This window comes from Orcinus orca, chromosome 11 (genome assembly GCF_937001465.1).
Source record: "Orcinus orca chromosome 11, mOrcOrc1.1, whole genome shotgun sequence".
In the NCBI taxonomy this organism is placed as follows: domain Eukaryota; kingdom Metazoa; phylum Chordata; class Mammalia; order Artiodactyla; family Delphinidae; genus Orcinus; species Orcinus orca.
The window spans coordinates 1320609-1390020 of NC_064569.1; the positions used below are offsets into that span (position 1 = coordinate 1320609).

General features: G+C 53.8%; 2 protein-coding genes and 1 long non-coding RNA gene across 9 annotated transcripts in view; all 3 read left to right on the top strand.

The window, feature by feature from the left end:
- Positions 1-3643, top strand: part of LOC125960537 (uncharacterized) — a 6332-nt gene extending 2689 nt beyond the window's left edge. For both annotated transcript variants that reach the window (XR_007470297.1, XR_007470298.1), the window contains exons 2-3: positions 1-1812; positions 2442-3643. The exon at positions 1-1812 is cut by the window's left edge and continues 665 nt beyond it. This is a non-coding gene — a long non-coding RNA (uncharacterized LOC125960537). The remainder of the gene's footprint in view (positions 1813-2441) is intronic.
- A 16582-nt stretch (positions 3644-20225) lies between these two features.
- On the top strand, positions 20226-47329 carry ADA2 (adenosine deaminase 2). Of its 6 annotated transcripts, XM_004286256.4 has the most exons (10): positions 20226-20306; positions 22758-23078; positions 24820-25045; positions 26164-26374; positions 39058-39185; positions 40566-40656; positions 41910-42018; positions 44046-44203; positions 44707-44909; positions 45109-47329. In XM_004286256.4, the coding sequence occupies exons 2-10, from the start codon at positions 22766-22768 to the stop codon at positions 45206-45208; spliced, it is 1539 nt and encodes a 512-aa protein (XP_004286304.2). In that variant the 5' UTR covers positions 20226-20306; positions 22758-22765; the 3' UTR covers positions 45209-47329. The 6 variants fall into 6 exon arrangements, 5 of the variants coding, with proteins under 5 accessions (XP_004286304.2, XP_033273296.1, XP_033273297.1 ...); XM_033417403.2 differs by lacking the exon at positions 20226-20306 and having other exon boundaries at positions 22249-23078; XM_033417404.2 differs by lacking the exons at positions 20226-20306; positions 44707-44909; positions 45109-47329 and adding an exon at positions 44500-44679 and having other exon boundaries at positions 22235-23078.
- Positions 47330-61011: 13682 nt separating this feature from the next.
- Positions 61012-69412, top strand: part of HDHD5 (haloacid dehalogenase like hydrolase domain containing 5) — a 12534-nt gene continuing 4133 nt past the window's right edge. Inside the window, exons 1-5 of the mRNA XM_004286255.4 lie at positions 61012-61170; positions 65438-65641; positions 66510-66622; positions 67916-68009; positions 69165-69198. Coding sequence (XP_004286303.1) covers positions 61063-61170; positions 65438-65641; positions 66510-66622; positions 67916-68009; positions 69165-69198 — 553 coding nt within the window. The 5' untranslated portion in view covers positions 61012-61062. The remainder of the gene's footprint in view (positions 61171-65437; positions 65642-66509; positions 66623-67915; positions 68010-69164; positions 69199-69412) is intronic.

Sequence of the window (69412 nt, forward strand, 5' to 3'; positions counted from 1 at the left end):
GACCCAGCATGGATGCCCCTGCCAGCCTCCAGCGTCAGGGCCAGATGCCTCCCCAGAGTCCGCCCAGCCCCCCAGGGCTCCTGGGGAGGCCAGCTGAGCGGGAGCCCTGCCCTCACCTCCCGGTGCCCTGGGCCAGCGCAGAGCCCGGTGCCGAGAACCCAGTAAGTGTTTGCTGCTAACAAGCTTGTTGCACTTGATCTTGTGCCACCGCCTCGCCAAGTCTCCTACACGTATCCTCTCGTTTCACTCTGACAGTTAGGTGCTGACGTGGGGGCTGTCGTTACTCCCACTTTACACATGAGGAGACTGAGATTGGGGTCTGGCCTGAGGACACCTCCTGACTCGGGCCCCTGGAGGCTGTGAGGCATTTTCTGTTTATGGCCTTCTTCTGCGATTCTTGTTCTCCGTAACCAGATGGTGAGTCCTGGAAGGAGCAGGGAAACGCCGTGTCCACGGCGCTCCCCGTGGCGGGGGACCCTGTGGAGCAGCTTTGGTCGGTGGCAGAGGGGGCTTCACAGTGCCCTCGTCAGTGGTGGGCTTGACCGCAGTGGAGGCGTCCATGGCCCAGGACTGCGGCCGCTCAGGCGCGGGGCTCCCCTCAGGCCACGGCCCCTTCGCCACAGAGCAGAGGGCGGAGCGGAGCTGCCTCCTATCCCTGCCTCGTTTTCCGTTTACTAAAAACCTTCGCCTTGGGCTTCCCTGGTGGCGCAGTGGTTGAGAGTCCGCATGCCGATGCAGGGGACGCGGGTTCGTGCCCTGGTCCAGGAAGATCCCACATGCCACGGAGCGGCTGGGCCCGTGAGCCATGGCCGCTGAGCCTGCGCGTCCGGAAGAGGCCACAACAGTGAGAGGCTCGCGTACGGCAAAAAAAAAAAACAACCTTCGCCTCTGTTCTGCAGACAAGGTGAGACCAAGGTCCCGACGTGGGCACCTCCCACCGGGGCAGCACCGGAGGTCCCGTGGGTGGCAGGCCCGCGTCCCGGCCCGCCGTCTCCTCCTCAACCACGTCTTCTTCCCAGGGCTTGTCCGAGCCGCTCGCCTCGCTGGAAGGTCGGGGAGCCACCTTCTGAACTTGCTGCTCCTTATACCCCGGGCGGCCAAGCACCTCGGCCCAAAGCGGCGACTCTCAGCCAGGGGCACCGCGTGCTTCCCCTCTCCACACTGGCCGGGTTGCAGACATCCTGATGGTCGTAACTGGGGCCACAAGGAGGGACCGCTCAGCCCCAAATGTCAGTAGCGCTGGCTGAGGACCCTGCCCCACAGCTGCAAGGAGGGAGGCCGCCGGGCCCGCGTGGACCTCCTCGGGCACCGGCTTCGGCGCCCTTTGCTCCTGCCACTTCCACTGTCCCTTTTCCATCTGTGTTTCCACCTTGCCTTCCTCAGGATATTATTATTGTTGGGCACCGGCGGGGCCACAGCAGAGGGCTGGTGTTTTACTGTGGACATTACCTTTTTCGCCTTACCTAACCGCACCTGGAAAATGAAGGGGAGCTAAAGCTGTGACGTAGATAGTATCCATTTTACCGATGGGAACACCGAGACTCAGAGAGGCTATGTAACATGTCCAGGGTCACACAGCTGTCGGGTTTCCAGCCCAGCTCCGAGCCTTGCGGTCTGGCACTCCCGCTGCCCCCCACAGGGCGGCATCGGGCTGTGCAGACAAACCTAACACAGTCGGCACGCAGACGGTACCTTGCTTTCCTCAAGCAAGTCCATTCCCCGCCTTGTGCTCTGAGGGGATGTGGAAGCTTCGGGGTGAGACGGGCTGGTGCGTCTTCCGAGGTGCAGCGTGTTCAGCTTCTCAGAGTGAAGGTGAGCCAGGAGTAACCCAAACTTAGACTCTAAATTGCACAGGAAACCTCTGGGGGGTCCTCACCACCAGCACGGGCCCCCGACTCCAGATCTCCCAGGACCAGCCTTCGGGGGTGCGGCCGTGGGCGCTGGGGGCTTATTACACACACCAGCCCAGAGTCTGTTGTGACAACGTTTATTTCGTTAATGAGACCGTGTATGCGCGCGTGTGTCTGTGAGTGTGTGTGTGTGTGCACGCACACGCTACCAGAACAGCGGCCTTTGCTCAGGGTTTCCGCTGGGCCTTGGCCTCTGGGCCTCCCTCCACCCCCGGGCACCCTCCCCTGCAGGCGGGATGGGGGCCCCCTCCAGGCTCTGCACAGATGGACCCCTTCCTCTCAGCTTTCCTGGGCCTGGTAGCCTTGTGCTCCTCGGGGACCCTGGGCTGCACAACTGTTGTGCTGGGAGTGGCTGGTGGGAGGGGTGCAGGGCTCCTCCGTGGTCACGTCGGGGTGGGCTGCAGCTGCTGCCCCGGGGGGTGGGGTGTGTGTGAGTGTGGGGAGGGGGAGGAGGGAGGCCAGAGGGGGCGGGGCTTGGGGACCAGGGAGTCCAGGAAGGAGGAGCAGCTGCTGACTTGTTTATCTGCTCAGCTGTTTGTGTCTGGGAGCCTGAGAGAGACAGAGCAGCTGGGGGCGGAAAAAGCCACACGGCGGGGCCGGCGGTCCTTCTGCCTCTGCCACAGGTTCTGACACCAGAGCAAAACCACCAGAGAGAGATTGGAAGGGGGTCGCCCTCCCTCTCCCTACTCAGAAAGGCTTCTTTGGGGCCCATAGGCTCGTCTCTCTGTGCGAACACCTGCGATGCCGTCCGCGCCAGGTGCAGTGTCCATGTGGGTACAGCGCCGTGGTGGGCAGTGCCCCTGCTCTGGGTTAGCACTGGCACAAACGCACATCAGTGTTCCTGGGCCTCTGTCTGCCGTGTCCCCTGTGTGAGCCGTAAGTCCTTGGGGGCCAAAGACGCTAGGTCGTGGGCTTGCCATCAGCTTGACCAAGCCCAAGACATTTGTCCCCTGTGGGCAGAGGAGAACTGCCCCAACCTCGCTCCGCTCTCCCCAGGGCCCTGCTGCTTGCCTCTTCGACTGCCCCAGACCCAGGCGGCCTCACCCACTGATGCCCTTTCCCGCGGGGCTTAGGTCTCATTTGCCGCTAGATTGTATAGAGTCTGCAGCCTAATTCCCCCTGATGCTTTTTTTTTTTTAATAAATCTATTTATTTATTTTTGGCTGCGTTGGATCTTCATTGCTGCATGCGGGTTTCCTCTGGTTGTTTTCTCTGGATGACTGCCTGTTTTCCTGAACCCAGGTGCTCCCGCTGAAGCCCGGTTAAAACTTTTTGATCGTGAGGGAGCTCTGGAAGCTTCCCTCTTATGGGTCAACGGCTCCAAAGGGCAGAAGTGGCAGAATCGTCTCGAGCACTTCCTGTGATTTCTAGGGAACAAGGGCCCCTCCACCAGACTTCCTCCCTCCAGGCATCTTCCCTGAGCTCCACTTGATAAAGGTAAGGCCAGGGGCCTTGGGCATCAGATGGAGTTCCCTTCTAGTTACCAAATGTTTCCTGAGCACTTACTCTGAGACTGACGTTGCTGGACCCAAAGGAATACAGACACGACCTAGTCCGGGGTGAGCTGGAAACCCCTGGAGGACACTTCTGTCCTGTGTCTCCCATCTCCCCGCAACCTCAGAGAACATGGCAAAAGAAATCATTGCATTGACTGATGAATGTATTTCAAAGGTGGTGGTGGAATTTCTTTCTCATATTTAGGAAAACTGGATCAACTGTACTTCAATAAAATACTTTACTTTATCTTATCTTACCTGATTTAATTTTATCTTACCACGCCACATGGCTTATGGGATCTTAGTCCCCTGACCAGGGTTCACCCTGGGCCCTCAGCAGGGACAGCTCGGAGTCCTAACCACTGGACCTCCAGGGAATTCCCAATAAAATAAATTAAAGAAAAAGAAAACTGGCAACGAGAAACTTATTCAGGTGGAAGTGCATTTGCAATCCTAACAATAATCATACCAACCGTTGTCTACTAAGCACCTGCTATATATCCCATGCACGTTGGCAGGCATTTACCTGTATCGCCTTATTGGTTTCTTTTATGAGAGAGGGGCTATTGGAATCTCCATTTTAATGAGGAGATGAGGAAGTGTATGCTCACATATCCAGTTTTTGGTGGAGCTGGGTCATCTCCCCCAGCATGATGGGGAACAGAGGTAACGGCACAGTCAGATGGAAACGCATCAGTCGACACTTGATACACCTTAAACTTACACCCTGGTTTGCGTCAGTTGTATCTCAATAAAGCTGGACAAAATGAATGGCACAGCAAGATGATCAGCAACAAGGCTGGGCCCAAGTTAAGACCGTTTACCAGAGTAGAAAGTCATTCCTGGCTGTACAGATAAAGGTGAGGTTGGCATTCCCCAGGCCAGTGAACAGATTTAGCACAAGTTCCACAAACACCAGTGAACAACTGTATGGAACTTGACAGAATCAAAGCATGACTGTTATGGAGAAAGAGGGGGGCCCAAAACACAGACTGCAAGAGTGCATTTGGAGATGGTAAGCTCCTTGAGGAGGAGAATCACGCCCGGATTGTCTGTTTCCCCAAAACCCTATCACTGCCACAGGGGCTGCCTTTCTGTTCATTCCCAAGACACCTTGGTCGTCCAGCCCCAGAGCGAGTGCTCCCTGGTCTGGGGGGTAGGGGTTCCAGTCTGCGAGCTCATTCAAGCCTCAAGGAGTCCAGGCTGAAACGGCAAGAGAGGGCACCAGGTGGGCAAAACGGGACCAACAGGGGCCCCAGCTTCAGGTCATCATCCGTCGGTCATCTTCACTCAGACTGTAAACTTTTCATCCTGAAAAGGCTTTCCCCCCCCATTTTTATTATATTTGAAACCCATACAGAAAAGTAGAAATAACAGTACAATGAGTATTCATAGATCCCCCACCTAGATTCAACAATGGTTGACATGTTGTCGTATTTGCTTGCTATATCCACCCACCTGTTAGCTACCTATTTACCTACCTACCTATTATCTGTATACCTCTGAACCCCTTTAAAGTATAAACATAGTGAATTTTCTCCTTCAAATACATCCCCAGAAAGTAAGGATAGTCACCTGTATAATCACAATACCATCCTCACACCTAACAAAATAATGATTTCAATCTAATAACAAGGCTATATTCAAGTTTCCCCACTTGCCCCAAATATTCTTTGAAGCTGGTTTCTTGACATCGAGAATCAGGCATTGCGTTTTGTTATCATTTCCCTCAAATCTGTTTGAATCCAGAACAATCGTGTCTCCTTTTACTGTGTCTTTGACTCTTGAAGAGACAGGTAAGTCACCTTGTATAATGTTCCATGTTGTGTGTGGGTAGGGGGGTGGGATGAATTGGGAGGTAACACAGGGAACTCTACTCAGTGCTCTGTGGTGACCTAAATGGGAAGGAAATCCAGAAAAGAAGGGATATACATATATGTAGAGCTGTTTCCCTTTGCTGCACAGCAGAAACTAACGCAACATTGTAAAGCAACTGTACTTCAATAAAAATGAATTTAAAAAGTCCACACTGTGAATCTAACTATGTCCCCATTGTGCTATTTCACTTGTCCCTTTATCCGTATATTTTTAAACTGAAAGTTAGACCTCAGAGGCCTGATTAGATTCTGATGAAACCTTCTTGGCAAGAGCACGTCCTAGGTGCTGCCTCTGGTTCTATTACTAACGGGGTGTCATGGGGGGGTGTCTCCAGGGAGGGGGGTGGACAGGCAAGAAGGAGGCGGACGTGGGCTGGGAGCAGCCTGGCCTCCCCTCAGCAGTCCCTACGATAAGTCTCAGCACGTGTGCGTGGGCAGAAGGCTCTTCCTTTACCAACTGGGGGCCTAAGAGGAGCTCAAGCTTAGGGCTCTGGTGCAAAGGTCCCTTCGCCAGAAGGTAGCGGTCCGGAGAGCCCTGAGCTCCGGCCCAAGGCCCCTCCGGGGAGCTCGTCGGGATCAGAGTGCAGTGGCGCAAGGAAGAAGGGCTCAAGCAGAGACAGGCAGACCCAGCCCTGCAGGTTCTCAGCTCTTTGGTCTTGGGCACCTCACTCAAACTCCTTGAGCCTTGGTTTCCCTGTCCGTGAAACGGACGCCATAATCATCCTCCTTAACAGAGGAGTTTCAGGGATTCGCACCGATGGATAGAGACACTGGCACACGGGGGTGCCCAGCAGATGGGAGCTCGTGTGTGGGGAGAGCTGTGTGCACAGCAGTGGGCCGGGGCCCGCGCGAGGGGCTGCCCCCTTCTCCCCCACGTGTCGGGGGAGGTGAGGCTTGGAGCAGCTGGAGTCTCCCCGGCATAAGCGACTCTTAATTCTCTAATTAGGAGAAGCCGGTGGGTGGAGGCTGGCGGCGCACAAAGCCATGTCACACGTCCTCAGGGCCTACGGCCCTGTACGCCTGTGAGTTGCTGGCGGGGCGACACCTGCTGTTCCCTGCGTGTGCTGTTTGAGTCCTTGGTGAACCCCTCGGCCCTCTGTAATCCAGGTTTTCGGGCATATCACTTACACACTAACTCTGGAGTTGAGGGAAAATTCATCTCTTGAGATTTAAAGACAAATAAACATTCAAACATAAAATGGTTGAGTGTAGCTTTATACATGAGAAACCCACTCCAAAATACGGGCAATGAATAGAGCACTGGAGGTGCTGGAGGGGACTGGAGGTGTCCTGCTGTCGGTCACACACTTGGGATGAGAATGTTACACTCCAGCCGGGATGATTTTGGTCTCACATAACAGAATACGTAAGTAGGAGTGGCCTAAACAATGGGGCGTCTAATCTCACGACAAGAAGTGCAGAAGGAGGCATCTGGATGGGCGGGCAGCTCAACACCCTCAGGGCTCTGTCCCAGCTTCCCTGTGGTTCTCATGACCCCAAGGTGGCTGCTGCAGCGCCCAGTGTTACACACCATTGTGACAATAAGCAAAGATGGCCAAGGGGGGAAGGGTCTGCTCCAAGAGCCCCAGCCAGAGTCAATGTCCCCCCAACCAGAGCAGGCCACACGCCTGCTCCAAGCCAATCACTGTCCAAGAAGATGCGTGGCCCCGGCGTGGCTCCGACCAATTGCATTTCACCCTTCAGAGCTCGGCCCACCTCCCCTGAAAGTATTACATTCTGAACAGAACAAAAGGAGCAAAGCAGGAGTTGGTGGACAGCCAGCAAGGTCTACGGTGGTAACTAAGGAGAGTCATCCTCTGAGCCACCGTCACGAGGTCCCTGGGGAGAGAAGCAAGCTTTAACAAAGGCCCCCTGTGTGCAGACAGCGAACCCCAAAGGGAGCAGAGACGGGGCAAACCCTAGCCGTGAAGCGGCTTCGCTTTCGGAGAAGGTCGCCCAAGTCAGAAGGTCAGCTCCTCGTTGGTGAAAAGCAGGGACTGCTTCTGTGACAACACACAGGCCACAACGGCTGTGCCGTCTGCCGTGAGGATGAAGCCAGGTGTTGGGCTGTGGGCCGGGACCCTCCTGGGCCCCTCACTGCTTTCCTGAGGAACTGGGGGAACAGGCTTGTCTGAGAGAGGCAGCTGGTTTTGCCGTGTATGAAGGAGGGTCCGGGTTTGCCCAATCTTCTGATCATTCCAGAGAAGTCAAAATTTTAAAATGTTATATGAAATGGTCTCATTTTAAAAAACTAGCAAATTTAGAAAGTATATATTTAAAATATGGTGGACCAAGTACATCTGTGGGTCAGATTTGGACCTGCAGGTAGACGGGCTTGGGGAATGTTGCTGGGGTGACGGAGGTGCTCTCAAATGTATTTATGGTGATTACTGCACAACCTGACTTTTAAATTTACTAAAAAATCATTGAATTGTACACTTGAAATGGATGAATTGTACGTCAATATGCCTCCATAAAGTATGACGAAAATGTGGCCTGCAGGCTGTAGGTCTGCTGCCTGTGAACTGGAATATTCTTCCCAAGGCCTCTCCTGTCCTGGTCTTGGGCTTGCACCCACCTGCCTTGGGCGCTCTTGACAGTGGGTCAGGATGGCCTTCCCTGGTTGCTCAGGTCGATGTTGCTGGAGACCACCAGCTCCTCAGAGCTGACGCCCATCGATGGGGGGCGGCAGGACAGCATAGTGGTTACCTCACCTGGGTTCACTTCCCCTTTTTTCGACCCACGCTGTGACCTTGGGCACGTTCACCCTCTGGGCCAGTTATCTTAGTTTCCTCACCTCTGCGATGGGAATGGCAGTATTAGCTCCTGGAGGATTAAATGAGATGATACAGGTACGGCATCCGGCACAATGAAACCCGCGGGGGATTATATGGTTATCACTGGGCGGTCTCGCCACCAAGGGCGCCTGAGCAGTGGGGGCCCCTTCCTCCGCCCGCTGTTGGGTGGGAACTCCATCACTAAGCTCCGGGGCGCCGGAGGAAGGGGTGTACCCCGCACCCCAGGGGTCCACGGGGCGCCGAGGGAGGGCATGAGCTGAAGTCGCGGTTCCTGGGAAGCTCAGATTTGGGCTCCTTTTCCTTAGAAACTCAAGGAGGGTTGATGGACATCCTCTGTTCCTGTTAAAGCCTGATTCCTGCTGAAACAGGGCTTCTGCGGAGCTGCGGGTGCCCCTGGAGCCCCAGTCAGAGACCCAGGGGACCTTACACGCGGAGGCTGTGACCTCACCGCCTCGCCCCTGGCCGCCGGCAGAGGGCACGGCCCTCGGGATTGCCAGGCCCGGGACGCCTGCGCCCCCCGTCCCCGGTCTGACATGGCCCTGCTGATCTCCGCTCCACCCAGCAGCCCGGCCCCTACGAAGGCCCTGGGAGCCCCACTTAACGTGCTCAGCAAAGGTGAATTCTAATTTGCTTGCTTCAGGCGGGTCTTAAAGATATTCCCGAGGCATCACCTGAAACGGAAGCACCTTGGCCACCTCCAGGGCCAGGCCGCTGCCCTAGACTCACGGGAGCAGAGAGGGAGGCCCCACCCCGGGGCGAGGGGCCCACCGCAAACCCGGGAGCCCAGGAGGGGTCGCGTGCCTGCGGTGAACACGGGGGCCTTCCGGAGGGCAGTGTGGAGTGGGGCACACGGAGCTGAGGGGAGCCGGGGGCGCCAGGCCAGGCCGGATCCCTGGACCTGAAAACGCAGCGCCGAGAGAAGTGGGTCAGACCATCCGCCTGGTCCCCAGCTCCGCACGTGCTCATCCTGTCTCTCCGATTCCATCTGTCCTTCCCTAATTCTACAGGCTCCTCCTTCCCCTCTGCCCACATCCTGTTGCCCGAGGCCAGAGCGGCCAGGAAGGAGCCTCTAAGCGAGCTGGCTTTACCATCGGCTCCCGGGGGCTAGGCTGCGGTGGGCAGCAGGGGTGAGCTCAGGGGTGCCTGCAGACTGCGGGGGGAGGTTTTCTTACCCACCCTCGGGGGTGGAACGTGTCAGTTCACACCTGGTGTGTCGGGTAGGGGGCCTTAGGGAGCAGAGCAAACCCCACGGTCGTCTGGAGGTTTTAGAAAGTTGAAACGAAACTCTGAGAGCTTGAGCGTCCGCGTGACTGAGGCTTTCTGACTGGCTTTCACTGTTTCGGACAGAAAGATCTGTAGCAGGAGCAGGGGCTCAACACCCCTGGGTACTCGAGCCCCAGCCTCGTGGCCCCTCCTCCTTCTGAAATCCAGCTGCAATAGAAGCAGCTGCACAGGGCCTGCAGGCTCCTGCTGTCTCGTAGGGCTTTGTCCAGCCCCCCAGCAAGAATTACGAGCTCCCTCAGGCCTGGGGTCCAGGGTGTCTGACCCTCCACCGCCAGGAACCTTTTCCTGCTCAGACCAGCCGCCTCTGCCCTGCTGCGGGGCCCTGGCTTCACCACGTGGAGGGGGGCCCTTTTCTGTTAACAGAGGACAAGACAGCCCTTCCCCGGGGCTCGGGGGTGCTTCACCCCACACTCGGTTGACACACCTCTGCCTTCTCGTCCCCGTCACCTCCTTCAGCTAGTGAAACGGTTTGGTGTTAGAACTCCAGACAGTGTGACAGGCCGAATCGTGGCCCCAGATTCGTAGGCTGAAGCTCTAACCCCAGGACCTGAGAATGAGACTGGACTTGGAGACTTTACAGAGGGGATTAAGGGTAAATGAGGCTGTCAGGGTGGGTCCTGATCCAATCTGACTGGTGCCCTTACAAGAAGAGGAAATTTGGACACACAGAGAGACCAGAGGCCATGTGAGGACACAGCAACAAGGCCGTCTCCACGCCAAGGAGGGAGGCCTCAGAAGGAACCAAGCTGCGGACACGTTGATCTTGGACTCTGAGCCTCCAGAACTGGGAGAGAACACATTTGTGTTGTTTAAGCCCCTGTGTGTGGCATCCTTTATGGCAGTGCCAGCAAGCTCGTACAGAGCGAGAAGCTGAGGCCCAGGAGCAAGTGTCTCCTACCACAGATTCAGCGGCCCAGCTTCTGGAAATGCCCTGTGGGCGTCGTGTGCCCACCGGTGCAGTTCCCTGAGGGGGCTGTAGTCCAGCTGTGCCTTGGGTTTACTCCTTCTCATGCTCCCTGCAGACAGAAAAAGGGTGTGTGTCCCAATCAGGAGCCCCCCCCACCCTGTCCGGGCCTCCCACGCCCCTCCCACTCCATCATGCTCTGCCCCCAGATCACACCAAAGTGCCACTGAGTGTCACCTCACGTCGTGCGGAGGTGCAAGGCCCACTCTGCACTGTGGCTGAGGGGGCTCCTAGGAACGCCCGCCCAGGGCCCAGGTCTCCGGACAGGTGGACGGCACCAGGCAGCCACCCACGCCGTCTAGCTAAGCTGTCACCACCCTCAGCCAGGCCAGCTGCTGGACACCAGCCAGGAAGCTGTGCCACGGAGATGGGGGGCGGGCCATGGAGATGGGGGGGCGGGCCACGGAGACGGGGGCGGGCCACGGAGACGGGGGGCAGGCCACGGAGACGTGAGTCTGAACAATTCCTGGGGAAAGACAGGGAGACACAACCAGGAGAGACCAAAAGGCAACTAACAACAGAGGCTGGTCAGGCCATTTGGGCAGGCGTCTGTTTGTTTATGAGACCAGCAGAGGCCTGGGCCGTGGGCCCTGGGTGCGCAGGCTCCCCGATTTAACCCCAGAGCGCTGTCCCATGTGTCTGTGACTGTTCTTCGTTTCCTCCTCCAGGCACCTGGGAAGGCCGTTTGCGCATGTGAGTTCCTACTTCCCAGGGTCAGCTGTGAGTCACACTTGCCCAACTTTGCCCACCCCCATAGGATCTGGACGGAGCACAAAAGTCTGCCCCCATGCCCCGTCCTTCGCACCCAATCCCATGCCATCCTGTCGCTAATCACAGCCACCAGCTTCGCTGGCATGCTCCCAGGGGTGCTTTTTGTAAACAGTCACGAGTATATACTGTTCTTTCTTCTTCCTTTCTTATATTGGGGTGGCCCAGTACATACCTCTGCACCCTGTTTTTTCTTTTAACTTGAATGAAGTTTGCACAGAGAAAGGTCTTCCTGTCTCGGTAAAGCACAGCCTACCATTCACCTGTCTCTGTTGATGACCTGCTGGGTCTTTTCCAATATTCGGCCGCGTGACCATGGCCATCAGTGACCAGCTTCACATGGTGTCACTTCCTGCCTGTGGCCACTGCGTCCTTTCCAGGTGTAACGTCCCTAAGGCTATTGACCAGCGGGCTCAGTGACAGTCTCTTCCAGGAATGGAGGCTTCAGCTGGAATTTGTGAAGCTGAGTCATGGCTGGACCGGGACATGGTCTCAACGTCCCCGAAAGCGTTCTTGGCTTTTCTACAGGACCTCGACCTCCTGCCCAGCCCCTGGCCCGCCAGGCCGCGCACCCTGTGGTGGTGTGAGCCTGGTCCCCAGCCCCAGAAGGAAACCCCAGCTCAGTCGCAGTCCCAACTGTCCCCTGGCCCGGGGATGTCCCTGCTCTCACCCTAAGGGTCACTTCCTCACACTGCTTCTGCCCAGTCCCCCCTCTTCTCGCGCTCCCTCCGGGTTTTCTTCAGCTGTCCGGAGAGGGCGCACACGCAATTCCTCGGCACCTAAAGTGGCCCACTCAGCCCCCAGCAGGGAGCCCACATTGGCCTCTGGTCTAAGGCCCTTCCTGCTCACCCCACCCGGCCCTCGGGCATTGGCCTCATTACACAGAAAGACCCAAGTCCCTTGCAGGCTCCAGGCTCTGCCCCTTCCTCCAGACCCTCTGGTGACACAACGCTACTGTCACCACTGGGGACGCCAGGGTCGGGGGGCACCGCGCTTCACGCAGAAGGTGTCCTCGGGGAGGCCGAGGGCTGCTCCCAGCCGGTGCGGGGCAGGGACGACGACAGGGCCGGGCCCCCGGGACGAGCAATCCCATCTCAGCTCCACGGACTGAGCGCCTGCGGCCCTAGCGCCTGGGCAGGGCCACGTCCAGTCTCGGGCCACGCTCCCTCTATTCCACCTCCATCCTTCCCTCCCTTCCTCACTCTCCGTCCAGGCCCTCCGCGCGCATCCCCACCTGGGTGGATGCTTCTCCTCCCTCTGCCACGTCTGCCCACCCCCCCAGGTCTCATTTAAAACGTCACTTCCGGGGGCTTCCCTGGTGGCGCAGTGGTTGAGAGTCCGCCTGCCGATACAGGGGACACGGGTTCGTGCCCCGATCCGGGAAGGTCCCACATGCCGCGGAGCGGCTGGGCCCGTGAGCCACGGCCGATGAGCCTGCGCGTCCGGAGCCTGTGCTCCGCAACGGGAGAGGCCACGACAGTGAGAGGCCCGCGTACCGCAAAAAAAAAAAAAAAAAAAAAAGTCACTTCCGGTAGACACTGCCTTGCTCCCCCGCCCTGGGTTGGGTCTCCCCCCGCCCCCCGACACTGTCCCATCTCTCCAGACCCTAAATGCGTCCACGCCTGTGTCTCCCTACGGATGGCAAACTTCCTGAGGGCACGACCGCCCCCAGCACAGAGCTGGGCACCGAGCAGATCTTGGTAAGAGTTTGGTGAGTGAACGGATGAGCAGAAGGAAATCAGAGGCAAAGGATCAGTCGTCGCTTTGTCAGCGAGCGCTCAGGCGGCCGGACACTGGGAACCTCAAAACAAATCCCACACATCGAGCACATCCGTGTACCAAGGAGGGGATGTGGGCAGGAGTCTGTGGCGGGGAGGGCGCTCGCGGTGCCCCCGCTTGATTTCAGTTCCCGTACTCGGTCGAGCTAGCAATTCTGGGCCCGTTTCTGTCCCAGAAGACCCCGGGTTTTCTGGTGGAATAAAAGTCCTCCTTGTCACCCTGAGTCACTGACCCCAGGAATCCGGACCTCGGTCAACACCCTGGCTTCCCCCGGGAAATTTTTGTCACCTCTCCTGGGCTCTTGCGTCCCCTTTCGGTCTTTTACTTGTTGTTGTTGTTTTAATAAAACGCTGGCCCACCCAGTCAGTCCCTTCCCTCCAGCCCTCAGCTCATCACCGTGACAATAACTGCACTTAAAGATTCATTATTTTCATTTGCATTTAAAAGGTAATCCTTGTGGCCCCAGGACAATCTGTTTCTGGTATTCCAACCTTAAAAATATTTAAGACCCCTGCATTTGCATTTTAACACAGACCTCGCCAGGTTCCGTGTTGGGGGGTAGAGTCACCCCAAATCTCTCCATTTGCGTTGGGGGAAAAGAAGCGTTGCCTGGGCGCTGGCTCTGGCATACCTATGGAGCAATTCCAGGTGCTAATGCAGCTGCGGCCGGGCGGGGCACGCAGGCCGCACAAGCCCCACGCCCTGATCCGGAGCCCACCTAGTCCCCAGGCTGACCGAGAGGCTGGCCGACATTCCGGGCTCTTTGGTAGGTCTGGGAAGTAAGGCATCCTTGTGGATTTGTCCTAAGCCCTGTTTGCGTTTTGTTTTGAGGCAGAGACAGCCATGTTCCCCTTCTCTGCCCTCCTGCACTTGAACCGGCCTCGAGCAATCTCGTCTCAGCTGGGAACTTCCCCTGTGCCACTGCCCAACAGATGGTTTTCCTGCTGCAGACCTCAGGTTCTGTCTTTGAAGCTTTGGGGCGGAGTCAGGAGCGGGTGTCGGTGTCAGGACAAGAGGCCCCGCACACAGCGTGGGCCAGCCAGGCCTGGCCGATGCCTCCACTTAGGGGGAGCTGCAGAGGAGCTCCTCTGGGAGCAAAGGAGCCGGCACTGCTCTCTGAGTGCAGGTCCCCTCGGCAGCACCGTGTCCCCAAGGCCGGGGTGAAAGCGCCGGGTCTGGAGATGCGGGGGGAGGATGGAGCGATGGGGGCGGAGGAGGGGGACTCCCATCCTCTCCCCACTGCTGTCACTTCTTTCTGCTTCAACAACCACCAGGCGCCTTTTAAATAGGCCCTGAAGTCAACGTTTCTGCTGGATGGCCTGACTCCCCACTGACCTCCAGCCCGGGACCACCGCCTGGACTTGAAGTCTGGGGCCCAGGGCCCCAGGGCTGCGCAGGCCCCTCCTCTGACGCCCAATCTCACTTCCTTTACGAGGCAGCCGCCAGCTCCCCTCCCTGAGTCCCCAAGAATTTGAGCCTTTTTAATCTGTGCCCATAATGCCATGAGCTACTATTTAACTTTTCCACATGGACCCATCTTCCGAAATGCAGTGGTTCTCAGCCTTGGCTGTGCTAGAGAACCCCCAGCAAAGCTTAAAAAAAATACCTGCACCCAAGTCCCAAGGCCGGGGGAGCAGATTTAAGTGGTCTGGGGTGGGGCTTAGAGGACCCCACGTGCTGTCAAGGCTCTGAACCGGAAGGCAGGGCTGGCCTCAGCAGGGCTGTCTGAGGTCTGTATGGACGGGAGGGCTGGACACGTCCGGGAAGGAGGAGGTGAGGCCCGGCCACTCCGTGGAATAATGAGGGAGCCTAAGAGGTGTGTGATGCGCTCGTGGCCTCCTGGTGAGTAGGTAGTCCTTGCCCAGAGCCTCCGCCCCGCTGGTCATCCTTCCGGTGCTTTGCTGTGTCCACACACCTGCGGGCTCCCCAAGGGGCTTCAGCGAAGGGCAGGAGGACGGTACCTCCAGGCTCAGCCGCTTGCTGCGTGACCTGTACAGAGTTTATGAACGTCTCTGAATTCCAGGTTTCTCATCTGTCAAACAGGGTGAAAGGCGGCTCGCCCACCTCCTAAAGCCACCGTGCGGACTACAGAGCGAGGGCTACAGGACACAGTTCGCCTCGCAAGCCGAGCTCACGGTAAAGGCCACCGCAGCTGTTTCCACCTGGTCCCGCCTCTTGGAGGCTGCAGAACGGACCACCTGGGCTGGGTGTGGAGCCCTGAGGCCTCTGTTGCAGCATCTTAGACAACAGGGGCAACAACAGGTCTTGCGCATGTTGGCGGCCTTTGTGGGTAAAGGGCAGCGCGCAGAGGGCTCCCCTGCCCCCTCCTCCCGCCCTAGGTCTCCTCTGTCCGGGCTCAGACTCTCCCCTGACCCTCCTGAAGAGTCAGAGACTGGGAGGCTGTGGACGGAGCTTGGGAATCAAAGAGGAGGTAGGGACAGAGGACGGGGCGAAGAGATGCACTTCAGGGATAGAAGACCTGGTGAAGTCAGCGAAACAAAGCCCATCAGCGCAGGGCCTGAGTCTCCCGGAAGAGCTGAGGAAACCCCACGCTTCCTTCACCCACTCACCGCTGGACAGGTGTCGACGGGGGTTCAGTGCGAGGGGCACAGGGCTCTGTGGACGGTCTCTGCCCATAAAGGAGATGCGTCCTGCTTGCAGACAAAGCCCCGGGACGTTTCAATGTAGTGAGCAAGCCCTAAAACAGCACCGGAGGGGCCCCTGACCTGGTCTCTGTCCTGGGGCGGGAGTCATGACCTCTGAGAGTAAAAGGGCCCTCGCTGAGATAAGAAAGTGGGAGTTGGCCAGAAGGGGAGGGGAAACCTCTCAGGCCCAGGGAATGTGCGCCAAGGTCTGAGGTCGGGGCGAGCCTGGCTCGACAGGGGCACAGCCTGGAATTCAGGAAGTCTCTCTGGAGACCGGGGGTGACTGGTAAGGCTGGTGAGGCCCCACGAGGACTTCGGAGGGTTTTTAGAAGAAAAGTGACGGGATCTGCTTTGTTTCATGAAAGTCTCTCCCCCAGAGAGGAGAAAATGCTGGAAGAGCTTCACGGGCCAAAGTGGAATCCTCGGTGAGAGGTGCTCAGCCAGGGAGGCCTCGGCGTCCAGGGAGCTGCCCTTTCCCTCTCCCGCTGCTGGGGGACACCCAGGGGAGCGGCGGATCCCCGACGCCCTGTCGGCAGACGGTGATGGGTCCTCCACCCCCGGGAGGCTCAGGTCCCCACGTCTGCAGAGACCACGCCACCCAAAATGTGCACCGTCTCACCAGAGGCCGCTTCTTGTCTTTGGACTCGGAACCCACACTGAAGGTGGCATGATTGCTGATGAACCCCTGTACCAGCCAGAGCGAGGGACCACAGGGCAGCCTTGCAGGTAGGACAGGTGTAATGAGGGAAAAGCTCCCCCCAGCAAAAAAAATAGGAAAAGAAAAATAAGACTGGAACAAAAACATTACAGAGAGCGTAAAGGTCAAACGTGGGGCTTGCCAAGAGTGAGCCGGCACCTGCGGGCAGGAGGACAGGCCGAGGGACACTCAGCGTTCACGGAAGGTGGATGGGAGCGGGATCCAGCCCCGGTCCTCAGGCTGGTGCCCGCAGGGGCAGGTTGCTGTTCACACCCGCTGCTGTGCAGCTGTCTGTCAAACTGCTGTCGGGATCTTGGGGCTTTGATTTTCTAGGCTGAGGGCATGAGCTGGTTACTGATGTCTGGGAGACAAACAGGGGAAAAGCTCGGAAGACTCAGAGCTCAACATGCAAAATGTCAACAATGCCCTCACTTGTAGTGGGGAACCCCCATCCTCAACGAGGCCAGAATCCGCTGCCTTCTCCGAAAGCAAACCCGTAGGGCTCTGCAGGACGGAGAGCGAGCGGGAAGGATGTCCATGGCTCTCGATTCTTTGGTTTGTTTTTGTTTTTAAACGGTCCAGCCTGCCCGGCTGCTTCTCCCTGAAAAGCTTGGGATCCTTCCCGCGTTCCTCCTGTCTGGGACCCACCTCCACTCCCGCTCTCAGCAGCGAGGTCGTTAGCCCTCCTCGCTGCTGGTTGAAGATTCCACCTTTTTGAGACTTCCAAATTATTAGCACTTGTTCCAAAAATATTTTGCTCTTTTCTCCACTCCTGTTTTCTTCATCCTTGTGGATCTATGCTTTCAAAAACAAAACACCTCTTCTGCTGTCATTTAATGGGGTTTTGAGGGGAGCTGAGGTTAATTCCTGGGCTCAGTCTGCCTTCGTTACTGGGAATCAGTCCGTGCAGTCAGGAAGGTGCCCAGCTTGGAGGACTCTCCAGGCTCTCGCTGGGGACCCACATGCCTTGTAGTTTTGGTCATCTGGTCCCTCAGTCCACAGCCAACAAGAAGGGACACTTCAGAGGGGAGAGTTTAGAGAAAAGACCCTCCAGAAGGAGCAGGTGGGAGAGTTACCTGGTGGTGGTAGGATTCAGCACTTTCACTGCCCTGGCCTGGGTTCAGTCCTTGGTCAAGGAACTGAGATTCTGCAAGCCGTGTGACACAGCCAAAAAGAAAAAGAAAAAAGGAGCAGGTTGACTGCATGGTGAGGGACAGAGAGTCATATTGATATAAAGAGTGTGTAGGGACAGAGCCACTGAGAACAGAGCTGAGCGTGGACACACCGCGGTGTGATGGCCCAGCAGCTACACGAGGATAAAATAAAGGCTCCTGAGCGTGACCCTGACACGGCGTAAAAGGTCAAATTACGTTCAGTACATTCTACAAAGCCAGAAAAAAACATACTTTAGAAAGACTTGTGCAAGGAACATTACTTCCCCTGCATAACTGCATAGTTACTTGACAGTTTTAAAAATATTTCCACCTGTGTCGTTTCACAAACACACAAACTGATTTGGGAAAAGGCTTAGTGGGAGGCACCTGTCACTCCCCCCTCTTTGCAGATAAAGTCATTAAGGCTGAGGAATGTTCAGATTTTCTTCAATGCCACACAGCAGTTCTGTGGAAGCACTGACTTTTCTGCTTCCTAAGAATACTTTAGTTGTTAAAAACACAAGCTCCTGTATCTGGAAAATTCGTCTTATGCCTGGTCTTTTCTGTCTGATGTCCCACCTGTGCTGGGGAAGCTGCCCTGACGCCTGCAGACCTGCGGCCTTGCTGCCAGGGATGCGACAGGTGACCCTGCCTGGGCCACGTCCGTGTGACTGGGCAGGTTACCCAGTCTCCAGGTGCTCTGTGTGCTCACCCACCTGTCAAGGGGCCTGCAAGGATTCAGTGAGTGAATATATATAATTCTCAATAAGTTTTACCTATTATTATATCCATTTTCTTAACTCTGGTGGTCAGAGACCTTATTATCATCTATAAAAATGATATATCCATCACATTAAAACCTCAACCTGTATACTGCTGTGGGTTGAATATAGCAGCAGCATATAACTCACTGTACAGGGAAAAAGAAGTTTTTTTTTTTTTAGAGGCATCTTTTTTTTTTAAAAAAATTAATTAATTAATTTATTTTTGGCTGTGTTGGGTCTTCGTTTCTGTGCGAGGGCTTTCTCTAGTTGCAGTGAGCGGGGCACTCTTGATCGCAGTGCGCGGGCCTCTCACTATCACGGCCTCACGTTGGCAGGTGGATTCTTAACCGCTGCGCCGCCAGGGAGGCCCAATGTTGTTTTTCTTTACTACTTGCTTTTTCCTTTTGATTCCTCTTACTTTTTTTTTTTTGGCCCTGCCATGCTGCATGTAGGATCTTAGTTCCCTGACCAGGGATCGAACCGTGCCCCCTGCAGTGGAAGCACGGAGTCCTAACCACTGGATCGCCAGGGAAGTCCCTGATTCCTCTGACTTTTAAAAACTAATCTTGAGAGCTTCCCTGCTGGCACAGTGGTTAAGAATCCGCCTGCCAATGCAGGGGACACAGGTTCGAGCCCTGGTCCGGGAAGATCCCACGTGCTGCAGAGCAACTAAGCCCATGCGCCACAGCTACTGAGCCTGCGCTCTAGAGCCCATGAGCCACAACTACTGAAGACCGCACACCTAGAGCCTGTGCTCTGCAACAAGAGAAGCCACTGCAATGAGAAGCCCGTGCACCGCAACGAAGAGTAGCCCCTGCTCGCTGCAACTAGAGAAAGCCCGTGTGCAGCAACGAAGACCCAACACAGCCAAAAATAAATAAAAATTTAAAAAATATATATTAATCTTGAACTCTTGAAGAGGGAGTTCTTAATTCCTATTTATTTTATCTTTAGAATTTCTTCCTGCTTAGTAAGCGATGGGCTTTTTACTTCTTGGAGTGATGACAAGGGGCCCGGAGGTTCCAGCAGATTAGGAGCTGCTAAGTGGCTTTGTGGGTGATTTGGGGCAGAAGGCATTGTAGGAGTGGGGCATGGCTGGGATGGGAGGGGTGCAGGGCAAGCATGTGGACCGTGTGTGTGACACAGGTCACTGGGGCAGCCTACCATGGCGTCGCCATTAGGTTGGCCTGGGGCTGAGTCACAAGAGTTACTCCAATGACAGTGATGTTCGTACTGCTGGGAACTTGCCGGGCACTGGGCCCTTTGCAGGCCTTCCCCACTGACCCGTGCAGCACCGTGTGCAGCCCTGCTTCTACGAGCTCCACTTTCAGCCCAGGAAACTGAAGTACAGAGCGTTTAAATGACACGGCTGAGGTCACACCGCTGTGCATGGCCAGGCTGGTACGAAGCTCGGCCTGATCAAAGCCTCTGGGCATCAGTGCTGTGTCCACCCTGCCTTCCCTCCTGGAGGGGCTACCCTTCCCACCTCCCTCGGCCTCCCAGCCCTGCATCCTCCACTGTCCTTCCCCGACATCCCTGATCCTCCATTGTCCTTCCCCGACATCCCTGATCCTCCATAAAACATCTACCTTTTTGTTTCTTTTTAGCCACGCCGTGCGGCTTGTAGGATATCTGCTCCCTGACCAGGGATTGAACCCGGGCCCTCGGCAGTGCAAGGGCTGAGTCCTAACCACTGGCCCTCCGCGGAAGTCCCAAACATCTACCTTTTATTATACCTGCCTACTTGTTTACCTGCTGTCCAGTGGGCTGGCCCACACTTCACCCTGCGCTTTGAGGAGGGGAACACATCCCAAAGTTCGTGAGCGGGTCTGAGTGCCTCACAGGGGTCCGTGTGGTCCAGAACTATGTTCCGGGTCATACAGGCACAGTGCACCGCGACTCACACCCCAGACAAATGAGCACAACCCACCTGCACACAGACTCGCGCACACACACACAGACACACGTGTGCGTATAACCCCCAGAAATGCACACGCACACACGTGGATGCTCACACACACGTAGAAACATGCGCACGCGGGCGGCCCTCCCTCCCTGGGCTGCAGGGAAGTGAAACCCCTTGGGGAAATGAAACGGTCGGGAGTCTGGGCTTCCAACGGGCCACTGGGGGGACAGAGTCCACGGTCACGGTCGCTGAAGCTGCCCCGAGGTAACTGGGGTCTCCTGGGTGGGGTCCGGGGACCAAGGCGTGTAGGTGGCTGGTGGCACTGCTGACTCACCTGGGCGGGGGCCCTGCCCGCGGGGTGAGTCCCGGGAGTGGGGTGGGGGCAGGGCAGCCTGGCTGCACCACCTGCTGCAGCCCAGGGACGTGACTCAGGCTCACGGATGCACCGATCCTTTCTTCTGAGCCTGCAAACAAGCTATTTCTGTAGAGCTTTTATGCACCTTTTTTTTTTTTAGAAATTTATTTAGTTTTTATTTTATTTATTTTTGGCTGTGTTGGGTCTTCGTTGCTGCACACGGGCTTTTCTCTAGTTGCGGCGAGCAGGGGCTACTCTGTTGTGGTGCGCAGGCTTCTCATTACGGTGGCTTCTCTTGTTGTGGAGCATGGGCTCTAGGCACACGGGCTTCAGTAGTTGTGGCGCGCGGGCTCAGTAGTTGTGGCTCACGGGCTCTAGAGCGCAGGCTCAGTAGTTGTGGTGCACGGGCTTAGTTGCTCCGCGGCATGTGGGATCTTCAGGGACCAGGGCTAGAACCCATGTCCCCTGCGTTGGCAGGCAGACCCTTAACTCCTGTGCCACCAGGGAAGCCCCTACGCGCCTTCTTCTAAAAGGGAGGGAGGACACGAAGTGGCCGTGTGGACGGGATGACCCCTCCTCCTGCGCGGCCGGCTGCTCCTGACCTGCGCTGGACACACTTCGGTCTGGCCGGCGGGGAGGAGCCCCCAGGTGCTGGGCACACAGATGCTCTGGGATCCTTGGAGAGGACCGAGTGGGAGGTTTGGGGGTGGTGGCCCTTGTTAAATGTCATGGGGTGAGGGGACAAGGGGCGGGGCCCTTGGTGGAGGATGTTAGGGGCGCTGGATGGCTCCGTGATGGGGATGGCACAAACCTCACTGTCCTTCTGCCTGGAGATTTCAGCTTTGGCAAACACTGTCAACCGAGGAGAGATTTTAGGACCTGATGAAGTGGCAGGGATTCTCCGAAAGCCCAGCTCTCGGATTCCGGGTCCAGCCCTGCCACGCTGCCGTCCCAGTGGATGACCATCTGGTTCCTTCTGAAAATCTCCCCCTGCGTTTCCCCCTGCGTCTCCCCTGCGGTCTGGTATAATCATTGAATAAACACCTAGAATAATTGAGAGCCATCCCTGGAAAGAACCTTGGACGATGTGTCTTGACGGCCAGGCTCTCCATTTTTGTTGTATTGCTGTAACTCTATTTACTTAACATTTTTCTTTAAATTAACTGCTTTAAGTTTTTTATTCCACCTGAACAGGGATGACACGTGTATCACACTTTGAGAACCACTGATGTCATCCAATTCACCCTTTTCTGCAAGTGAGGAAACAGACCCACAGTCGTGAAGTGATTTGCCCAGAGTCTCACCAAGACGTGCTAATTTGGGGCTGGGCCTGGGGTCTCCCCATTTACAGTTTTGATTCTTTCTGGTGGAAAGCGTCATACTCTCATGTGTGCAGAAACAATTCCTAAATGTGGTTCCAGTAGTCAGCCCAGGTCAGGGTTCGCCCGCAGAGCCAACTGGGGCAGTTCCTTCCTTCTTCCCTCAAATCCCTGCTCACTGGAGACCTGGGTCAGCTGCTCTCTGGAAGCTCCTGGAATCTTTGATGCTAATATTCTGAAATGTCAGGAACACATGTCGCTGTTGAGTGACTGTGCTGGGTGCCTGCTGGGTGTCTTGCCAACCCGGGGTGGGGGTGGGGGCAGGTCTTCAGTTCTGGGACAACTTCTTATAGTATTTATTTCCTTTTTTTCTCCCATCTATTTTTTCTTTTTCCTTCTGAAATGTCTGTTATTTGGGTGTTGGATTTCCTGAACCAATATTCTTCTCTCCTATTTTTGTCCTACTTTCTAAAAGCTTCTCTTCAGTTCCATCTTTTATATTGCTTGTCAATGTTTTAAATTTCAGCATTCATGTTTTTAATTTCTGAAAGCTCATTTTGTTTATTTTTTACACCGCCCTGTTCCTGTTTTGGGGACACATAACTTTTCTCATCTCCGTAAAGATATTAACTATGGTTCTTCTGGGCCTTCTTTCGTTTCCTGTGCTAGTTCCTTCTCTGTGTTATTTTTTAAGTTCCTTTGTTATGCTGGAGCCTTTCTTCATAAGCCTCGTGATCCTCTGCTCTCCGGTTGTATTTAAAAGTGAAACACTAAAAATCCGATTTCAGTGTTTTCCTGTGCATGTCAGCAGGGCTCGCGGGGGAGCTCTGGGAGGCCTCGTGATGAACTTTTATGTGGGGAACCCCCCCTTGTCTGTACCCAGAGGTCTCTTCTCTGGGATCTCAGAGAAGGAGAAGCGTCGTGCACATGCTGCCTCCTGGTCGTCTGAGTGTAGGATGGGAGGAGGGCGGTCCAGCTTCAACACTAAACTCTTCAGCCTCCCCCTTCCCAAGTCTCCAGCAGAGCGACTTCCTCTTCCAGGCGTCCCAATGTCCGTGTCAGGGCGGCCAGCCCTGCCCACGCTGCTGCTGGCCGTGGCCATGTCTTCTTTCTGCTCGGCCGCATCCAGAGACGAAGCACGAAACCGGCTGTTGATGAGAGAGGAGATGATGCGTATTGGGGGGCAGCTGGTGCTGAAGCAGGAGGAGGAGCTGGCCAACCAGAGGCTCGGGGCCCTCAAGGAGGCTGAGATGCAGGAGGCCCTGAGGGCGGGGAGCATCCCGGCCAGCATGCACTTCTTCCAAGCCAAGAGCCTCATTGAGCAAAGTGCAGTGTTCCACATCCTGAAGAAGATGCCGAAAGGTAGGGGTCAGAGGGGACGGTTCTGGGGTCCTGGGGACATCAGAGGGACTAAATTGGAGCCGGTGGGTCTTGTTTTGAGTGGAGCCCAGACTCCACTGGGGCCCTGAGTCCTAGTCCTTGCTGGTGGACTCGGGCTGGGGGCTCCACGTGGCTGCCGTCCACCCTGAAACCAAAACCCTGGCTCCGAGGAGACTCGGCCTCAGACAGGCTCCGAGGGGACCGGGCAACCCTGGCGGGGCTGGAAGTTGTCCCCTGTAAGAACCCTATCCCTCCCTGCATACGTTCTTCTAGCCTTTCCGGGGGCTAAGTTACTGAAGAGGATGCGTCCTGGGTAAACAACACATTTCTAGTACTTCACTGCTACTGTCCACTGGAAAAAAATGCACAGCGTGAGAGCTGGGAGTTCAGTTTTATTTGGGGCAAGATGAGGACTATAGCCCGGGAGACAGCATTTCAGATAGCTCTGAGAAACTGCTCCAGAGAGGTAGGGGGAAGGTCAGTACCTACGTGATTTTGGTGAAGGGAGAGTACATGCAATGAAGCACATGTTGTTTTTGGGTTTTTTTGTTGGTTTTTTTTTGCAGTACCTCTCACTGCTGTGGCCTCTCCCGTTGCGGAGCACAGGCTCTGGATGCGCAGGCTCAGCGGCCATGGCTCACGGGCCCAGCCGCTCCGCGGCATGTGGGATCTTCCCGGACCGGGACACGAACCCATGTCCCCTGCATCGGCAGGCGGACTCCCAACCACTGCGCCACCAGGGAAGCCCGAAGCACACGTTTTTTGCAGGCGGTTTCTGCTAGTCACCAAGAGCAGACGTCACCAAGAAGGATCTTAGTGTTTTTGTAAATATGAAGAGTTAGTTTTTCCCAGAGCACAGAGGGCCTCATTTCTGATCTCCACCCTGAACTCCTTTCAGGGGGTTGAAGGTCAGCAGCTGCAGCGGCTCATGATTTAATCCTCGTAGAGGTAGATGGCGAGGGCCAATCTGCAGGTGACGCTACTGTATAGACGCATCGCCGTGAACAGTAGAACAATCATGGTCCTGAGCACGTAGCTTGCAGCTGCAAGCTTTCTATACTTTTTTTTTTAGTATCACAGAGATTAAAAAATGTAAAGACTGTGAGGTTGGTAAAGCAGCCTCCCTGTTTAGAGAGGGGACACGCCAGAGCTCGCACAGCGGGACGCCTGCCAAGGGGCCAGTGTCCAGGCCAGGTGCTCAGACGCAGCCGGAGGGCAGAGGGGGTGAACCCTGAGCCTCGAGTCGGTGCAAGGTCTGAAGGAGGCCAGAAGCCGCAGGGCTCGGCGGGAAGCAGGAGGTGGGCAGGCCGCATGTGGGGTGACGCGGAACAGGATGGGGGACTCAGGGACCCTGGGCCAACAGGCTGGCGTGGGCGGGCGGGGGCAGTCTTCTCACGCCCCTCACGCTGCGCTGGGCCCGGAGGACTCATCTGGGGGTCAGGCTCCCCGTGGGAGCTGGAAGCCAATAGATGGAGGCCAGCCTTCTGATTGCAAACCCGCCTGCGGCCTCCTGGATGAGACCCCCCAGGGCTCCTGCTGGTGGGGGACACGGTCAAGGAGCCAGGAGGCCGGGCCACCCCGGGACGAGGCTGCCACAGACGGAAAGGGCCTCGTGTCCCCAGGATCGTGGCCCCGTAGAAAGCCGCGCCCCTCTCATCCGCCTCTGCTGGGCTCTCGGCCCCCCGCTGCCCTCGCCTCACCCCACCCGCCCCTCTCCCTGCAGGGGCTGCCTTACACGTCCACGACTTCAGCATCGTCAGCGTGGACTGGCTGGTGAGAAACGTCACCTACAGGCCCCACTGCTATTTCTGCCTCACCCCGAGGGGGACCCCGCAGTTCAGATTTGCTCGCTCGACTCCCCCCACCCTGAACACAACAGAATGTCCCGCGTGGGTTTTGCTGGAGAAGTTTCGAAAGGGGCTGCCGAACGTCACCGAGTTTGACCACAGGTGGGTGGTGGTTCGGGAAGAACCAGTCTCGCACCTGCGCAGGTGGGCTTGGCGTGTGCGCTGTCCCCGTGGGACAGACCCTTCTAGAAACAGCTGGCATTAAAGAAGTCCGGAGGCTTTTTCTCTTAACTTTACGGGATCCTTTGCTTCACCAAGGCATTCAACACCTTCCCCACCCGCAGCAAGTTCCTGGTACATTTAAAATCCGATTTGACCAGTGACACTGCTGCCGCACCGAACAGGATTTGTCTGGACCCTCAGGAAGGCCGGAGACAAGGGGATTCCCAGCTCCTGGAGCCAAGAGGCCCAGGATGGATGAAACAGCCTGAAAACACGATGGCCAGCTTCCTAACAGACTTGTATACAAACATTATAATAACTATTCTAATCGTAGAACCATCTACAGAGGGCTTTCTTGAGGTATTTCCTTGATGAGTAAGAAAATGCAGCCCAGCCTGCATTTTAAGGAGGTTGCCCAAGGCCACACAGCTGGTAAACGGCTAATCAGGGAAGTAACCTGGGTCCTGTACCGCCAAGTCCACAACTATTTCCATCGGACCTCGGGCTTGAGCTTGCTGGGGCTGCCACAATGGAATACCACAGGCGGGGTGGCTTAAAGAATACCAGTGTATCTTCTCACAGTTCTGGAAGCTGGAAGTCCAAGATCAAGGTGTGGGCAGGTTTCTCCAAGGCCTCTCTCCTGGGCTGGCAGACGGCCGCCTTCTCACTGTGCGTGCCTCCCTGGGGTCTCAGACACCAGCCCTACTGGGTCAGGGCTCCACCCTTACGACCTCATTTAACCTTAGTTACCTTCTGAAAGTCCTCATCTCACATTAGGAATTAGGGTTTCAGCATCTGAATTTTGGGGACACGATTCAGTGCATAGCACCCTCCAAGGGGAGCTTGGTCTGAGATGTCCGTTCAGTGGGGTCAGCCTGGCTAAGAGGCCAAGGGGGACAGCAGAGCCTGGCTGGTGGGAGCATCCTGCCAGGTGTCTCCTGGGGAGCACTTGGAGGTCCCAGGGCAGGAGGCCTCCATCAGGGAGCCTGGGCAGGAGTCCTACAGGCCGGGGTTGACGGCCTGCCGCAAGCCCCTGCCTACCCTTTGTATCCTGACAGCCTGCTGAGGAATTTCACTCTGGTCACCGAGAACCCCCAGGAGACTTATGCAAACCAAGACGCAGTCTGGGCCAAGTTCGAGACCATCTTCTTCGCGATCGCGGGCCTCGTGAGCTACGCCCCGGTATTCCGAGACTACATCTCCCAGGGCCTGGAGGAGTTCTACCAGGACAATGTGCTGTACCTGGAGCTCAGAGCCATGCTGTACCCGGTGAGTCCATCTCTGCTCAGGCTGGACTCTCTGCTCTCACCCTGCAGGGCTTCACGGGCTCCCCACCCTGGTGCTGCATAGGACCGAGGGCCGGCTTCACCCCCAAGGGGCCTGGTGCCTTTCCGGGGGCCATGTGAGCAAGAAGCCCTGGGCGGGCCCTGCAAAACTGGACACGTGCCCCTCACTGCCCGTCACCTCCCTTCCCTCGTGATCCCCCTGGCCCAGCTCCCCCGAGACGCACGGGGCGTGCTGATGCCTGGGCACCTGCCCTGGACTCTGGGCAGTGCCTAGTGCCCAGACCATCCTTGACCGTCTCCTTTCCTATCCAAATGCGCTACTGTGAGTCCCATAGGATGATGCCCTTGGTGCAAGGCCCGCTGAGCCTTTCATCTGGTAAATGGGTCTAGTTGCAGGTAGAGTGAGGTCTGGTGAGTTCCTGGGGGCCCTCTCTGTGGAGCACGGGGACTTCTATGGGCAACAGAGACATTTGATTTGACTTTGAGGAAGAAAGGTCAAAGAGAAAAAAAAGGAAAAGATTGAGAAGAGTCCAGAAGTATCCCAAAGTGTCAAAATATTAACAAATCGCTCACAGGCCCTTGCATGTTGGCCAGAAGCAAAGGGCGATGGGGTCTCAGGTACCGGAGACGGACCGACCTCAGCTTTGCAGACCTGAGCTCGGGGAGGCAGCGGGGTGGCTGGGGCTCCAGCCTGGGGAGGCGTCCCACAAGGAGCCCGGGCGGGTCAAGTGCTGCGAGCGAGGACCCTTCTGCTGGGTATGGAAGAGGACTTTCCTGAGGACTTTTGCGGGGAGGTGGGGATTGGGGGTTGAGGGAGTAGCCGAGGTACTGGAAGGCTCTGCCAGTACCTTCAGGGGGCTCACAAGAGTGTGTGCATTGCGCTGTAGGGGAGCACACTCGCCCCCCAAAGTGTCACTTTGGCATGTGGATTATTTCGAGCTGAAACAAGGCCCAAAAGACTCAGGAAGAGCCTCTGACCTTCCCCCTAAGTGACTAAAAGCACCTAAAGGGCCTGTTCTCAGCATAGAGCCGCACCAGAGTCTCTGCAGAGAATACGGCCGGGTGTGGTCGGGGGACCCCTCAGGGCCTGGACACCAGAGTCCACTCTGTCCCGCTGTCCCTGCTGGCCCAGCAAACATGTGTTTACCAAACACTTGCTTTTTATCACCCTGTGAATTGCCTTCCTCGCCTTTGAAGTCCCAAACCCCTACCCGCAACATCCTCTTTTGTCTTGAGCTGAAGATGGTATTTAAGGTGAGGGCTTCAGCCATTTGGGTGAGCGGCTCAGTCTTCCTGGGTCTCTCCCACGTAGAGCTGTTGTTAAACTTTTGCTAGATTTTCTCCTGTTAATCTGTCTCATGTCAGTTTAATTCTCAGACCAGCCAGAACCTCGAAGGGTAGAGGGAAATGTCTCCCCCTACACCCCGACAGTTGGCCAGCTGGCCTAGGCAGCTGGATTCAACTTTACTGGCTGGACACCCCTGGCCCCAGGCTCCTGCATCTCTGAGATCCTGGCAGAAGGTGAGAATCCTTATCCTGTCAGTTTGCTGGATCTCCGCCTGCAGGGGCTTTTGGAAACAGGAGTGGAAAGAGTCCTTTTTCTCTTTTCTAAAATCAGATTAGCAGGAGAAAATATTTGTGGAGCTAGTTCTCGGGCCTTAGGGCCTCTGGGTAAGTGAATTTGGAAGAGAGCTCTGGGCTTGTGAATCCTTTTCCTCCCAGAGATGGTCGCTGTTTTTCTGTGTTTCTGTCTTTTGTATCACAAGGAGGAAAACCATTGGTCTGATTGGTTTTACTTTTTTCTTGTTCTCTGTCTTGAGAGTTTGGCCTCAGCACCAGTGAGAAAACTTGGCTGGTCCTGCCGTCTGGAAGGCGCAGGCACCAGGGCATTGGGTGGCCAGCCGGCTAGACTGGGATTCCTAGCTGTCACCTCTGGTCGGAAGCACAGGCCACACCTGGGCTTGCAACCAGCGTCCTTGTCCAACTGTGCCAGCTCCCGGGGTTTGTCACAGGGGTCTCCGTCCACAAGGGGCCTCTGTCATCTCAACCTTCACGGCCGCCTTTGCTTCCTTAGACCATCCTTGGGGGTGAACTTTCTGGAGCTTGTGAGGCTGTGTCCTTTGCACTCTCCTGGGACACCTCTTTCGTTCATGGTTAAGCCACGGAAAGCCTTATGGTGTGAGTTGGTATTACGATCTTACTGTCAATGGCCAGAGGATGGATACTTTGAACTGGAAAAACTTCTAAATTGGTAAATTTTTTAGAGACCTCTCCTTGTAAACACCTGTTTTATTGGTACCAATGTTAAGACCAAAAGGTTACCTTAACTCAAATGAACAAAATGGTTTGGGAAGCCGTATGGAATTCAGTGTCCTAGCTTCGCCTCATGGGTCTTACAGATGCTAATAAAAACGGTCCATTAATTAACAAGGGAGTGAGAAGAAGGGTGAAGTCGGGACTCTTTCCAACAAGGTAGACATTTGTAAAGGGTTATTAAGGGGAGAGTCACAGGACTGGTCCCAGCAGTGTGGGAATCTATAGATGGTTATTAAGAAATGGGATGAAGGGCTTCCCTGGTGGCACAGTGGTTGAGAGTCCGCCTGCCAATGCAGGGGACACGGGTTTGTGCCCCGGTCCAGGAGAATCCCACATGCCGCGGAGCGGCTGGGCCCGTGAGCCATGGCCGCTGGGCCTGCGCGTCCGGAGCCTGTGCTCCACAAAAAAAAAAACAAATGGGATGAATACAATGGACATTGATGGGATTAAAACAAAGGTTTTGATAACAGCACTACCTAAGGCTGGGTGGGCCAAAGGGACCCCCCGCCAGCACCCCCCAACATGAAAGGGCCCCAAACAAGTCCTCTCTCTTTCCCCCAGTTTGGAGAAGTTTAAAGGCCAGGACGCAAAGCTGACACCTAATAAGCCGACCTGAATCCCGAGGGCAACAGTCAGGCTGATTAACCAAGTTAAAGATTGACAGGAGGGCCTGGGTCCCTGGGGTGGACTCCGCACTGGGGACCCAAGGCCTTTGACAAAGGAGGGTGGAGGGAACTTCCCCTGACCCCTCGAAGCGGGAGCCCCAGGAGCTGTGGCACCAAAACCGCTTGTGGAGCCGAGTTGTGGTGTGAGGGTGGACGAGGTTTATAAAGCTTGGAATGTTTGAGGAGTGTTTGATGGGAAGAGATGTGATGTCCAGCTGAGAACTCTTCCCCGACAGTATCCAAACTGGTCTGTCCATTCATCCAAATTATTGAGTGTGCCAAGGCCTTGCCACACTCAGTAATTTGAACTGACTTCAAGGGTGGCACTATTTTGGTTTTCTTACCATATTCCATGGTCTTTATTGGCTCAGAAATTTTACTGTTTGTACACCCAGAAGCAAAAGGGCTCCAGAGGACTGACACACATTGACCAAAGTCATAAGAGACAGATGTATACACAAGAAAGTCAGAATGCAGTTTTCAGAGAAAATTGTCAATCAGACCAGTCACGTATGCTTTCCCATCAGTAAATTCTCTCTTGAAGACAAATTTTTTTTAATTGAAATATAATTGATTTACAATGTTGTGCCAGTCTCTGCTGTACAGCAAAGTGACTCTGTTTTACACATATATACATTCTTTTTTTTTTTTTTGAGTATAACTGCTTTGCAATGTTGTGTTAGTTTCTGCCGCACAGTGAAGTACATCAGCCATACACATACACGCATCCCCTCCCTCTTGGACCTCCCCACTACCCCCCCACCTGACTAGGCCATCACAGAGCACCAAGCTGAGCTCCCCGTGCTAAGCAAGTTCCCTTTAGCTATCTATTTTACACATGGTAGTGTACTTATGTACATTCTTTTTTTAATACTCTTTTCCATTATGGTTTATCCCAGGAGACTGGATATAGTTCCCTGTGCTATACAGTAGGACCTTGTTGTCTATCCATTCTAAATGTAATAGTTTGCATCTCCCAGCGCAACCCCAAACTTCCCGTCCATCCCTCTGCCCCACCCCACCATGGCAAGCACAAGTCTGTTCTCTACGTCTGTGAGTCTGTTTCTGTTCTGTAGATAAATTCATTTGTCATATTTTAGATTCCACATATAAGTGATATCATATGGTATTTGTCTTTCTCTTTCTGACTTACTTCACTTAGTGTGATCATCTCTAGTTGCATCCATGTTGCTGCAAATGGCATTATTTCGTTCTTTTTATGACTCATATTCCACTGTATATATGCACCACATCTTCATCCATTCATCTGTTGATGGACATTTAGGTTGTTTCCATGTTTTGGCTATTGTGAATAGTGCTGCTATGACCGTAGGGGTGCATGCCTCTTTTTGAATTATAGTTTTGTCCGGGTATATGCCCAGGAGTGGGATTGCTGGATCATATGGTAGCTCTATTTTTAGTTTTCTGAGGAACCTCCATACTGTTCTCCATAGTGGCTGCACCAACATACATTCCCACCAACAGTGGAGGAGGTCCCCTTTTCTCCACACCCTCTGCAGCATTTGTTATTTGTAGACTTTTTAATATTACCATTCTGACTGGTGTGAGGTGGTACCTCACGGTAGTTTTGATTTGCATTTCTCTAATAATTAGTGACGTTGAGCATCTCTTCATGTGCCTACTGGCCATCTGTATGTCTTCTTTGGAGAAATGTCTATGAAAATCTTCTGCCCATTTTTCGATTGGGTTGTTTGTTTTTTTGTTGTTGAACTGTATGAGCTGTTGGTATACTTCGGAGATTAAGCCTTTGTCAGTTGCATCATTTGCAAATATTTTCTCCTGTTCCGTAGGTTGTCTTTTTGGTTTTTTTATGGTTTCCTTGGCTGTGCAAAAGCTTATTAAGTTTGATTAGGTTCCATTTGTTTATTTTTGTTTTTATTTCTATTGCCTTGGGGTGAAGGCAAATCTTAACTTCTCCTGAAGCCAAACTATCTGATATTTTTGCATTCGGAGGCTAATTTTTAAATCCTGGGTGGGATCCCTAAACTGACTCTATTGCCCTAGTTTGACTCGAAGGGTTCGGGGACCCTGTCGTGGAGGCTGCGCCAGCCCTGAGAACCCGTCCTTTCCGTCCTGAGTCAGTGCCCCCTTTCCCCCACTTCCAGGTCTCTACTCTCCTGTGTATCCTGGATGACCCCCTTTTCCTGGGATATGTTCACACCTCCTTGAGGTCGGCCCAGGTGAGGGTGTGCATCTCCACCGGGATCTGGTGATTGTTTGTCGGTTTCACTCTGAGCACAGACCTGCAGACCTATTTCTGATTCTTGGGAAGTGGGAGTGGGCCTGACCTCGGCCCCCAGGAGAGTCTTCGTCAGCCTTGTGAGTAGTCAATAAGTCCTGGGTACAAACGATCCTTTCAAAAGAAAAGAGAGGGTCCAGTCCCCCTTCTACTAAGAGAAGAATTTCGGAAAGAGATGAGCTGGCCCTGGACTAGCCCGTGTAGGGCGGAGGACAGTGCATCTCCCAGAGCCGTTAGTCCCCTGTTTGGCCTGAAATCCCTTCCTTCGCCCAGCCTGGGCCCCGCCCCTAAGCCCATCCTCCTCCGGAGTCTGGTTTAAGCCCTGCCTCCACCACACACCCCCACCTTCCTGGGACTGGCTTCCTCTCCTGGAATCCCCGTGTGTATGTCAGCCCCGGTTTCCCAGCGAGGGAAGTGACTGTGAGTCATTTCAGACCCGGCAGAGTCCTCCAGAGGCTCCAGGGGTGATAATCACGCTTAGGGGGGTAGGTGTGCATGGGACTGAGTTGGAGGTGCTCTTTGGACCCTGACCTCCCAGGGTCCCAGACCTTGGGTCTCGGGTTGGACTAGGGAGCTGCCGAGTTAACTAGCCAAACGCCCGCCCCCCGCTCCCCTTGGTTCCCATGCAGATGGTCTGACCCAGGCCGCACTTCAAGACCTTCTGAAAGCACTTTATCTGCATGGTCTCCTCTGAGCCTCACCACCTGCACTTTGCAGATGTGGAAACAGGCTCAGAAGGGTGCAAGAGCCTGACCCAGGCCATGTGGGCAGTGAGTAGGGATGGGCCAGGGGCCGGGGTGCTGGGCTTTGAGAAACCCTGTGGGGCTACACGCATCTCAAAAGGAGCTCCCCGAGGGGCTTCCGGCCTGGGGGTGTCGCTTCCTGTGGGCACATCCTGGCAGCTTTCGCAGAGTGGGGAGTGGGAGGGAGGCCTGCCCTTGGGGAGGGGACTTGGGCTCCGTAGGGGGAAGGGGAGAGGAGGGAGAGAGGTGCCGAGCGAGGGTCTGAGCCCCTGGGGAGGTATTTGGGGAAGCTGCAAGGAATTGGGCCTTGCTTCCAACCCCCCGCCCCCCTCCCCACGCCCCTTGGGGACACGTGGCTCTGGGGTCTGCCCTGGGGACCTGCCCAGCCAGCCTCTCTCCCCACCTCCTCCGGCACCCAGCCAGGGCTCCCTGAAGGTGGAGGGCGGCTGGGATGTGGGCTGGGGCGAAGACTGAGGGGGATGGGATTTGCTGTTTGCTCTGGTCTGACCCTGGAACAAAGGGCCCTTGCAGTCCGGAGTCTTTGCCTAACGCCCCCTTAGCCAGAGTAGGGGAGCCATCAACACATTAACAACTAAAAACGTCTGCCCTGGAATTCTTTTCTGAGCCCCCTGCCTCCCCCTCCTTGCCTGTGGGGCTAATTCAGGGCCTGGGATGCTGTTGATGGACTATGCCACTGCCCAGCCTCCTATTGTGTCACTAATGCTCCATCACAAAGGCCACTCACCCGTAGCAACAGTTGCTAGGCGGGTCTGAGCTCCTGGGCCTCATCCCCGCCCCCTCGGCCGGAATAGGAGACTCAGACTGGGTCGGGCCAGCCTTCCGAGAGGAGCTCCCAGGGGATTATGCACAGGAGCTAGCCCAGCTGGCATTTACCCGTGGGCGGTCTCAGGGTGGGGGGGGGACACGTCGGGGGCGAGGGAGCTCAGGATGGTTGTTCGCGGACGGCTTCCTGGATGCTGTCACTTGTGTAACCAGCGGTCCCACTGCTCCCCTTACCCACTCCCAGGGTTTTGTCCTGGGTTCTTAGCAGAATCCTTCATTAGAAACTCCACCTGGCTTTTTGCTCTAGTGACCCGTGTTTCACGTCATTGGTGTTGCTCTGCGGAATCCCGATGGCCGCGCTTCCCTACCACGTTGCGCTGTGATCGCGCTCTAAACAAGGCTGTGAAATCGACGAACACGGTAGATCTCCAGCCTAGAGGTACATTATTACATGAGAATCACCTGGACGAGTTTAAAAAACCAGGTTCTACCCCCAGAATTTAACTAATCCGGGGTGGGATCCAGGCATTTTCTCCTCACTAGGTGGTTGGAGACTTTGAGACAGCGCCCCTCCACCACGATGCCGCCGACCCCCAGCCCCCCGCTCCAGCCAGGGAGCCTCAAAATTCTCATCTGTAAAATAAGACCTACCTAACAGTGCAGTTTTTAGGATTAAATGAGATTGATGGAAAGCTCTCGACATATGCCTGGCACATAGCAGAAGCTCAGTTCACGCTTTTTAAGTGAATCCGGCTCTAGAAGTGGAAGCTGGTTGCATTCGGAACTAGAGCTTCTGAGTCCTAGTTTCTGGTCTGACACAAGCTAATTGTGTGACCTTAAGCAACGCTGCCCCCACATTTCCTTTCTGTTCCTTCAGCTTCAAATTCTGTAATTCCATAATATCATAGACAACGGGAATTTGTAATCTTGTACTAGTTTAGGAAAGTAGTATGTAGTTTGAATAACTTCCCCACAAATATGCACCGCCTCAAGTAAACTGCAGGATTTGAGATCATCTAAATTGGGTCCAGTGTGTTTTAATCCAAGGGGGCTTATTATAGAGACACAGCCGCTTCTGTACCCCTGAGCCTTAGATGAACGACAGACCCCTTCTTGTACTTACAGGTTGTCACATTCTTAGATGGTCACTCATCTTCCTATAGGACAACTGCAGATTTGAGTTGTTTTTCTGCATCTGGCCATAGGTTGCTGATAACAACACGGTATTACTAGTTATCATTTCTTTTTTAAAAATTTTATTAGGGTAGAGTGGCTTTACAACGTTGTGTTACTTTCTGCTGTATAATGGAGTGAATCAGCTATAGGTATACACATATCCCCTCCCCCTTGGACCTCCCTCCCGCGCCCCCATCCCACCCATCTAGGTCCCCACAGAGCACCGAGCTGAGCTCTCTGTGCTATACAGCAGGTTCCCACTAGCTATCTTTTTGACAGGTGGTGGTGTATTTATATCAAACCTAATCTCCCAGTTCATCCCACACCCCTTCCCCCGCTGTGTTCACATGTCCATTCTCTACGTCTCCGTTTCTATTCCCGTCCTGCAGATAGGTTCATCTGTACCATTTTTCTAGATTCCACATATATGTGTTAATATACGATATTAGTTTTTCTCCTTCTGACTTAACTTCGCTCTGTATGACAGACTCTAGATCCATCCATGTCTCTACAAATGACCCAATCTTGTTCCTTTTCATGGCTGAGTAATATTCCATTGTATATTTGTACCACATCTTCTTTATCCATTCATCTGTCAACGGCCATTTAGGTTGCTTCCATGTCCTGGCTATTGTAAATAGAGCTGCAGTGAACACTGGTGTGCATGTATCTTTTCGAATTGTGGTTTTCTCAGGGTATATGCCCAGTTGTGGGAGTGCTGTGTTATTATGGAGAACAATATGGAGGTTCTTTTAAAAACTAAAAATAGGGACTTCCCTGGGGGTGCAGTGGTTAAGAATCCGCCTGCCTGTGCAGGGGACACAGGTTCGAGCCCTGGTCCGGGAAGATCCCATATGCTGTGGAGCAGCTAAGCCTGTGAGCCACAACTACTGAGCCCGAGTGCCACAACTACTGAAGCCCACGCACCTAGAGACTGTGCTCTGCAACAAGAGAAGCCACTGCAATGAGAAGCCCACAAACCGCAACTAAGAGTAGCCTCCGCTCACTGCAACTAGAGAAAGCCCGCACACGGCAACGAAGACCCAACGCAGCCAAAAAGAAATAAGTAAATTTATTTTTAAAACCCCCTAAAAATAGAACTGCCATATGACCTAGTTATCATTTCTGAGTGCTTTACAAATATTAACTGATTTGATCCTTGCCACAAGCCTCTGAGGTGTGATTGGTTTGGAATATATTGTAGCTCACTGGAGCCAGAAGGCGGACCACAACCTCAAACCAGCTGAGAACTTTCCTCTGAGGCTTGGCTTCAGAGCCTGTTCTAACTGCACCAGTGCGGCTGCGAGGGGCTGCAGGTCTCACCCTGGAAAGGGTCTCCACTCCTGCAAGTGGGGGGCCCTTGCGCTTTCAGATTCCCATCTTGGTGCTCCCATCAAGGCTGCAGTTTCTTGGGCAGAGGCTGGAGGCCAGAGGGGCATGAGCTCGGGGCCTGGGCAGCCCCAGGGGAGACTTACTGGGGTGCCAGAAGACCAGGAAATGCTCTGGATGCGGCTTCAGTGTCTGCCCTTGTGGCTCTCCGTGCCACGGGAACTAGCAGTGGGACCGCTGACAGAATCCATGAGTGCGAACCACCCTGAGTGCATCAGGCCTCCGTGGCACCTTTTGTGTAGCCATGCAGACTCGATTAACCTGCCAGGGTTCTTCCTTTAGGCAGAATATCATGTGTTGATCTATATATTTAAGTTTCTTTCTTTTGTCTCCTATGCCCCCCCAACATCCATCTATCCACCCATCCCCTAAAACGTGCTGCGTGGGGCTTACTTTTTTTTTTTTGGCCGCAGTGTGCAGCAGGCAGGATTAGTTCCCCAACCAGGGATGGAGCTCACGTCCCCTGCAGTGGAAGCGCGGCGTCCTAACCACTGGACCGCAAGGAAAGACATGGCACTTTTTTTTTAAATTGAACTATAGTTGGTTTACAATGTTGTGTTAGTTTCAGATGTACAGCAAAGTGATTCAGTTACACACATATATATGTATCTATTCTTTTTCAGATTCTTTTCCATTATAGGTTATTACAGGGTATTGAGTATAGCTCCCTGCGCTGCACAGTAAGCCCTGTCTTAGTATTTTTAAAGCTGCAAGTAGGGATTTCCCTGGTGGTCCAGTCGCACTTCCACTACAGGGGGTGCAATTTCGATCCTGGGTTGGGGAACTAAAAAAGAAAGAAAAAGGTGCAAGTAGACAGCACTCTTCTTAGGTTAAAGCTCGTTTCTGGAGCTCCTCCTCTGGTCCTAGGAGAGCAGGTGGGAAGGTCAAGCGACAGGGACCCCGTTCTCAGGGATCTCCGACCCAGCTGGGGTGTCTGGACAGGTGACTTGTAATGACGGAGCAGTCAAGGCACGGGGCAGAATTCCGTCCTTCCCTTCTGCAAATCAGGTGGGTAATGCCAAGATGACGTCAGCTAATAATTTTGGGTTGAGTTAATACAATGGTTCTCAAACTTTTACTCACAAAATCTTTGAGGATCCTAAAGGGCTTTTGTTTATGTGGATTATATCTACTATATCCTGTATAATATAACCAGTATTAGAAACTAAAACTGAGAAATTTTCAAAGCACAAGCCTACACAATTACACCATCTATTTTGTGTCAGAGCAATATTGCCATATGTGATGCAGCTTCTGGAAAATTCTGTACACTCAGAGAATCAGAGTGAAAAAGAAAACATCTCAACATTTTTATGAAGACAGTTTTGAATTTGTAGACTTTGCAAAAGTCTAGGGGACCCTCAGCGGCTCCCTGACTATCCTTTGAGAACTGCTGGAGTACAGCATCAAAGATTTGAAGATTCTAACAGAATGCCTTGATCAGTAACAGGAAAAGCATTCTTTTAAAAAATCCTTTGGGGACTTCCCTGGTGGTGCAGTGGTTAAGAATCCACCTGCCAATGCAGGGTACATGGGTTCGAGCCCTGGTCCGGGAAGATCCCACATGCCATGGAGCAACTAAGCCCCTGCACCACAACTACTGAGCCTGCCCTCTAGAGGCTGCACCAGTGCAGCTGCGAGGGGCTGCAGGTCTAGTAGCTGCGAACCACAGCTACTGAGCCTGCGTGCCACAACTACTGAAGCCCATGCACCTAGAGCCCGTGCTCTGCAACAAGAGAAGCCACCGCAATGAGAAGCCCACGCACCGCAACGAAGAGTAGCCCTCGCTCGCCACAACTAGAGAAAGCTCGCGCGCAGCAACGAAGACCCAACGCAGCCAAAAAAAGCCCCACAAAACTTTGTAAGTAGGAAAGGAAGAAAGTAAGTTTCCTTTACCTTCTTACGTTCTGTTCTTGGGATGTGCAAATTAAACTGACAAAAGCAGGGCTTCCCTAGTGGCACAGTGGTTAAGAATCCGCCTGCCAATGCAGAGGACACGGGTTCGAGCCCTGGTCCGGGAAGATCACACATACCGCGGAGCAACTAAGCCTGTGCACCACAGCTACCGAGCCTGCGCTCTAGAGCCCATGAGCCACAACTACTGGGCCCGTGTGCCACAACTACTGAAGCCCGCGTGCCTAGAGCCCGTGCTCCACAACAAGAGAAGCCACCGCAATGAGAAGCCCGCACACCACAACGAAGAGTAGCCCCCGCTCGCTGCAACTAAAGAAAGCTGGTGCGCAGCAACGAAGACCCAACACAGCCAAAAATAAATAAATAAATTTATTTAAAAAATAAAAAAAACTGACAAAAGCCACATTAACAGGAGAAAAGGCATAGAAATTTTATTTGATGTCAACGTTTAATTTTTACGTGCATGGAGACCTTCATAGAACAGAAGTGAAGACCCAAAGAAGTGGGTAGACCAGGTTCTTATATGTTACAGTATGTTAACAAATGGTGAGAAATTGTGGAAAAGCAATAAGACAAAGGAAAAGAGGTTTGGGCTTCCAGGTGCAGTAAATTGTGGGGAGGTAAGTGTATGGGGGAACTAATAGAAGACGGGTTATTTTAGTCAGGTTCGTCTGTTCAGATCCAGCTCGGGGCCCAGTTTCTGTCTGCAGTGATAAGGGCTGTTCTCCCGGAATGGGAGCTGGAAGGGGGTGCCTTCACGGACAGAAATGTATGTCCTGCTCTGAGGCAGAAAGGAGGGCACAGAGCTCTGTCTGCTTCTGTGCTTCTTAATTGCCTTTAGCTCAGAATAATCCTTATGTAAAAGTGGGATCTTTGGGGGCAGCACATCTGATACCCCTCAGGACCCCCAGAGATGGACAAGCAAAAAGCCTGCTCTTCCCCACTGCATGTTTTCTTCTGTCTCACCTACTGTGCACCCCTGGTCTTCCCACTCTGCCCCTGACCATTTCGCTCTTGGTGTCCCTAGTGGCTTGGCCACCTCAGGGGTCCCCTGCCTCGGGGTGGGAGAGTGGGGAGATGAAGTGGGTCCTTGGAACACCCTTTCTGGCTTGTGTCCTGTCGTCAGCTGGCCTGTTCCTCATTCGCTGCCCAAACGCTTACTGAGCACCGACCATGTGCCAGGCACTGTTCTAGGTGCCAGGACCCAGCCTTGAACAAGAGGCAGACATCCCAGCCTCGTGGCACCAAAGAGCATTATCCCATTCGGGGCTGGGACTTCTGATCAACCTCAGAGGCCGTCACAGGCACTGAACAAGGAAATCACAGAGTCTAACCTAGTTTTGGAGACTGTTGGCAGCTGGGACTGGAGATCTGCTCTGCTCACCTCTGACATCTGGTCGGGACCATGCTTCCCTCGCAGGTGTATGAACTGAACGGGACGGTCTACAGCCCAGAGTGGTCGGTGAGGTTGTACGAAGAAGTGGCTCGTAATTTTGCAAAAGAGCATCCTGGGTTTATCGGAATCAAACTCATTTATTCGGATCACAGGTGAGAGCGAGCACGGCTGAAGCTGAAGGGGCTAGGAGGAGACGGGGGTGGGGCGGGGTGGGGTGGGGGGGTGGGGGTGGGGCGGGGTGGGGTGGGGGGGTGGGGGTGGGGCGGGGAGGCTGGGGCCAGAGACCCCGGGGGACTCCACGTGCCGTAGCGGGAGTGCAGAATCCACTCTGAAATCCTGACCAGGCTGGAATGAAGAACTGTGGCAACTTTCCAGATCATTGCAGGCTGTGACCCACACCGGCCTGGGTCATCAGTTACGGGTTTAGTGTTTTTGCCTGAATGTTTTTTGCTTCGATCTGCGGCCGGGTTCTGCCTCACGGCAGCCACGTCTGTGTGGAGACCTCTGGGAGCTGCAAAGAAACACGCACCCTTGCCCCAGGCAAGAGAAGGAGGCCTCCGCGGAACTCGGATTTTACCGCGGAAGGGTCTCCCTTTTGTCGGAAAGCAGCCGGTCTGGACAGTCGGCGCCGTGTCCAGCCGCAGGGTTTGGGGAGGGAAGACCCCGCCTGCTCGGCCCCCCGCCGGGGGAGGCGGAAGGGCAGTCAGGCCTCCCTGGAGCCCCCTCCCGTCCTGGTGAGACTTGGGGCGGCCGGCGCTGGTGGGCCAGGGTGGAACTGGCGGTGGTGGATGGCGGAGGCTCCCGGGGGCCGGTGTCAGGAGCGCGGCCGCACGGCGTCCCCTTGGCGCTGGGGACGGAGGCAGCTGGTCCCGGTGCAGAGGAGGGACGGGCAGGTGTGGGGCTCACAGAGCCGGGGATGGAACAAGTGGGCCGATGCCTCGGCCCCATCACGGACTTGCGCCTTTTCTCTTTGTGCTTCCGTGGTGTCGCTCCCGCCTTTTCCCTGCCCTGGGCTGGAAGGGAGAGACGTGCAGGGGAGAAGAGACACTTTGGTCGTGTGGTTTCTGCAGTGCCCGGGCCTTGCTGACGGAACCAGGGCCCAGGTCCAGCTGCCCTGGCAGGGACTGGGTGGCCTGTGGTGTTTCACAGGTGCCCAGGGAGCAGTGGGCTGGGCACCTCCAGGACCATCCTCTCAGGGATGCGGGGAAGTTTCGGGCATGGCCGCTTTGCTTCAGTCAAATGCAGACCAATAAAACTGCACTATTTGTTTTGACCCCGTGGGTCCCCGTCCCCACTGGCTTTCCAGAGCCTACGCTCTCTGTGGGCCCCGCCGGAGTCCTTGAAAGGGTGGATTTGGGCAGAATTTCTCCGTGATGGGGCACCTGGGGGGCACAACAGCCTGGATGGGGCGGGGTCGTGTGGGCAGGGCGGCTGGGTGCCCTGGACGAGGCCAGACTGGTCGTGAGGGGCGCTCACTACACCCACTGGCCCCGAGGAGCCTGCGCCCGTGCTTCTCTCCATCTCTCCCACAGGTCCAAAGATGCGTCCACCATCACGAAATCCATCCAGACAGCCATGGAGCTTCGAGCCAAGTTCCCCGGGATGGTGGCGGGGTTTGACCTGGTAATGGGCCCAGCCCAAAGCCCTCCGGGAAGAGCTGGGTGGCCGGCACCACTGAGACCCTCCCTCGGGGCCTGGGGGGGGGGGAAGGGAGAGCAGAAAAGTTCAGAAAAAGGCTAGAAAGGGAAGCTCCAGAACAAGGAAGGGCCAGGATGAGGGGCTGCCCCCCACTCCCCGGCCTCTGCCCTGCTCTGGCCTCAGTGCCCACGACACATCGCTCTTCAAGCTGCAGCCCAGGGCTGGGGTGTCTGGAAGGAGACGTGGGCCTGGGCCTGAGCGTACCGTCCAGGATCCAAAAGCGGCCCCGCCCCCTTCACCCCAGCTGTTTCCAAAGCCCCCTCACCCCCCTGCCCCACATAACAGCCAGGCCACACTTCAGGTGACAACTCCGTAATCTCACTCAGAAGCTACATTAATCTAACTGGCCAAAGGCACCCCGACCCCTCTTCCAGAATGTGCACATTTCACTCGAGACTGTGCTGAAGCCCTTACGTTCAGACCCGCCAGGGCCCTGGGAGCGGATCTCAAGGAATTGTTTTCTTTGGACCAGGGTGTCCTCCTGGGGTCCTCGGGGGCTGCTCGAGGGATCCGGCCTCTCCAACCCCTTTTCCCCTCTGTCTGCGGCGCCTCCCGACCGGTCCCTACAGGACTCAGGTGCACCAGTCCTCGAGGGAAGCCGGGCTGGTGTTGTTCAAAGGGTCGGCTGGGGTCTGCACTCCGTCCTGCTGCGCTGAGCACCCAGCTTGTGTTATCACGAGGGTGTCAGCGCCCCTCCCCGCCTTCTCTCCCAAGGCTCTCTCAGTCCCGGCCCTGGGGGTGGGGCCCCCTTTGAAGAGCCAGACTTTGGTGCAATTGCGGTCGGGCTAATTACGGCTGAGGGACTCTGCTGGGAGCTGCCAGGCCCGGGAGCCCAGGGGTCGAAGGCCACAATCCTCCCGACCCTGGTCTAGGGCTCAGGCTCTCCCGCCCTCTCTGTCTCTGTCTCTGTGCTCTCTGAGTCTCTCTCTCCCCCAACAAGGAGCTCGGGCTGGAGCGCAGGGCTGGGAAGGCCGTGTGCAGGATAGCACGCAAAGGCTGGGAGGGTCGAGGTACAGCCTCTGAATAAGGGGGAGTTCTTCCGGGGCAACGCACTCTCTTTTTCTTTCCCAGTCCTGCTACTGGTCCCTCTCAAAAGGCTGTGTGCCTGAGGCCTCAGCAGCGCTGGCAGGTACAGGGCTGCAGGGCACACCAGCAAGGCCCCCCACTCTGTCCTGCAGGTGGGGCGAGAGGACACGGGCCACTCCCTGTATGACTACAAGGAGGCTTTGATGATTCCAGCCTCGCGGGGCATTAAGCTGCCTTACTTCTTCCACGCCGGAGAGACAGGTGAGCCTATGACCCCGTCGGGGACAGACGGGGCGATGGGCAGGGGCCCTGGCCATCTCTGAGGGCACGGACGGGACACCGGGAAGTGGACTGACAGCCCCAAGGCGTCTCGCGGCACCTGTCCCTTTCACGTACATTATCACATCTGTCCTGACAGCAACACCCGGAGAAGGAGGGACAGCGATACTGGGGCAGCTGCCCTTCACACACGTTATTCATAGCTCTCAGCCGGTCCTGCCAGGAGGGCGCTTTTGCCCCCATTTACAGGTGAGGAGCCCAGGGCTCCAGCCAAACACAGTAACTGGTCCACGGTGAGGAGCTGGGAACCTTTCTGATGATCTCCTTTTTATAAGGCATGAACTGTGCTCACTGGTCATCGCTCAGCCTCCAGACATTCCAGACCTTAAATAAAACACGTCGACCCTCAGCAGAAGCAGCACCAGGTCACAGCTGCGACATCAGATCCCAGGGAAGATCTGGGGGGCTTAGACCTGCTGCATCCCGACTGGCACCCCTCAGAGCACCTTGGGCTCCTGCCACCCAAGAAGCCCTAGGAGCCAAGGGCAGAGCCGTGGGAGCTGGGATTTCATGGCCAGGCTTAAACCCTTGTGTCTCATCATCTCTCAGAGGAAGGCTCCTGTGCACTGATCTCTCAGTTATGTATTTATTTAGGCTGCCCCGGGTCTTAGATGTGGCACGCGAGCTCTTAGTTGCAACACGCGAGCTCTTAGTTGCGACACGTGGACTCTTAGTTTTGCCGTGCGGCACGCGGGATCTAGCTCCCTGACCAGGGATCGTGGAGTCTTAACCACTGGACCACTAGGGAAGTCCCGCTAGGGAAATCCCGCGTGAATCTCTTTTTCCTGACATTATTTTCAAGTCCATTTAGGTCCAAGCTGTTCTAGGAGATTTAAAGAATTGTTTATGGGGGTGGGGAAGTGGAGATGGTGTGTGGGGGGGCGTTAGCCTTGAAGACCACGTGGTTTGGTTGGGAAAATCATACTCACCTCTGTGAAATCATCTCAATTCCAAGATGCATGGTCCTAGGAGAGGATTTTGCCAGGACTTGGGTATTTAATACCTTTAGTTAAAAAGAAAAAAATCTTTGAAAAGAAGTAGTAGTTAGGAAACTAGTGAAAATCTACCTGAAGCACATGCCCTCCAGCAGTGGGAACACGTGGGTTTCGTTCCCAACAGAAAAGTGGAGTTTTCACCTTTCCCATGTGAATCAGTCAGGATGCTTCTCCAGGCATGGGGCCCTCACACCTGGGTCTCACAATTAGGTCTTCTGTGATCTCCTGCAATAAGCAACCTCTGCTTGCTTTCCGGGTCCGGGATTTCACCCCACTTGGCCACAGATATGAAGTCACAACCAGGCGTGACCAGAGAGGAGCTGTTTCCTCCAGGGCACCTCCTTGTACTGGGGGGAAGCTGCAGGAGTCCTCACCCGCACCCTCCCTCCCCAGGCTGGCAGAGTCCGAACTGCCATTCTCACCTCCAGCGAGGCCCTGCCAGCGGGAAGCCGCCTCGGGGTGGCTGGTTCCTGCCGGCTGCTGCCGTCCTGCCACGGGTTGTCCCGAGAGCTCTGTTACAGATAGAAATTAAAGTTCGTACAAATCATTAGAGTGACCGAGTCTGCAGCACATTGTTGTAGAGGATCCTACACATAAAATTCCCAGAAAACAGCTCTGGAAACAAACATAAAATGGAAAGAAAGAATATGGACGGTGGGTCGGGTAGACCAAGGCTTGAAACCCAGTTTTGCTGCTTCCTGCCTGAGGACCTTGCTTGAGTTTATAAAGGCTGTGTGGGTTTCAGCTTCCTCAACTGTCACATACGCACATACATACGTACGTACCTATAGGCAGGCCGTACCTCTCTTCAGCATCGTCATAAGGAAAACGTGTGCGCGTGTGCGCTTTTGTGTTAATGGTCCCTTTTCCTGCTTGGGGAGTCTGGGCCTTTCACCTGCAGATTGTCTGTGGGTCCCATCCATCCTACTGAAGACCCACCCCCTTTATTCCTAGACTGGCAGGGTACTTCTGCAGACAGGAACGTTCTGGATGCCCTGATACTGAACGCGACCAGGATTGGCCATGGGTTTGCTTTGAGCAAACACCCAGCCGTCTGGGCTGAGGCTTGGAAGAAGGACATCCCCGTCGAAGTCTGTCCCATCTCCAACCAGGTACGCAGGCTCCCTGGGGCCAGTGGAGGGCACTCTCCTCCCCCAGCCACGGCCAACCTTTCTCCTGCATAATCTCTCCGTTAACTCCCTTGGTTTCTCTGTCCCTCCACTCTCGCACTTCCGGTCGTGAAGTTATGTAGGAATGGACTTTGCCTAAACCATTCATAGTAATGAGGGGCCCCAGTGGGGCGGGATTGCGGGTGAAGCTATGGATGAAGCTAAAGGGGCCCGGGACGGACACGCAGGGGGTAGCGTGGGTCCCACTGCCGGGCAGCTGCCTGGGGCTTTGTGCTTAGGGCAGCTGCTGCGAGCAGGACCAAGAGAGACCAGATGTTTGTGGAGAAGACGAGGACTCGCGGGAGGACCGGCTCTTCCCGCGTCAGGACCGCCCAGAGCCCCGATGCTCGGGACAGTGACGGGGACGGCAAGGCCCGGTTATACTCGCGGCCTCGCCTTCCTCGTGACGGCTCTTCACGGATGCACGGTTGTCTCTGCCTGCGCAGGTTCTGAAGCTGGTGTCTGACCTAAGAAACCACCCTGCAGCTGTGCTGATGGCCACCGGGTACCCCATGGTCATCAGCTCTGACGACCCCGCTACGTTTGGAGCCAGAGGCTTGTCCTATGATTTCTACGAGGCCTTCATGGGCATTGGGGGGATGACAGCCGACCTGAGGACCCTCAAACAGCTGGCCGTGAACTCCATCAGGTGAGCGTACCTGTTCTCTTCGGTCACCGCCTTTGTTGACCGCTCCGAGGTTTGGGCTGAGGCCCGGAGGTTTCCGTGCTCTTCTCCGCATCGTCTCCTATCCTGTGACTGCTCTCGGGCTGGGGACATGGTGCCCTGCCAGCATCCGAGGTCCCCTCCCGCCCCTCCCTAGGCTGACCCGGGTGCCCCGCCCCCGCAGGTACAGCGCCCTGTCGGAGCCGGAGAAGCAGTTTGCCATGGCAACCTGGGAGGAGAGGTGGCAGAAGTTTGTGGCCCAGCTGGCAAGGGGCCCCGAGTGAGGAGACGGCCGTCTGTCACCCGCTGCCTCTGCTTCCCTCCGCCCCGGCCTCGCCTTCTCTCCGCCGGTGTGGAACCCAGGGAAGTCACCTCCGTCTCTTTACCAGAACCGACGTGCGAAGGCCACCCTCAGCCTCCACCTTGCCCGAACTCTCAGAGCCCTCATCAGTGGACCCCACACACCTCGTGGAATGTCCTCCCTCGGCCTCGGTGACACAACCCCTCCGGGTTCCTGCTTCCCTCCGGCTGCAGCTCCCGGGGGGGCCCCATCCCCGCACTCCTCTCGGCTGGTCTCGGGTGGGCGTCCCTCAGCTCAGCCCTGCACTTTGGTCTCCGCTGCTTCCCTCCCCTTATCTCTCTTCACTCCACACTCTTCTCCTGGGTGGTCTCGTCCACTCCTCCCCTTTAGAAACCGCCTACTTGATGATGATTCCCAAACCTGTGGGTGATTCCCAATCAATACACTCGCTGGCCCACAGGAGCCTCGGAGACCAGCTCCGAGCAACGCTTCCCTCCCAGGCGCCTCAGTGACTGGCATGTCCGTCCACGCGGCGCAGAGGTCGTCAGAGGAGTTCTTGCTGCCCCTGTTCACCCACCCTCCCCACACCGCTGCTGCCCGCCCTGCAGCGGCTGTATGCACTCTGGCCTGACTCGCAACAGTCCCTAGCTGCTCTCTCTCTTCTCTTTGCCCTTTCCAGCTCGTTCTCCGGGAGCAATGACTGTTTAAAGTTAAATTAGGGGCTTCCCTGGTGGCGCAGTGGCTAAGAATCCGCCTGCCAATGCAGAGGACACGGGTTCGAGCCCTGGTCCGGGGAGATTCCACATGCCGCGGAGCAACTAAGCCCGTGCGCCACAACTACTGAGCCTGCGCTTTAGGCCCTGTGAGCCACAACTACTGAAGCCCGCTCGCCTAGAGCCCGTGCTCCACAGCAAGAGAAGCCACCGCAATGAGAAGCCCGCGCACTGCAACGAAGAGTAACCTCTGCTCGCCGCAACTAGAGAAAGCCCGTGCATGGCAACGAAGACCCAACACAGCCAAAAATAAATAAACAAATTTATTTTTAAAAAAAGTTAAATTAAACCAGGGTCCTCCATTGTGACAAGTCTGTGCACTTAGGAAACTCCTGTCCCCACTGGGCACGTAGCACCCTGTGAGCCGGGGTCCCTCCTACTCCATCCCGCCCCGCATGGGACTCCAGCCTCGGTGTCCCGAGCTCTACCAGCCCCAGGGCCCCCCTGGGTCTCTCTGCCGGGAATGCTGCTTCTCCCGCTTGTGTCTGACTCTTGTCACCCTCGGGCTTCATGTCCTTGTTTCAGAAAGGCTTCCCCCTCGGGGCTCCTTGCTCTTCCACTCCACCGTGATGTGTAATGATCATGTATTTAGTTCTGCGGGGCCGCCCTCCCCCACGCTGTCATCTCCCCGTGGACAGGCACGAATGACCGGTTCACGTCCACCGCGAGCCCGGAGCCCAGCCCGTGCCCAGTCAGCCCCCAGTAAACACTGTGTTGCAAGAACGGACGTGCCCTGTTCGTGCTGAGCTGGGGTCGGGTCCCGGCTCCCAGCCTGGTCTCTGGGAGAAGGTAGGCGAGGAGCTGGCCCTGGCCTCACGTGGCCCCAGGCTGCGAAGGAGAACCGAAGAAGTCATTACACGTGCCCTGTGGATGCGGTGAAGCCCACCCTCTCCCTGGCTCCTGGCTCCTGGTGCTGGGACAGCCTTGCTGACTAGGGTGCTCAACCACAGGCTGGTATCCAGAGGGAACCAGATGCCCTTGAAGACCTTTTGATTCATGGCCTTAACCAATCCCAGCAGGGGGCACACGGGTCCCAACTGAGCTGACTTCCATTCAATGAATGGTGACAACGGAACTTAGCAGAATGGGCTTCGGTAGCCAGCTGCCACGGTCATGGGGGTCTCCCAGGGGTGTAGGGTCTCTGATTTGGGAAAACTAACCAGCTGTGGTGCCTTCGTGCCGGTTCAACAGGCAGAGTCCCCGCAGAGAAACAGAAACACCAGCAGAGCCAGACCGGGACTCGCCAGGAGGGAGGGGCCGTGGCCCCCGGGTTCTGCGGCGGGCAGAGAACGTAGAACCTGTTTCACTCACTCCTCCTGTGACTTCCCAGAGGGGCCCTGACATACAGGTCTTCGGGGAAAACTTGTGTTAGTTGAATTCTTGTAAGCAAAACCTTGCTGCACCCGGGGGCTCGCTGTTTCTTTAAAGGAAATCTGTAGCAAAACCTCCTGTTCACAAAACACCTTTTGTGATTTGAACTCCTGGAGTCTGTATCTATTTGTTTTTAGTGAGGTCTCCTTTGTCAGATGAAGGGTCTGGGCTGGAAAACCAGAGTTCCCATCGTCTGGCCCGCGATGGGTGCCCTGGCCTGGCCTCCCGGTCCTGGAGTTTTGCTTCCGTCCAGGACAGCTTGGGGTGGGGGGCGGTTCTGGAAGATCCAACTGAGGGAATGCCGTTGGAGATGCAAATCATCCCCTTTCCCAGCAGTTTAGAAGTTGGGATCCAACCTCAGGGAAAACCATGGAACATTTAATCTTATAATCTTGAAATAATGTGAAACTTCAGAAAAGTAGCAAGAATAGTACAAAGAACTCTAAACATAAATAAATAAACCATGTTTATTAGTTTCTTGTGTTTCTTTGTACAAAATAAACAAATGCACGTGTAAACTCTGTTTCCTCTTTCTGTGATGAAAGGCACACATTGCCCACTGTCCTGAGCAACTGAAAACATAAATGAGAAAGGTGATAATCAGAAGATCCTAGAATGAAAGGAAGGAGAAACGACACTGACCTCTGATGAGAAACTAGCTTTAGGCAAGAGAGAATGTGTATCCGCTGAGGATTAGTGTCTGAACCGAGACATTACTCCCCTCGTGGCTGTTTTAGTTACCTAGTGCTGCACAGTAAATTATCCCAAAGTTTAGTGGCTTAAGAAAGCAATAAGACGTATTGTCTCTCACGGTTTCTGTGGGTCCGGGATTTGGGATGGGCACAGCTGGGCAGTTCTGTTTGCGGCAGTTCCGTCTCTCTCGTGAGTTGGAGGGGTGGGAGCGGCTGGGGGCTGGCCGGGACCTCCTTGTCTCCACACAGCCTCCCGCCTCAGCCAGGGGTCTCTGCACAGGCCCGGGTGGGCTTCCGCACAGCATGGCGGCCGAAGGCTTCAAGAGTACGTGTTCAGGGAACAAAGCAGAAGTTCTATTGCCTTTTCTGATATAACCTTGGAAGTCCCCTGGCATCACATCTGCCATACTCTTGGGCCATATCTCTCTAGGCTAAACCCTCCCGGTTTCAAGAGGAGGGGGAGAGACCTTGCCTTCTGATGGAAGATGGTCAAGGTCACATAATAGGAAGGGCATGTAAGATGCCGTAGAAAATATCTGGAAGAGACAACCACCAAATGGTGGTTTTTCTGGTGCTACCATTCCTTCCGTATGTATGAGCTGCCATTCTGCCGTAAGAAGAACTTTCTCTGATCGATCGATTGGTTATCAGGTGCTGCCCGGAACTTCCTCAGGAAGACCTGACTGTTTAATTTTTAAAGTTCACCAGAACAGGATTCTGCGACCCATCTCGGCCACCTTGTCCAGATCCCCAAATGTCCCTTTCCCCAGGTCAGGAGTTTGAAGCACTGATGTGAGCCATGCCTCTTGCAAGACTGGACTCGTTGAGGTCTGGCTACGTGTAGATGCATCTATCGGCCGAAATTAAGTCAGCTTGCTAGATTATAAATACCACTTTCACATACATAATATATGTTACTTTAATTAGCAGTCATCCTAAAATAATGTAACCTTCTTTGTTCTTTCTTCTGCGGCCCGAAGCGCGGACGTCAGAGGTGTGGGATCTGGGATCACGGTGGGGACAGGCAGCGATTTCAGACGGGTTTTGCCCTGAGAAGCATCTGTAGTTCCTGATTATCCCCGACGACGGTGCGGCTGGGGCAGAGAAGCTGGGTTCCACGGGGTCCGGGCTTTTCAGCCAATAGCCTCTTCCTCTTCCTCCTTCAGGGTGGCCAGGATCCAACCTCCCAAAGGGCCTTTCCTTGGGGACTGTCCGGAGACCGTATGTTAGGAGATGAGGTCTGCCCAGTCCAGCCAGACCTCCCAGAGGGGAAGAGGTGGGAGGACTGGAAGTTTTAGATTCACAGACTATCAGAGCGGGGAGAGGCCTAAAGATCATTTTATCTACCCTCTCTGAGGGACAGAGGGCCCAACTGGGGCCCAGAGAGGGTCAGTAACTCTCCCAGGTCACACAGCAGGTGATAGCAGTTTCCTGAGTCTTGCCTCAGTGGTCACCCTACAATACGGGGCTGTTTTCTCTCCTGTCAGGGGCCCATCACCCTGGTGGGCCTGGGTCAGTTCTCTGAGGGTGGGGTTCGCACTGCTCAACCCCTAACCCACACACGACAGCCGTTTCACCCCTGTTCTGGCTCCATGAGGCCGGGACGCATCAGCCCTCGGGGGACAGGCTGACCGCTCTCATGACCCCTGGCTTCCCTTGGCCTCGGCTTCCTGTGGCCCCGGACGAACGGATTCTTGCCCAGAGCCTTTGTCCAGGGTCCTCCGCCCCCGCCCCTGGGGACCTTCGTTTGGTGGGAAGTGCCCGGAGGAAGGAGTCGGAAAGCAAAGGCGATGCTTGCGGCCCGCACCTTCGGCACCTGCGGCACCTGTGGCGGCGGCAACTGCGGTGGGCGGCGCGCTTCTGACCCCTGGTGGCCACACACGGCAGCGCAGGTGCCGCCGCTCGCTCCCGGCGCCCTTTCCGCCTCAGACCCACAGGGGCAGGTGCGCTCGCTTTGAAAACACATCGGCCGGAATTCCACTTCCTCCTTCCCACGGTGACCAGACCTGGGGTCCGTTCCCCTGGCTCCGGCCGTCTCACTTGCACTACCTGCCTCCCCTGCTTTGCTTTTGCTCCCCATCTCCTCCGGGAGAAACGCCCGCTCCTGCCATGGGCGTCCTGCCCTCTGGCCACATTTAGAGCTCGTAGCGGGACGGGAGGGCAGGGCCATCGACGTGTTTACATTTTGTTATAGTAAAATAAGAAGTTCGAATAGGTATGGAATCACATTTCAAAAATCAAAAAAACATGAAAAGGGAAATGTTGAAAGATTTATACCCACCTCTACTCCCCACGCCTCTTTCCCACCCCACCTATGTTTCCCACCATGTTTATTAGTGTCTTGTGTTTCTTTGTGCAAAATAAACAAATGCACATGTAAACTCTCTGTTTCCTCTTTCTGTGATGAAAGGCACACGTTGCCCACTGTCCTGAGCTTTGCTTTTAGTTGAGGGTCTTTCCCCACCCTCTGTCTCACTGTTTCTCAGTGGGGACACACCAGAGCTTAATAAACAAGGCCCAGGTAGCTGACACCTGGATTGTTTTCAAATATCTGTTATTATAAACTCTTGGGAATTCCCTGGTGCTCCGAGGGGTTAGGACTCCACGCTTCCACTGCAGGGGGCACAGATTCGATCCCTGGTTGGGGAACTAAGATCGCGCATACCTCATGGTGTGGCCAAAAAAAACCCTAAAGCCAAAAACCAAACAAAGAAACCATACACAAAACACCCCACAACCAAACAAAGAAACCATACACAAAACACCCCACAACCAAACAAAGAAACCATACACAAAACACCCCACAACCAAACAAAGAAACCATACACAAAACACCCCACAACCAAACAAAGAAACCATACACAAAAAAACCCACAAAAACTCTTGCAACGTAATAAGTACCTACTATATGCAATGACTGAATAAATGGCCAGGTGACAGAAGCCCTGAGGCCGCCTCCCTGGGTTTATACACACGCCCCTTCCTCCAAGGCACCAGCTCCAGGGAAGGCTCTAGGACGTTTGAAACAGTCATCTATGCAGCAGGGGGAGCAGGTCTTGCTTTATAGGTCAAACACCCGGTCCAGGCAGATTAGAAGTGGAAATGAAAAAAGGAAAATATATGAACAACATTTTGAAGGAAAAAATAAGAAACCGGACATAATTTTCTGTAGATGAGGGACACTTGCAATTCTGTCTGCTCAGAAGGGGGTTGGAGGCCGAGGGGTCAGCGCCTCAGTCTGCGACCTCCGGGAATGCCCTCTCTCTGACCCCCTCAGTCCTCCTTGCCCCAAACATCCTCTGACGCTGGGAGCCGTATCTGGGGCCCCAGACCTCTTCCAGAAAAGCCCACACTTCAACCCCAGTAACTCACCCAAGGCCAAATGCAACAAAGCCGCCAGGAGGAGAGGTGAATGGGTCAGAGCGTGGGAGGAGCGTGGCAGGGCCGTGAGCTCTGGTTCCACGTGGATTCCTGCCCCACAGACTGGGAGGCCCGTGGGAGGTGAGGGGTCAGATGGGGGTGCATCTGGGGAGGTCAGCGCGGGAAAGAGAGAAGAATGCTGGTCCCTGAGGTCTGAGCGCCAGCCAGAGGTCTCTGCCACCGTGTGCAGCGCTCCGACCCTCGTCCACGGCTCACAGGGCTTCTGGGCTGATGGCCTCATTTTATCACAGGAGGTGCTGGGCCCGGTGTGCTCTTAGAGCCCTTTCTGGCTCTGACGGTCAGTTCTGTGCTCTGAAGGAGGTGTTAACACTGCAGGGAGAAAACTTGGTCCATGGGGAGGCGGTAGCACCAATGGCTAGAGGGGAAGGAGGTGCCAGCCTCTGAGTGAAAACCAGCCCTGAGTTCATCTCGGCGGGAAAGCCTCTGGTGAGGACCGGGGTGCAGCCGGGGCCTGAGACGAGAGGCCGGCCAGCTTCCCCAGGAGGACAGCAGGCATTACCGCGCACCATTTCAGCAGCACCTCTGCAGGCTCCATCACTGCTCTTTTTTTCTTTTCTTCTGTTTCTTCCAAGCCGTTCGTCCTGTAGAGCGCCCCCGTCCGGAGCTGAGGGCATCCCCTCGATGCTCCTGACCCGTCCCTCTGCCCTTTATTTCCGGTCAATCGGTGGTTGGACCTAAAGTCCTGGTGAGATGTCACTGATCCTCTCGCAGGCAGGACTAGGTCATGAGACGTAACAACGCACACCAGCGCGCAGCAGCCAGGCTCAGGCTCAGGCTGTGCCCCGCCCAGGGCTGGAGATGCGGGGCAGCCCCCCCATTTGCTTCGCGCAGCCACCTGTGGGAGGACAGTCAGACTCCCCAGGAGCCTCCTCTCCCCCCCGTCCCCCGAATGCCCTCCCCTCCGTGTGAGGCCCAGGGCCGCAGCCCTGCGTTCATCTGTTCACGGAAGACGTTCTATAGGACTTCTAGGAGGGGCCAAGGTGTCAGAAGTCCCCCTTCTGCCCTCTCTGCAGTCGGGGCGGGAGGGCCGAGGTGGCGGGCAGGGCTCGATGACACAGTGCTTTACCTCAGCAGGTTTTAAAGATTTTCTGTAAATGTTACCTGGCTGCAAATCAGGGCCAGGTAATCCATCTGACACTGTCCCACCTGGTGGACCAGGGCTCCCACCCGGACCCACTGCAGCACGAGGTCATCCAGGAAGCAAACCCTGTCACCCAGGATTAACACAGCCATGTCCCCTGCCTGCCTTTCCCGAGCAGGGGGCACAGGTGGGCCTGGAAACACGGAGCAGCACAGTGACCTTGTGTTGGGGGATCTGGTGGGAGCTGAGCTCTGAGCCCTCGGGCCCCTGTGGGCCTTTGCTCTGCCCACTGCCACCCTGTGGTGCCTCGACGTCCCCCTCCTGCCCACTTACAAAGCCCGCATTCAGGATGGGAGCGTCAGCCATTTATACCATGGAGTGAATTATCTCAACTTTCTGTGTCCCTGTTTGCCCCGTCTTCAGTCAACGTTCTATGCAAGGTGTAGACGGTGATTCCTTGGCGGCTTGGGGGGAGGGGTCCGGGAGCTGGCCTGGGCACTGGGGGACCTCCCAGCCACACTGGAGGCCACTTATTCCACTAATCGGCAGGGCATGTGAAGGCAGTGGGAGGAGGCTGTCGGGGTTTGGGGGCTAAATCATAACCGACGACCTTGCTTTCCTGCTTACATCTAACTCGGTTGGAAAACAGATGTGGGGCAGATGGAAATAAAGGTCAGATGTATTCCTGCTGAAAGCTTGTTGGAGAGCATGGCTTATTTGGGAGACAAATGGACTTGCTGACACTCTACCCTTGAATTATACTTATCTAGCCTTCCCTGGCACAGCTGAAACCCCAGCCCCGGTGTTCGGTATTACTGGACCGAACACCGGGGCCCCTGATGGGGCAGCTCCCAGAGGGAAGAGAGGCCGAGCCGCAGCCACCCATTCTTCCTTCCAAGCTCACCCATCAGGAGAGTCCCGTGTCCTTGGCCTGGGTGGAGAGAGGCCAAGTGCTATGGACCGATGTTCCTCTTCAGGGAAACGCGGGGAGGGGATCAGCCTTCCTCCCAACAGAGGCGAACACACCCTCCTCTTGGGATTCTCCTGCAGCACCACCCAGGGGGCCTGGGAAAGTAGTTGTGAGATAAGCCCCCCTCTGTGCCCTCACTGACCAACCACCATGCCCACCCGCCTCCCTGCTGCCCATCCTCCACTCTCCTTCAAGCCATAGCATCCCTGCCTTTCCTCGACTGGGAACCCACAAGCTCTCTGACTTGTTTCTTTTGTCTGCTTCCTCCTGGTGTGAGGAATAAAATGCCAAACCCCTCCCCCCCACATATCCTTTATTCCCTTCTTATGTGGAAAAGGAACCCCTGATTTTTAGCCAGGCATAAAGCTACATTTCCCAGCTTCTTTGCTGCTAGATGTGGCCACGTGCTTAAGTTTTGGCCAGTGAGGTGTAAGCAGAATGGGTGTATAAGACTTCTTGGAATTGTACCTGTAGGGAGATGGCATCCCCTTTTTTGTCTCCTCTTTCCTGATGGCTGGAATGCGAACATGATGGCTGGATCTTGAGCAGCTATCTTGGACCATGAAGTGGAAGCTGTGCAGCAAAGATGGCAAAGGAGAAAAACAGGAGCCTGGGTGCCTAATAAGTTTGTGGAGCCACAATACCAAGCTTGTACTCTTCTCTCCCAGCCTTGTTCACATGAGAGAAACAAATCGCTTTCTTATTTAAGCCACTGGTCTTTGGAGGTTTCTGTTAACGGCAGCCAAACCTAATCCTAACTAATACAAAGTATGTGCATGGGTGTGAGCCGGCTTATACACACGTGTGTGCATGCAAACACGCATAAGCGATCCTAACTAACACAAAGTCTGTGCACGGGTGTGAGCAGGCTTACACTCGCGTGTGTGCACGCAAACACGCATAAGCGAGTTTATGGGGAAGTAGCAGTGTGGATAGTCATCCACTTGCCTGTTAATTTTTTTGGGGGGGTAGGAGTTTATTTATTTTGGCTGTGTTGGGTCTTCGTTTCTGTGCGAGGGCTTTCTCTAGTTGTGCCAAGCGGGGGCCACTCTTCATTGCGGTGCGCGGGCCTCTCACTGTCGTGGTCTCTCTTGTTGCGGAGCACAGGCTCCAGACGTGCAGGCTCAGTAGTTGTGGCTCACGGGGCTAGTTGCTCCGTGGCATATGGGATCCTCCCAGACCAGGGCTCGAACCCGTGTCCCCTGCATTAGCAGGCAGATTCTCAACCACTGCGTCACCAGGGAAGCCCGCCTGTTAACATTAATTGTACATCTGTCATGTGCACCTCACCCTGACAGGCCTTATGAGAGAGACAAAGATGAACAGAGAGGGACCCTGCCCCCAAGGATTTTTGTTGTTGTTGTTGTTGTTAGAGGATGGTTCTTAACCTCTTCTTCCTTAAGAACCCTAGAGGATCTAAGGAAAGCTTATCGATATTTGAACACACAGGCACACAGAGTTTGGATTACAATGATCAGGTTGGAACCTCCCAGAATGCACCTTCTGTTCTGTCATCATTTCTGAAAAACACCAGCCCATTTCTGATCCCTGCCAGAGATGGAGCTGAGTTCACAGCCAAGGAAGACTGAAAGCAGGGCAGACCCAGACAGGGACAAACCTGACCCAAACTGAGAACCCTGGAGATGAAAGAGCAGTGATTACAATACAATTTTGATCACCACGTTGCATAACAAATTTCCCCAAAACTTGATGACTTAAAGCAACACGCATTTATTATCTCCTAGTTTCTGAGGGTTAGGACTTCAGGAGTGACATAGATGAATAGCTCCATCTTGGGGTCGTTCATGAGGTTTTGGCCAATATGTCTGCCACGGCTGAAGGGTCTGCCTCCAAGATGGTTCTCTCACTCAACTGTGGGCAGGAGACTTCGGGTCCTCATCTGTGGGCCTCTCCAGAGTTGCTAGAGTGTCTTTATGACATGGCATTTGACTTCCTTAGAATGAGTGATGCAAACAAAGGCAATGTGGAAGCCACAATATCTTTTATGACCTATTAGCCTTGGAAATCACATACCATCACGTCTGCCCCATTTTACTTATTCAAAGTGAGTCGTTAAGTGCAGCCTACACTCAACGGAAGGGGAATTAGATTCCACCTCTTGAGAAAAGTATTGTCAAATAAACCGTGGACATATTTAAAAACCACTACACCAAGAAATGCTCTAATTACTGAAGTAGTTTGATAGCAGGAAGAAATTGAGAACATTCTAATCCTGGAAAGCTATGTCCCCTGGCAGGGTTTATGTGTTGGGCTATTGTAGGTTTGAGTAATGTGAGTCAGTCTTCCAGATCCTGCTTAACTGTGGTTAAGCTGACATTATTAAGAACTTGGTATGATTTCAATCTTTTGAAATTTGTTTTGTTTTATGGCCTAACATATGATCTATCCTGGAGAATGTTCCATTTGCACATGAGAAGAATGTGTATTCTGCTTCTGTTGGATGGAATGTTCTGCAAATATCAGACCATCTGGTCTGTCGTGTCACTTAAGTCCAATGTTTCCTTACTGATTTTCTGTCTTGGTAGGCTATCAATTGATGTAACAGGGGTATTCAAGTCCCTTTCTATAATTGTATTGATCTCTATTTCTTAACAAATATCTTTTGTAACAAGTGTTAACAAATTTAAGAAGACTGAAATCATATCAAGCATATTTTATGACCACAATGGTATGAAACTAGAAATCAATTACATGAAAAAACTGGGAAATTCACAGATATGTGGAGAATAAAAACCATGTTACTGAATAACCAATGGGTTATTAATTAACCCATTAATATTAAAAGAAAAAAATTTAAATGCCTGGAGACAAATGAAAATACAACATACCAAAACTTATAGGATGCAGCAAAAGCAGTTCTAAGAGGGAAGTTCATAGCAATAAATGTCTAGCTTAAAAAACAAGAAAAATTTCAAATAAACAACCAAACTTTATACCTCAAGGAGCTAGAAAAAGAAGAACAAACAAAGACCAAAGTTAGCAGAAGGAAGGATATAACAAAGGTCAGAGCAGAAATAAATGAAATAGAGACTAAAAAGACAATAGAAAATATCAATAAAACCAAAAGCTGATTCTTTGAAAAGATAAACAGAACTGACAAACCTTTAGCTAGACTCACCAAGGAAAAAAAGAGAGAGGACTCAAATAAATGTCAGAAATGAAAGAGGAGATGTTGCAGTGGATACTACACAAATACAAAGGATTATAACAGACTACTATGAACAGTTATATGCCATGAAATTGGGCAACCTAGAAGAAATGGATAAATACCTTGAAACATACAACCTTTAAAGGCTGAATCATGACAAAATAGAAAATATGAACAGACTGATAACTAGTAAGGAGACTGAATGAGTAATAAAAAAAAAAACCAACCTTCCAACAGGGACTTCCCTGGTGGTCCAGTGGTTAAGACTCCATGCTTCCATTGCAGGGGGCACAGGTTCAATTCCTGGTCAGGGAACTAAGATCCCACATGCCACATGATGTGGCCAAAACAAACAAACAAACCCTCCAACAAACAAAAGTCCAGGACCAGATGGTGAATTCTACCAAATATTCAAATAATTAATACCAATCCTTCTCAAACTTCCAAAAAAATAGAAGAGGAGGGAACACTTCCAAACTCATTTTTCAAGACCAGCCTTACCCTGATACTCAAACCAGACATGGACACCACAAGAAAAGAAAATTACAGGCCAATATCCCTAAAGAATGTAGAGGTAAAAATACTGAACAACAACATATTAGGAAGCCAAATTCAACAGTACATTAAAAGGATCATCCACCATGATCAAGTGGGATTTATTCCAGGGATGCAAGGACAGCTTGTCATCCACAAATCAATCAATGTGATACACCACATTAACAAAATGAAGAATAAAAATCATATGGTCATCTGAATAGATGCAGAAAAAGCTTTTGAAAAAATTCAACATTCATTTATGATAAAAACGCTCAAAAAAAAAAAACTCTCAACAAAGTGGGCATAATAAAGACCATATATGACAAACCTACAGCTAACATCATACTCAATGGTGAAAAGCTGAAAGCATTTCCTCCAAGATCAGGAACAAGACAAGGATGCCCACCCTTGCCACTTTTATTCAACATAGTATTGGAGGTCCTAGTCAGAGCAATCAGACAAGAAAAAGAAATAAAAGGCATTCAAATCAGAAAGGAAGAAGTAAAAGTTTCATTATCTGTAGATGACATGATACTATACATAGAACTCTAAAGACTTCACACACACACACACACACACACACACACACACACACACACACACACCCCTCCTGTTAGAACTACTAAATTAATTCAGTAAAGTTGCAAGATACAAAATCAATATACAGAAATCTATTGCATTTCTATATACTAATAACAGAATATCAGAAAGAGAAATTAAGAAAACAATCCTATTTACCACTGCATTGAAAGGAATAAAATAGGGACTTCCCTGTTGCTGCAGTGGTTAAGAATCCTCCTGCCAATGCAGGGGACATGGGTTTGAGCCCTGGTCCAGAAAGATCCCACATGCCTCAGAGCAACTAAGCCTGTGTGCCACAACTACTGAAGTCTGTGTGCCCTAGAGCCCATGCACTGCAACTACTGAAGCCCGTGCACTCTAGGGCCCACGTGCCACAACCACAGAGCCTGCATGCTGCAACTACTGAAGCCCGCACGCCTAGAGCCTGTGCTCTGCAACAAGAGAAGCCACTGCAATGAGAAGCCCGTGCACCGCAACGAAGAGTAGCCCCTGCTCGCTGCAACTAGAGAAAGCCCACACAGAGCAACAAAGACCCAACGCAGCCCAAACGAAATAATTTTTTTTAAAAAAAGAATAAAATACCTAGGAATAAATTATACCAAGGAAGTGAAAAACCTGTACACTAAAAAACTATAAGACATTGACAAAAGAAATTGAATACACAAATAAATGGAAAGATATTCCATGCTTATGGATTGGAAGAATTAATATTGTTAAAATGTCCATACTACCTAAAGCAATCTACAGGGGCTTCCATGGTGGCACAGTGGTTAAGAATCTGCCTGCCAATGCATGGGGCACGGGTTCGAGCCCTGGTCCGGGAAGATCCCACATGCCGTGGAGCAACTAAGCCCACGCACCACAGCTACTGAGCCTGTGCTCTAGAGCCCATGAGCCACGACTACTGATCCCACGTGCTGCAACTACTGAAGCTCACGCGCCTAGAACTTGTGCTCCACAACAAGAGAAGCCACAGCAATGAGAAGCCCGTGCACTGCAATGAGAGTAACCCCCACTCGCTGCAACTAAGGAAAGCCCACGTGCAGCAATGCAGATCCAATGCAGCCAAAAATAAATTAATTAATTAAAAAAATAATAAAGCAATCTACAGATTCAATGCAATCCCTATCAAAATTCCAATAGCATTTTTCACAGAAATAGAACAAACGATCCTAAAATTTGTATGGAACCTGAAAAGACCCGGAGTAGCCAAAGCAACCTTGAGAAAGAATAACAAGCTGGAAGCATCATGCTCCCTGATTTCAAACTGTATTACAGAGCTGTAGTAATCAAAACAGTATAGTATTGATATAAAAACACATAGATAAATGAAACAGAATAGACAGCCCAGAAATAAACCCACATACATATGGTCATTTTATTTTTGACAAAGGATCGAAGAACATACAAACAGGGAAGGACAGGGTCTTCAATAAATGGTGTTGGGAAAATTGGACAGTCACATGCAAGAGATGGAAACTGGACTACAGTCTTACACCATACACAAAAATTAACTCAACATAAAGACGTGAATGTAAGACTTGAAACCATAAAACTAGAAAACATAGGCCGTAATGTCCTTGACATAGGTCTAGGTGATGATTTTTTTGAATCGATACCAAAAGCAAAGGCAACAAAAGCAAAAACAAACAAGTGGGGCTACATCAAACTAAAAAGCTTCTGCACAGCAAAGGAAACCATTAACGAAGTGAGAAGGCAACCTATGGAATGGGAGAAGATATCTGTAATTCATATGCCTTATAAGGGGCTAGTATCCAAAATATATAAAGAAGTCATTCTACTCAATAGCAAAAAAGCAAACAATCCAGTTTAGAAATGGGCAGATCTGAACAGACATTTTTCCAAAGAAGACACACAGATGGCCAAACACAAATGAAAAAATGCTCAACATCAGTAATCATCAGGGAAATGCACATCTAAACCACGAGATAACACCTCACCCCTGTTATAATGGCCATCATCAAAGACAAGAGGTGACAAGAGGTGACAAGTGTTGGTGAGGATGTGGAGAAAAGGGAACCTTCATGCACTGTTGGTTGGGATGTAAACTGGTGCAGCCACTGTGGAAACCAGTATGGCGGTTCCTCAAAAAGTTAAAAATAGAACTACCATATGATTCAGCAATTCTACTTTTGGGTATTTACCCAAAGAAAACGAAAACGCTAACTTGAAAAGATATATGCACCTCTATGTTCATTGCTGCATTATTCACAATAGCCAAGATATAGAAGCCACCTAAGTGCCCCTCAGTGGTTGAATGGACAAAGAAGATGTGATATATATACATATAATATATAATATATAGTATTCAGTCACAAGATAATATTATAAAAATTATAAGTTTAAAATTATAAAATATTATATATCATTATAAATATATTATATATATAAAAAACAATATTATTCAGCCACAAAAAGGAAATGCTGCCCTTTGCAGCAATGAGGATGGACCTTGAGCATATTACACTTAGAGAAATAAGCCAGAGAAAAACAAATACTGTATAAGTTCACTTGCATTTGGAATCTAAGAAACAAACTAGCCAAGCTCATAGATCCAGAGAACAAAATTGGTGGTTGCCAGAGGTGGGGGGTGAGGTTGGCGAAGTGCGTGAAGGGGTCAAAAAGTACAAACTGGGCTTCCCTGGTGGCTCAGTGATTGAGAATCCACCTGCCAACGCAGGGCACACGGGTTCGATCCCTGGTCCAGGAAGATCCCACATGCCACGGAGCAATTAAGCCCGTGCGCCACAACTACTGAGCCTGCGCTCTAGAGCCCGTAGGCCACAACCACTGAGCCTGCGTGCCGCAACTACTGAAGCCCACGTGCCTAGAGCCCGTGCTCCGCACCAAGAGAAGCCACGGCAATGAGAAGCCCGCGCACCGCAACGAAGAGTATTCCCCGCTCACAGCAACTATAGAAAGCCCACGTGCAGCAACGAAGAACCAATGTAGCCAAAAATAAATAAATAAAAAATAAATAAATTAAAAAAAAAAAAGAAGTACAAACTTTCAGTTATCGGATAAAACCCAAAGACGGAGGCGGAACAAAACGGAGTTTGTTTTGCTCCCGAGATGCCCCACGCCCCACCCCACCCCAGACACGGAGGCGGGACTACAGCTCCCGAGGTGCCCCGGGCGCCACCGGTCCGTGATTGGCTGAGCGGCGGTCAGGCGTGCGCGGTGCGCGCAGGAGGCGGCCCATGGCTGCCCTCGGCGAGGCGGCGGCGCGGTGGGCACCCGGACTGTGGCGGCGGGCGACGCGCTCGGCCACGGGGTTCGGGGGCCGCCGTTTCGCGAGCGGCTCGCAGGTGAGGGCGGAGGGTGCGGGGCGGCGGCGGGAGGCCGTGAGGCCTCGCGGGCCGGGCTCGGAGCAGGGTGTCCGGCCTCCGGACGTCACTCCCCCCGCTCTGCCCGCGTGTGGTGACATCACGTACCCTGGGGCCCCGCCGCGCGGGTCCCTGGCTCCCCGGGGCTCCGTCCACAGAGCCCGGGGGCGAGGCGTGACCCCGTCGCTCGCGGGGGCGACCGGGGGGCGGGGACGCGGGACCCCGTGACTCGCCCGCCGGGATGTGATCCAGGAGGACTCTGCGGCCCCCGCCCCGCGGGTCCTGACTTTCCGGACTTTCCCGGTGGAGAGAGTAGGAGGAGGGAAGAAAGGATGCGGCACCGGCTAAGGGATCAGTCCTGCCTGGGCCGCTTACTGTCTGTTTGACTTAAGGCAAAGTGCCGCTGCCCCTCAGTGTCCGCAGGGGACCCCTAAACCCGCGGGTGCTCGAGTCCCACAGCCGACCCTGCATCCGCGGACTCGGCATCCGCGGAACCGGCACCCGCGGATCCACCAACCGCCATGGTGTGTGAGGTTTGCGATCAGCAGTTGGTTGAAACCACACGTGAGGAGCCCGGAGTTACCGAGGGCCGACTGTATCTTTATTGGAAAATATCCGCCTGTGAGTGGATCTGCACAGATTAAACCTGTGTTGTTCTAGGGTCCACAGTACTTAGCTTTCTAAGCCTGGCTTTCCCCGTGTGTGTACCAGGGTTAGTCCTTACCTTGCAGTGTTTTTGCTAGAGGGTACTTGGGGTACTTTGTGTGATGTAGGTGCAGTGCTTTGCACAGTCACCGCATGTAGTAAATTCTTACAAACATGGAGCTGGTTGGAGTGGACAGTGTGCTGGACGGTAATTGTGATGCTGTTGTTGGAAGCACACCAGCCAGTTCCAGATAAGAAGCAAAAACACAAGGAACATCTTAGTGGTCCCTTCATTTAAAACTAATCTGAAGACCACACTTCTTTTTTGTTTTCTTTTTTTTTGTTTTTTGTGGTACGCGGGCCTCTCACTATTGTGGCCTCTCCCGTTGCGGAGCACAGGCTCCGGACGCGCAGGCTCAGTGGCCATGGCTCACAGGCCCAGCCGCTCCGCGGCATATGGGATCTTCCCGGACCGGGGCACGAACCCGTGTCTCCTGCATCGGCAGGCGGACTCTCAACCACTGCGCCACCAGGGAAGCCCAACACTTCTTTTTTTTAAATTTTTTAATTTAAATTTTTTTTTGGCCACGCCATGCGTCTTGTGGGATCTTAGTTCCCCAATCCGCGATTGAACCCAGGCCCTCGGCAGTGAAAGCACGGAGTTCTAATTCACTGGACCACCAGGGAATTCCTAAGGCTGCACTTTTAAAAATTCATGTATAGTTGATTTACAGTGTTGTGTTAGTTTCAGGTATACAGCACAGTGATTCAGTTATACATACATATTCTTTTTCAGATTCTTTTCCATTATAGGTTATTACAAGACATTGAGTATAGTTCCCTGTGCTATACAGTAGGTCCTTTTTGTTTATTTTATATTTAGTAAAAAGCCACACATTTTATCACTGCCACAAATATGAACTTTAATTAGAAGATCTGCATAATACCCAGGACTAGTTTAAAAAAACATGAAGTGAGAAAGAAGAAAAATCAAAATACAGATACAGAAGAGAATGAAAAGAAAAAAACCTAACCCTATGTCCTTTTCTCGAGGTGCCTTCACTCAAAAAAATATTTAATAGATGTTATTCTTTTAGAGCAGTTTTAGGTTTTCAGGAAAGCTCAGCAGAAAGTGTAGAGAAGCCCCACATACCACCCCTCCCCCTGTTTCCCCTCTTGCTAACATCTCACACGAATGTGGCATGTTTGTTAACAATTACTGGGGGCCTTTCATTTCTAGGTGGCTGGGTGCCTGGTTCTCTGTGTGCACTCACCTGAGGGGTTGGGGGTCGTGGTTACACACTGCACAGAACAGATGACAGAGCGTCGGGGATATTGCTAAATTGTCCAACAGATGAGGGAGCATCAGGGATATTGCTAAATTGTCCAACAGATGAGGGAGCATCAGGGATATTGCTAAATTGTCCAACAGATGAGGGAGCGTCGGGGATATTGCTAAATTGTCCAACAGATGAAGGAGCGTCGGGGATATTGCTAAATTGTCCAACAGATGAGGGAGCGTCAGGGATATTGCTAAATTGTCCAACAGATGAAGGAGCGTCGGGGGTATTGCTAAATTGTCCAACAGATGAGGGAGCGTTGGGGGTATTGCTAAATTGTCCTGAGACTTCCTTGTTCTAAGTAGCAGGGTCTGTGTGCTCTTATGTCTAAGGGAGCAAATCTTGTGACTATTTAGGATATGGTCACTAAGACCAGTAAAACTGTACGGTTAACTTTGGCAGCCATCAGCACAAACAAGCTGTTTTATTTTTTTAACTATGTAATTGTCAAAAATCTAAGAACAATATTATGAACTCTAAAACCCATCTTCCAGATTCAGCAGTTATTAACATTTTGCCGCACTTGCTTTGCTTATCTCCCCCCCACACTTTTTTTTTGTGTGGCTCTAAGATTTTAAAACAAATCCCTGATTTCTTGTCCTTTGAACCCTAAATTCTTCTGTGTGTACCTTTAGGAAAATAAGGGTATTTTGAACATAAGTACAATGTGTGTGCGATGAAAGTGGCTTGACTTAGCTGGCGCCAACAAAAGGAAAATGACAAACAGGTTAGGTTGGATTTTTCTGACAACTGAAAAACATCGTGTATGTTAACGGTTCATAAAATAAGAAATGGGATGAATTTTTAAAAAGGATAGCGTTCAACTTTGTAAATCCAAGAAATGCAGATTGAGAGGAGATAATCACTTCTTTAAACTTTGAAATTAACAAGATGTTTGATACTTAAACTCTTTGATACTGTGAAAATCATCCTTGGCAAGGGTACCAGGGTCCATGTGAGTTGATACTGTTTTGGAAAACAACTTGTCAGTAGGTGTTATGTCATTGTAATGTTTGCACTTTTTTGGCTTATTACTCTTGCTTTTAAGAATCTAGTTTAAAAGGGCTTCCCTGGTGGCGCAGTGGTTAACAATCCACCTGCCAGTGCAGGGGACACGGGTTCGAGCCCTGGTCCTGGAAGGTCCCACATGCCGCGGAGCAGCTAAGCCCGTGCGCCACAACTACTGAGCCTGCGCTCTAGAGCCCGCGAACCACAACTACTGAGCCCACGTGCCTAGAGCCCGTGCTCCGCAACAAGAGAAGCCACTGCAATGAGAAGTCCGCGCACCACAACGAAGAGTAGCCCCCGCTCGCCACAACTAGAGAGAGCCCACGTGCAGCAATAAAGACCCAATGCAGCCAAAAATAAATAAATTAAAAAAAAAAGAATCTAGCTTAAGGAAAAGTCCATAATATGGAAAAATCAGTAAGCATGAAGAGTTCCTTATAGCATAATTTGTAGTCGCAGAAATGTGGAAAAACCTAAATGTCTGAAACAGGGGAAACCTAATGTTAGCGGAGTATTCACTCAGGGTATTATGTAGCCAGAAACATGTGTAGGTGGTAGGTCTGCGTGTATCGATGTGGAAAGATAACCAAGGGGTACCAACGAGAAAAAGCAAGACGGAAAAGAAAGCACAACACAGTACCATTTGTGTGTTAGCTAAAAGGTAAAAAAGTAGGACCATCCATGAAAAGTTTCTGGAAAATACACAAGAAGGGATGGTACTGGGCAGAAGTGGAAGCAAGAAACTTAAAAATTCTTTTTCTGTATCGTCTGTAGCAATTGAGTGTTTTTTTAAAAAAACTCTGTGTGTGTTACGATAAAACAAAATTCTAAAAGATGGTTATGAAGACTGTTGTAACAGATAAAAATGCTTCATGTCAAGCAAAAAAAAAACAAGATGCAAAATTGTACGTATAAGGTGCAGTCATAGCCGCGTGACAAACGTAAGAATAGAGAAAGGAGATGAAAGGAAATACTGGTCGGTTGCTTTAAAGTGCTCGGCTTGTTTCTGAATTTCTCTATTTGCCAATTAAAAACATTCCTTTTTATTAATTATGCAAAAATAACTTGAACAAAATAGTTATATGCTTAAAAATACCTGAAAAGGCTTAATTCTTTGTTGCAGATGGATTTGCCCTGTCGGCAACCCCGAGTCCTCACCTTGCGTTCGAGGCCCGGGCCGGCCCGGGGGTGGGGATGAGGCTCCCCCGTCCCCTCTGCCTCGACTCAGGGGCCGTTCTCGTCTCCCCTCCGTGCAGAGCCCTCCCACCTTCGGGTTCCTGTTGGACATCGATGGGGTGCTGGTTCGGGGCCACCAGGTCATCCCCGCTGCGAGGGAGGCCTTCCGCAGGCTCGTGGACCCCCAGGGGCAGCTGCGGGTGCCCGTGGTCTTTGTCACGAACGCGGGGAACATCTTACAGTGCAGCAAAGCCCAGGAGCTGTCAGCCCTGCTGGGCTTCCAGGTAAGGAGCGGCTGGAGACAGGAGGCTGAGGACCTGGTTCCCATGGAGCCCCCTCTCCAGCCCTGTGTCGCCTGCCCTGTGGGGGGACAATATGGATGAGCCCGGTACACATCTTCCTGCTGGAAAAATAACTTGAAGTTCAAGGCCGAACTCAGAGGGTAGCGCCTCATCATCAGGGTCATCTTTTATGAAACTGTACACGTTGAGCACAGAAATCCCACCTGTGGACTTGGCCGTTTCCATCTTTCCTCCTGGCCTCAGGGACGTGTGTTTCTAAATCTCCATGCACCAGGTGGGACTCTGCAGTACAGCCCTTGTTCCTCATAAGTAAGATGACACAGCTCAACGAGCTCTGTCCCTTGTCACCCCCCTGCGGCTCCCACTGTCCCCACATTGACACGTTCTTTGTTGGCAGTGGCTTTGGTTCTTGGAAGGAGTCCTTTGGAACCGAGAAAGTAGATCCCATGCCGGTCAGCTGGGAGACACTGCTGGGGAGGAGACCGGTTCCTACCCTGGTGTCTGGACAGTGGGGCTGCGCAGTTGCCATTAGCATAAATGCTGAAAAGCCAGGTCTTCACGTAGAACTGAAAATAGTCAGAGGTGGAGGCGGGTCTGAGCTCATGCACGAACCCTGTGGTTCCCGTCGGGCTGAGAAATCGGGGTGTTGGGAGCTGGGCCGGTGGGGCCCATGGTGGCCACATCTCCTGTGGGCTCTGGTGTCCGGGTCCCCTCATACCTGTTGGGGTAGTTCTGGAAGGGTTGGGCCCCCCTTCTGGGCAGGTTTCTCCTTCCTGGGCCAGAGAGCCAGCTCCCTGCTGCTGCCCTCACATGCGTGTCCTCTGCTCTCCATCTCTCGGCGGCCCTGCAGGTGGAGCCCGACCAGGTGATACTGTCCCACAGCCCCATGAAGCTCTTCTCGCAGCATCACGACAAGCGGATGCTGGTGTCTGGGCAGGGGCCCCTGGTGGAAAATGCCCGAGCGTATCCTTTTGCTGCTTCCTGCTCTGCTGTCCTTGCCCGGCTGAAAGGACCGGGGTCAGGAGCTCTGGGCGCCCGTGGGAGGGAGGGAGGGAGGGCATCTCCCAGGGTTGCCAGCCCTGGTTCCCCGGGGGTTCCTGGAAGCCAACCCACTGCCTCAGGGCCTGCTGGGCAGCTCACAGAGCAGATTCCTGCCCGTTCCCTGCAGAGTCTGACTCACTGGGTCTGAGAACCCAGGCGGTTCTGTGGTTCGGTTTGGGACCCACGGCTCCCTGAGCGTGTCTGCAGGGAGCTCAGCCCCGGGCATGTGCTCAGTGAGAACGTGTCCCTGCTCTGAAGCGGCTCGTTCCTCTGCTGCTTCCTCAAACCAAGGGGGCTGAGCACCGCCTGTGCGTGGCCGCGTGCTCGGGGCCAGAGCAGCACACGGCTAGTGCTTCATCAGGGCTCCCGCTTGAGGTGGCGGAGTGACACACCAGGAGCCGTGCAGGCGTGCTTAGGACGGCGTGTGGCCAGAGGCTGGGAAGAGCAGAGTGGGTCCGAGTGTCATAGATACGGGGGGGACCACCCTGGGGCTGGGTCCCCTGTGGCTTCATGGGGGCTGGCTGTGCCACAGGAGGGGGCGTAGCTGGGGAGCCTGCCGAGAGGAGGCTGGGAGGATGCCCGGAGCAGGAGGCCGGGATGGGGTCGGGTCGGGAGGGGGGCCAGAAGGACAGCGCTGGGCTCGGGAGCCTCAGACGTGAACGCTGAGGAGCACGGGTCTGTGCGGTCGTATTGCTGACGGAAGCATCATTCTGGGGAGATGTGTTTTGAGGTGATCTGAACCTGCGTCCAGTTAAGACTGCCAGTGGGGTCTGAGGACAGGAACACGGCGGCAGGTGTTGGAGGGTAAGGCTGCAGCGGGCATGCTCCCCACGGCCTCCCTTCTGGCTGAATTGGGTCCATCGTCCAGATTTAGCTCCGGTCTGGCTTCTCCAGACCCTGCTCGGCTTCCTCCCCGCCAAGGAGTCTCCTCTGAACTGTCCTCAGAGCCCTGGTTCTCGTGGCCCTGGGCCAGCGTGAGCTTGAGGATTGGGCTTCCTGTGAGCCTTTGCGTGGGCGGTGCCCAGAGTCGGCCAAGCCCCCGGGTGTCCCCACCGCCTGCGCCCACGCCTGCCTGCAGCGCTCCTGGTCGGCGCTGGCCTCACGGGGCTCTGTCTGGGGTCCGGGCGGGTGGGGTTGATGTGGGCTGCGGTGGGTCCCTCACTTTAAAGGCGTCTCCCCGGCACTGGGCAGCTTTGCTTCCTGACCTCCTTCCAGACTGGGCTTCAAGCACGTGGTCACAGTGGACGAGCTGCGGGCGGCCTTCCCTGTGCTGGACATGGTGGATCTGCAGCGGCGGCCCAAGACCACGGTAATGGGACACGCTCGGGCCTCCCCGCTGACCCTGCAGCCCTTCCCTCTCCGAGCTGCCTTCTCGGAGGGCAGGGCACATCTGGCCGAGGCCTTTGTTCCCGGACACACGTTGTCGGGGGTGGTGAGCAGGGCTGTCCCCTCTCTCCAGAGCCCTCGTGTCCCCTCCAGGTGGTAGTTTTGTGATTTACCAGCTTTCCTAGTTGCTTGGAGAACCGCTGGTGTTAAGTTAATCGCTGCTCTGCTGTCCTGGAGCTCCTTACAGAGGGCTGACCTGGTGGCAAGTGGCTTCCTGTGAAAGCACTGGCGGCTTGAGCGTCTGCTCGGGGTCCTTTGGGTTTGGCTCACATTTGAACCTTATCTTTTCCAACCAGCCGTCACGGGGCCTCTCGTTGACCCTCTAGGGTGACCGCCCGTCTCCTGATGCCCCTTCGCCCCCTCCTTCCCTGCGTGAACTCTGTGTCTATCACAGAGTGTCTGTCACCGCCTGTTCGAAGTCAGTGCATGTCAAAGTTTGATGAACTGCAGTTATAAACAGACAGGCCTGCTTTTGTTTGTCTGTGTAACTCTAGTCCCCCCGCCACGAGCTTTCCGAGGGCTCCCCCACCTTTGAGCTGCGCACGTTATGTGCAGAACCAGGTGCCAGAGTTGGCATGGCTCTCAGAGCAGCGCAGAGACAGCCCCGCCCCCTGCCCAGGAGCCCCCTGCCGCGGCTCGCCCCAGGTCTCCGCTGGTTACTGGCAGAGCCGAGGGCAGGGGAGCTGTTCCTAGAAGGAATGGGCCCCCAGGCCGTGGTCCAGTGATGGCCCTGCCTCCTGAGTGATGTCAAGCTCCCGTCCCTTCCTGGGCTCACCTCGTCCTCTGCCACCTGATTCCAGACTCTCACCTCCTGTCCTTGCTGGAGGAGGACAGCTGAGCAGCCGTCCCCTGGCTGACCTACACGCTTGGTGTCCGCCGGCCTGGGGTGTGGCCGGCCGGAGCGCGCTCTCCTCCTGTCCCCGAGGACCTCTGCCCTCGGTCCTGTCCCTTTCTCCTTGGCCTGGGCTAGACCGAAGGGTCTTCCGTCTGTCAGGCACGTGTCTCTCCTCCCACCCCTTGGAAACCGGGTGTGGAAGGTGACTGTGGCATTGACGGGCTTGCTCTTTGTCTCTCGCAGCCCCTCCCAAGGAACGACTTCCCTGCGATCGAAGGTAATGAGGTCCCTGCGTGATGTGGGCGGGCTGTCCCCGCAGGCTCTGCAGCCGGGTGGTGTGGCTGGGACGTTGGGCGCTGGGTCTCCTGGGCTCTGGTCTCAGGTCTGCCGGTCACTGCCTCTGAGACATTAGCTGCTAAGCTTTCCTTCCCCGCGTCACTTGCCCTGTTGTTCCAGGAAAACCTAAGTGTGGAAAAAAGCTACCTAAGGAA

Excerpts from the sequence above, each read along its gene's own strand:
- ADA2 (XM_033417403.2), top strand. The coding sequence starts at position 22,349 with ATGGTTCTTCTGGGCCTTCTTTCGTTTCCTGTGCTAGTTCCTTCTCTG. Across the intron at positions 44,204-44,706 it reads TCTGTCCCATCTCCAACCAG|GTTCTGAAGCTGGTGTCTGA; the intron begins GTACGCAGGCTC and ends CTGCCTGCGCAG. Across the intron at positions 44,910-45,108 it reads CTGGCCGTGAACTCCATCAG|GTACAGCGCCCTGTCGGAGC; the intron begins GTGAGCGTACCT and ends CCGCCCCCGCAG.